Source organism: Oryza sativa, chromosome 12 (genome assembly GCF_034140825.1).
Source record: "Oryza sativa Japonica Group chromosome 12, ASM3414082v1".
NCBI classification, from domain to species: Eukaryota; Viridiplantae; Streptophyta; class Magnoliopsida; order Poales; family Poaceae; genus Oryza; species Oryza sativa.
The window spans coordinates 12,533,709-12,605,797 of NC_089046.1; the positions used below are offsets into that span (position 1 = coordinate 12,533,709).

At 47.4% G+C, this 72,089-nt stretch overlaps 2 protein-coding genes and 2 long non-coding RNA genes across 7 annotated transcripts; all 4 read right to left on the minus strand.

The window, feature by feature from the left end:
* Window positions 1-11,261: 11,261 nt before the first annotated feature.
* Window positions 11,262-12,423, minus strand: LOC136354540 (uncharacterized). Its single transcript, XM_066306043.1, has 2 exons — window positions 12,338-12,423; window positions 11,262-11,829 (listed from the first exon to the last, which is right to left on the minus strand). The coding sequence occupies exons 1-2, from the start codon at window positions 12,421-12,423 to the stop codon at window positions 11,262-11,264; spliced, it is 654 nt and encodes a 217-aa protein (XP_066162140.1).
* Window positions 12,424-13,484: 1,061 nt separating this feature from the next.
* On the minus strand, window positions 13,485-14,226 carry LOC136354789 (uncharacterized). Its single transcript, XR_010738557.1, has 3 exons — window positions 14,091-14,226; window positions 13,764-14,020; window positions 13,485-13,681 (listed from the first exon to the last, which is right to left on the minus strand). It is a non-coding gene; the product is annotated as an uncharacterized lncRNA (long non-coding RNA).
* Window positions 14,227-15,136: 910 nt separating this feature from the next.
* Window positions 15,137-37,269, minus strand: LOC9266237 (uncharacterized). Of its 4 annotated transcripts, none has more exons than XR_010738555.1 (7): window positions 25,934-26,534; window positions 25,375-25,455; window positions 24,131-24,247; window positions 17,652-17,798; window positions 17,170-17,233; window positions 16,095-16,149; window positions 15,137-15,462 (listed from the first exon to the last, which is right to left on the minus strand). It is a non-coding gene; the product is annotated as an uncharacterized lncRNA (long non-coding RNA). The 4 variants fall into 4 exon arrangements; XR_010738556.1 differs by having other exon boundaries at window positions 24,109-24,247; XR_010738553.1 differs by lacking the exons at window positions 24,131-24,247; window positions 25,375-25,455; window positions 25,934-26,534 and adding exons at window positions 36,596-36,676; window positions 37,001-37,269.
* A 13,384-nt stretch (window positions 37,270-50,653) lies between these two features.
* Window positions 50,654-55,138, minus strand: LOC136354541 (uncharacterized; the record flags this gene model as incomplete). Its single annotated transcript, XM_066306044.1, has 4 exons — window positions 54,689-55,138; window positions 53,150-54,460; window positions 52,022-52,120; window positions 50,654-51,733 (listed from the first exon to the last, which is right to left on the minus strand). Coding segments are annotated over exons 1-4 (2,940 nt in total), but the record flags the coding sequence as incomplete, so codon positions are not given.
* Window positions 55,139-72,089: the final 16,951 nt, after the last annotated feature.

Below are 72,089 nucleotides of genomic sequence, written 5' to 3' on the forward strand. Positions count from 1 at the left end.
CATCAGAGTGGGTTCGGCCAAACCCATTTTGGCCCCTCTTCTTCTCATTTTTCAAAGGTAAGCACGTCGGACTCCTCACTCTCCCCCACTTTGAGCTACTACGTACATAGAGCAAAATAAAAGGGAATTTCAACTCAGGCATAAAAAGATAAAATTTCTAACTAACAAAAATTTTCCGATGATTAATCTCGTACATATTTTATTCTTGACTATACCTGTAACCTGTGAACAACCACCTTAATTAGGGAACCTTATTCATCTAAGTAATTGATTTATGAGAGATGGCTAAGATGAAATAAATTCTTGTGTCTTTGTCATGATACTTGGGAATTTGTTTTTGAAAATAAAAATGTTTTTAAGCTTGCTCCTCAAATGACTTTGTCACTACCTACCAAGGCCATATGCAATTTATGTCAATGATAAACCTTATACATGCATATGACTGCTTGTGTTATATTGAGCATTACCAAATTGTTGTGACTCGTGTTAGATAATTTTCATACTCATATGATCAAGGGTTCATATTCATCCACCAAATAAGCTAAGCTTCTATACCGGAAGTTAGCATTTTTTTTTCATTTCCATATATTCCCGTCATTATCCACCAAAATAAAAAAAACCTCCTACAATAGTTGTACTTTCTTCTCCTAAAGAAAAACCTTTGCAAATAAAAGGAGGGATGATGTGACCATGGCTACTATGGATACGACCATTGCTCACATCATGAATCAACAAGAAGACATCAAGATCAAGTCTTCCATGTGCTGCAATCTGATTCGGCCACGTGTTACATTGCTGACTTCAAACGGCCGCCAAATCTACATACGTGCTCCGTTTTGGGCCCGTGAGTACTTGATGGAAAGCTCTCGAAGTCCTCCTTCCAACGGATCCAGCCCCATCTCGGAATTCTATCTTGTTTGGCCGCAATCACAGAAGCAAGGTGCTGCGTCACCTGTATTGGGCCAATGGGCTTGTAACCCTGGCCCATGTGGGGCCCATGTGGGGTGCGCCCCAATCTGGTGGAGCACGACCCTTGGACCCTCTTGGTCGTCCTCCCACCTCTATAAATAGTTAGGTACCCCTTCAGGGTTTCTTGGGTTTTGTTAGATTAAAGTTTAGCCATTGCTACTTGCTTGCAGCGCGCGTGTCGGCTAGACCGTCCGTCTGCTTGTTCTTCGGAACCCCAACTTATCATTTGTATTAAATTCCTATTTGCAATATCAGATTGCTTTTATCTTGTTCTTGCTTGTTTCTTCGATTTGCTTGCAGGAATAGGGTTGATCTGCACCGGCAAGATCAACAACCCACGAAGAGGTGTATCGATCGCTAAGGCGCAACACAACGTCTCGTACGGTTGTAGTCGGATCGTCAACGTTTCTCCCAAATCGTAGTTATCACAACTCACCGAAAGATCGGGCCAACAACAGCCTTGAGTGTCGAGAGGAACTCAGGGTTCATCAGGTGGTATCAGAGCTTTCGTTTCTCGGTGAGTTTTCTTCTACCTATAACCAGAAAATAGCCAGACAAAAAAAATTGTGTCTTTTACCTATCCATATTGTGCCATTGCATTGTTCTTTTCAGTTTTTGCTTTGTTGAATTTTGTGTTGCATCGTCACGTCGTGTTGCTGGTCTTAGCGTCTAGCTCGTTTAGAGTTTCGAGTTCTGGTCACGTTTTGTACCACGGTCGTCGTTGCCACCGCGTCTCTGTTGTTGTCGGAACCTACAAAAACGGAATCGGCTCGCTGCCACGGTTCTATTTTTGTAGTTTTCAGAAGTTTCTGTCGGTTAGTTTTGGAGTTCTTGAGTTGCATCTAGAGTTTGCCGATCCTTGTGTGTGTTTGTTTTGGCTGTGCCTGTGTCGTGCACGAGAGGAGGAAGGTGAATTACCATATCTGATTTTGGAAGTAGTCAAGTTTGTTTTGGAAAGATATAGTAGATTGGATTGGTTAAAAATCAGTTTCCTTTTTATCCCATACACCAAATTCGGCTGCCATCCACTCCACCTCCTTGCCGTGTCCCACTCGCCCCTTTGGCCGAGTCCGACTCCCTCCCTCTCTTCCACGTTTCCGAGTTGTGTCAAACACCTTGGCGAATTTTTGTTTGGTGTCGGTTTCGAGATCTGTTTGGAAAAACGGAACCGGCATAAATTCAGCATTCCATTTTTTTGTATAATTTTTAATTTTGGTGTGGACTTTACAGTTGAGTCCCTGTAATTTTCATATTTACGTTTGAGTCCCTGTAACCTTACATTAAGGTCCTTGAGTCAGTTTTTGTTAAAAAAATCAAGAAAAAAGTGAGAAAAAAAAGGCAGAAAGGTGCAAAAAAAAAAGAAAAGAAAAGAAAAAGCCGCACAAAAAAAATAGAAAAGAAAAGGAAAGAAAAAAAAAAGAAAAGAAGAAAGAAGAAAAAAAGAAAAGAGAAAATACTGTTATGTTTGAGCTGAACTTCATATATCAGAGTTGTACATGAGTTGTTCCTAGTGCTATCTTGTGGTATCGTTTGTGTCTAGGCTCGCGTCTCTAGTACGTTCTAGCCTAGGACCAGCACGGTACTTGACTTTGAACAATTATTCAACTTTGCGTTCTCTGATTTGAGCATTTGCTATTCCTTTGCTACATATTTAAGCCTACCTAGAGCTCCACAGATCTGATTGCAGCCGTACAGCAAGTGTTTGCCAAGGCATCGATACATCCAACCTCCATTGGGGTGCTTGGTTGAGTCGGTGTACATCGCCATTCCACTTGCATTGGTAAGATCTTGTAAGAGCTTGGTTAAAAGCTTGAGTGTGTGTGAGATTTGAGCTGCCACTACCTAGTAGTTGATAGGAGCGTGTATATTCTTGTGTATGTTTCTTGTTTGCTGCTAACCATGGCAGGATTGCACAAGGGGAAACAAGATGGTCATGCTCAACGTCAACATCTACACCTTCGACGAGATATGACGACTTCTTCACGTGATGCATATGAGGTACATGACTATAATTTTGCACAAGTTGCATGTAAGTTACCAGTCTATGATGGAAAGTATGATTCCGCTGCATACATTAATTGGGAGCTAGCAGTAGAAAAACAATTTGATGAGTATGATTTTTCTAATGCTCAAATGATTAAGGCTGCTAGTAATAAGTGTACCGGTTCTGCATCTTTTTGGTGGCATACTGTGGGGAATAAGCTTGAAACTTGGGATGAATGCAAAATACTGATGAGAAAAAGATTTGTGTTTTCATACTATAGACGTGCTCTCCTTGAGAAATGGGAACATCTAAAACAAGGTGACAAAACTGTTAGGGAGTACTTTCATGATTTTAAAATTTGTATCACTTATAGTGGTTTACAAGAATCTAATGAGAACACAATGACTAGATTTTTCAGAGGGCTTAATTTCAATATTCAGGCTGGGCTTGTTAATGTGACATATAATCATATAGGCCAATTGTTCATGCTTGCTTGCATTGTTGAGCGCAAAATTTTGGAGAATCCAACGGAGCAACAAGATATGCTTGTGCCTCCTATCACTGATGTTTTGCAGGAAGTTCAGAAAAGTCTCCAAAATGAGAAGAACGATATGTTTGAGATGTCACTTCCATCACTCGCGAATGAGGAGAAGGCTGATGCAGCTACATTGTCTGAAGGAAAGTTCGCAAGGTAAATTAAATGGTGCTGAGAGAAATGAAGGTGAGTATTCTCAAGGTGAGCTACACTTGTCCACTTTTCATGCTATAGTAGAGCAACCATTAGTGGAATCAATTGCTGAGTTGCCTTTGTCACAAGTTGATTTACTTGCTGTTCCTTGTGATAAAGAAGAGTTGTGTGATAATGTTTCACTTATATCCATGCCACAACTAGTGAATGAACATGTTAGTTCTACTATTTCTTTGTGTGCTGATTCTAAGCATGTTGTTCACATTACTAATGAAGTAGAGGAACGCGAATTGCTATCTTCTTTAAATACTTTGGGCTATGTTCAGTTTGATGATTTTTGTGAGCTCGATAATTTGAAGGAGAAATTATTTGATAAATCTGTTTTGCCATGTCCAACTAATGCTATTTTTCATATCTTTGGCGAATATAATGATAGAGGAATATTTTTGGTGCATAGAGTTTACATTTGTTCAGATTTAGAACATCTTGTAGTTCCCGATAAAATATGCAAGCTAGAGAGACATGTTACTGCTAATCACATTGTCTCGAGTTTGTCTTGTTTTAATTGCAAGAAACAGGTTGTTTTCAGCGGACTGCGCGAAGAGCACCATATGGAAAAACCGAGGACAGTTTTCTGTGAAGAAGGGGAGGATGATGTGACCATGGCTACTATGGATACGACCATTGCTCACATCATGAATCAACAAGAAGACATCAAGATCAAGTCTTCCATGTGCTGCAATCTGATTCGGCCACGTGTTACATTGCTGACTTCAAACGGCCGCCAAATCTACATACGTGCTCCGTTTTGGGCCCGTGAGTACTTGATGGAAAGCTCTCGAAGTCCTCCTTCCAACGGATCCAGCCCCATCTCGGAATTCTATCTTGTTTGGCCGCAATCACAGAAGCAAGGTGCTGCGTCACCTGTATTGGGCCAATGGGCTTGTAACTTTGTTTGGGACCCTGGCCCATGTGGGGCCCATGTGGGGTGCGCCCCAATCTGGTGGAGCACGACCCTTGGACCCTCTTGGTCGTCCTCCCACCTCTATAAATAGTTAGGTACCCCTTCAGGGTTTCTTGGGTTTTGTTAGATTAAAGTTTAGCCATTGCTACTTGCTTGCAGCGCGCGTGTCGGCTAGACCGTCCGTCTGCTTGTTCTTCGGAACCCCAACTTATCATTTGTATTAAATTCCTATTTGCAATATCAGATTGCTTTTATCTTGTTCTTGCTTGTTTCTTCGATTTGCTTGCAGGAACAGGGTTGATCTGCACCGGCAAGATCAACAACCCACGGAGAGGTGTATCGATCGCTAAGGCGCAACACAACGTCTCGTACGGTTGTAGTCGGATCGTCAACGTTTCTCCCAAATCGTAGTTATCACAACTCACCGAAAGATCGGGCCAACAACAGCCTTGAGTGTCGAGAGGAACTCAGGGTTCATCAAGGGAAAGGCATGGCTATGAATAAAAAAGAGAGAAGAAAAGCTTGGTCTTTCAAAATATGGAGCATGATGAAAAAAAAAGAGGAAAGAGAAAAAGAAAAAAATAGCCATGCCCCTTCCAAAGTTATGCAAGGCAAAGTATAAGCAAAGCAGAAGCGTTTTCTTTATTTTTCCATTTTTCCACAAAAAGAAAATTATTATTATTCCACCACACATACCCTTGATCTAGAGTATGGTTAGTCATCTTCTTGAGTCCATGTTTTTGGTTTTGCAATATGTATAATGCAAGAATGTCCCGATCTATCCCTACCAAGCCCCATATGTTATAAGCCTATAGTATAGGGAAAAGGTTCGACAAAAATGAGCCTTAGTGAGGATCTACAAATTTCCAAACACTTGAGTGATTTGAGGGTAAGTCATTATGAGGAGTACAACTATTTTGTGAAAATTTATAAAAACCCCGAGGGTCTGATAGAGAAAACAAGGAGGACTGGAATCAAGACCGGTCCATCTATCAATTAACCAAGATGGTAAGTTAGCCACTACCAAAGTTCATAGGTATGAAAATTGTTTTGAATAATTTATGTGCTTGTGTTATATCTTGGAAGATTTTGTTGTACACTTTTATCGCAACCTTTACTCTAGGACGAGTAAAGAGCTAAGTGTGGGGGGTTTTGTTGATGGCTATTAAATACCTATTTTAAGCCATCAACACCTACATAAAATTGAAATATTAAAACATTCAACATAATGGTAGGACTTATTTCCAACATTTTCCAAAAGTGTTGGTGTATATCTGTATGGAGGCGACAAACCACTAAAGTTGAGAGCAAATACGCATTAAGGAGGGAAGTTATACTTTTCGGTAAAGCCCATAAAGTATGGAGCTCATAAACACAATTTAGATATATAAAAGTGGGCCCATGCAGGGAGAAATAATAAGGTGGACCCACTATTCGGAAGATCGAGGAAGGCTGAAGCTGGTTGGGCCAGCCCATGGTTCGGCCAAACCGCCATCAAGCCCAATCCATCTCGGCTTTACACGTGGACGTCTAGGATCTCTCCCCAAGGATGGTTATGTGGCGTTTCAGACATTTTCAACTATTTTAACCATCATTGGAGGGCTATTTAAGGAGCTCTCATGCCACACTTGTAACACACACTTGAAGCTTGAGTTGAATTATAAGAGGCTCTATTGTACAATACTGTAAAGTGTAAGAAGTCGGAGGAATTCTGGAGTTGTCGGTAATCCTCTCCTATTTCTTTTGCTCTGTTAATTACTCTCATTTTAATAGAAATATTCTTTTGATTAATTAAGTTTTATTTAGTAAGAATTATCTATTAGTTAGTTCACTATAAACAACTTTATTATAGTGATTACTTTAGTGAGTTACAAACACTGAAGTAGTTATTAATTGCATAGAAGCGGTGTCTAGGTGATTAATTTCCAGTTATTGCTTTGTATCCCGCAGTTCGTTAGAGGTGGGTATAGAGGTGGTGACAGCCCTCAAGAACACTTAAGTCCTCCCTGTCTGGGTACATAGTAGAGCGACATCTGGGAACAGCGGGTTGCCAGTGCTCGAAGTATCATTAGGATTAAAGTTAAGCTTTCTGTAGACACTGTTTCTTCCTAGTAATTCCTCTCTACCCTCTGCCTACATTAGCATCGTGTCCTTGGATGAACCGGCGAAATAGTTGACACACACGTTCCCTTTGGATTCGATACTTTGGAAATACTTCTAGGTGAAGTGCTACATCTACATCGGTATTCTTTGTGCGCTTGCGGATTTTATCTGTGACATTAATAAATACCAAGAATGGGCTTCCTCTGCGCCGTCGTAGCCACGGTCGGCCGTGTTCCACCCACATGCCCCTTCTCGTGCCTCCTTGACAGGCTTGCTGCAGTTGTCGCCCCTCGTAGCAATGCGTCGGCATCGAGATGAGTTGGGAAAGAGATAGATGAGAGAGAGAGAGATAGATGAAAGAGATATTGGTAGTGTGGGCCCCACCATTGGTCAGCCAAATAAAGTGGTCAAATTTGGCCAGTGAGGAGGAGGTTTTGGCCAGCCGAATAGCTTGGCAAGTGGGTTGGATAGGCTATTGGAACATGTTTTGTTGGGTAGAATTGCTAAAATTTAAAATCATTTAGAGAGGCTATTGGAGATGCTCTTATTCATGCTATTATATTTGGACAAATAAACAAACTCCATTGAAAGCCAACCAAAGAGTAGAAGATGTTAGTTCCTGTCGAGGAGTGATCCTCTCTAGCGGGAGGACGTGAGGCCCCCCTTTGTGAGTTCAGACAGGGGATTGGGCGCGATGATCAAGAGCGTATGTTCGTCGTGGATTAAGCTAGCGAGGTCAGTGGCGATCGAGAGGAAGACAGGAGACTATCTAGGTTTGAGCCGCTAGGGAGCGTAATACCCTACTCTTGTGTGTGGATTTATGTTTAAGCTGTTACAAGGGATCCCAAACCAGAGAGAAGTTTGGCTCATCTTCTCCTAGGGTTCGAGCTTCCAAGAGTCGTCCCCTCGCTCAGTGGGCAAGGTCCTCCTTTTGTAGTTCAAGGGGATACCACATGCACCGCCTCTACACCTCTCATTCCTAGAGAGGGGCCCACATCGGCCAAGGTCGAGCTGCCGCCCATGCCTTAGGCCGAAAGTAAGGCGGCCAATCGTCCTCAGGTGGGCCCCAGCGCCGTCCTTCTCCTAACAAGGGGGACACCCCATGTCATTACTTCATAAATTCCTAGAGACTTTTGAGGGTTCACGCGCACGGGACGCACCGGATGAGCGTCGATCCTTAGCCATGGATGGGACAGGGCATACCTGCCCCCACGCCGCCTGACACAGGGCAGGTCGTGGGCGCGTTGCCACCTGTCCCATTCGCTGGTGGCCGGTCACAACCTGGTCAAGGCGATTGATGCACGTCAATCGCTGGGTGGCGCATGACCAGCCACGCCGCATTAAATACGATGGGGTGTGGTTGGGGCACCACCCGTCAATGCGCCAGGAGGCACCCCTATCTCCACCCACGCGGCCGCCACATGGCAGCCGAGCGAGGGCCTCGGGGTAACTCAGAACCTCGGGCCCGAGGGGTGCGACAAGATACCCCAAGCCCCTTATGAAGAATCAGGCGCCTCCTGGCTATTTATTACCCGCGCGTCTGTCCCCCCTACGGAGGGTCCAGACCACTCGGCCCCGTTGCTGGGAGAAAGAACTCTTCTTCCCCTCAGCGTGGGTACCCCCAGCCCATATCATCGACAGTAGCCTCCCGCACTACGTCTGACCGTGCCCCTCTTGGGGTGGTCTGGCACGGTGCCACGTAACTCCCGTCTCATGATGGTGGGCCCCGTGGGGAACTCGGAGTGGTCATCATCTATGCGTGCGGTCCAAGCGCTCGCCGTGATGATGATTCACTCGCTGGTAACCGCGCCACACACGGGGGCGTGCCAACCGAAAAAGCCGGAGGTCCCGCCTGGCCGCACTCGGAATCATTACCGCTGTCGCATCGACTGCGCAACTGCCGGGTGCGCGGAACGGGGTTATCAGCGGGCATGCCCGGCCACATCCGTAATCATCATGCGCTCTGCGTCGGTTACGCCGCTGTCAGGCGCATTAAACACGGGGCATGGATTTAGTGGGGCTAATGGGACGAGAGGGCAAGAGAAACGAGGAGGCGGTAGCAGTGGTTGCGGGAAACGAGGAGGCAGGCGCTGGTGAGGTGGACATAAGAGGGAGTGGGAAGGGAATCCCTTCTCCATCCTTTCGCCACTCTCGCTCTCGCATCCACGCACCTCAGCCCCCTGCGTTCCATCTCGACCACTACATTTCTCTTATCCAACACCCGCCCATCTCGCCGTTGTCATGGCACAAGACGCCGGCAACGCCGTCCTCCCCGCCTCACGCTTCACAGCGGAGAAGCACATGAGCTTCGTCCGCAAGTACATGCCGGAGGACGCCGCCGTGACGGCAACGGAGTCATGGCTGCGACCGCGATACCTGGAACGGTCCGTGCACCTCCTGTCCTTCGCCATGGCGGGACTGATCCCACCATTCACCAGCTTCTTCCACGACGTGTTGGACTTCCACGAGATCCACACCCTACACCTCACCCCCAACGCCGTGATAATCCTGGCCATCTTCGTGCATTTGTGCGAGATGTTCATCAGGGTGAGGCTGTCCATGCGGCTGTTCCAATACTTCTTCATCCCACAGCTGCAGCAGCCCACGATGGTGGGAGGATGCTACTTCCAGCCCCACGTAGGGGTGATGGGGCAGTACATCGAGAGCCACCTCCGCAAGCAATGGGATGACTATAAGAGAGACTGGTTCTACATCGCGCTGCCCGACCACCTCCGTCTCTGACTCCCTGCCGGCCCACCTGAGCGATCCGCGGGCTAGCAAGCAGTCGCGGAGCTGGGCGAGGAGTACGACGCGGTCCGGGACCATCTCAGGGGCCTGTGGAGCTGGGGCTTGACGGCGGTGATGGTGTTCGGCGACTACTTCCGCCACCGCATCGTGCCTCTTCAAGAGCAGTCCCGTGGTGCGTGGGCGTATACCAGGTACAACGACCCGATGCGCACCCACGTGGGCGAACGCCGGGAGTGGAGCGAGGAGGACGCGAGGGCGGTGGTTCGTCGGGTGTTGAGCCTGGACACCATCGACCCAACCTTGATCCCCGACGAGATCCTCCCCCTCCGCAGGGACGCGACCGGGATAGCATCCTGGCCGTGATGATGGCGGTCGGCACGGCCAGGGGTCGGGGCCGCAGGGCAACTGCCGGGGGTGGCCGCGACGACGGAGCGGGGAATAGCAGCGCAGGCGCGGGCGGCAGTCAGGTCGGCGGCTCTAGCGGCGGCGGTGGCAGCTCCAGGGTGTCTAGCTCAAGCCACGGGGCCAGCACAGGCCCGGCCGCTGACCCGATGGCGAAGTGGAAGGTCTCTGGGTCCGAGCCGCCTTCCCCTCCATGTGGGTGTCTGAGTTGGAGGCCACGGAGAAAGCGCTGGCGCCGCGCGAGTAGCGCAACGACGTCGACCTGGCAGACCGGCTCGCCACAGCTCAGGACGCTCTCGCCACCCTGGAGCGCCTGACACAAGGCCAGGCCGGGGAGATCGGGGCCCTTCGTCTTGCCAACGACGTGGGGCCTGGCCTCCATCACGACGCCATCGAGCGGCTAGAGCACGTGGGACGCCGGGTGGGCATCTCAAGGCGCTGGGACGAGAAGCTACCAGCCACCAGGCCGGCGCTCGCACATCGGCTGGACGAGACGGCTATCAACCTGGAGAAACTGCAGGGGGAGGTTGACGCGGATGTTAGGTCGTCGTCCGCTTCGCTAGCGCGGGCTGCGGTGGAGGTCATCCTGGCGAGTTACCAAGTCCGCAACTCCGAGTTCCTCCCCTGACGCGCTCTCGAGGACTTCCCCCAAGGCACCGAAGAGGCGGCTCGAGCGGAGGTCCAGTGGCGGCGGACGTGATCGTGGCAAGCTTCGAGGGCACGGACCCTCGATTCACCCTTGCATTGCCCTCGGGCGGCAGCAGCGACAGCGACGGCGGCGATGAAGACTGCGACGAAGTCGTCAGTGGCACCAGACTCGGAGGTCCGGGCACCCCGTGTTTGCCCTTTTTCTTTTTTCTTGTTATTGTGCTTTTGTGATGGACATGGTTGACTCTAGGCCTTCGCGCTGCCCCTAGTGGATGTATATAAGCTTCCATCCTCGCATGCCTGCACTCTTTTGATCTGTGCATGCATGTGACAGGGGAGAATAGGGAAACCGCTTAATTACTTTTCTTAGAAGTGGACCGCTCTTTTCGTACCTTCACTCCCACCTCCCCCCCCCACCGGCGCTCGTTCGGATAAGGGAAGAGGGTTCGTGATTAGCCCCCGGCACCTAAGCAGCGAGGGGCAGAGCCATCACCTCGGGAGACCCGCTAAGCACAAGTCACCCCTAAGCTGGAACAAGACTCAGGAAGGAAGCGAAAAAGCACACAACAGCTTTGATTAAATAAGTGGATTTATTGCTAGAGAGATGGTGAGATACAGATATTGATATTGGTAGCCCCCGGCCAAGCCCGCACAGCCCGAGGGGTGTGCGGGGGTTGGCTCGAGCCCAAAAGAAAAGACAATCGATGTCATGGCTAGAAGCGGCGAAGATGTTCGATGTTCCAGGGATTAGGCAGTTATGTGCCGTCTTCCATGGCCAATCGAACCGAACCTGGCCGGGGGACACCGATCACTTTGTATAGTCTCTCCCACATTGGTGAAAGTTTGCTCAATCCTAAGCACGATTGGACACAGTGGAGGACAAAGTCATGGACGTGGCGCTGATGATAGTGCCGCAAGCTCCGTTGGTAGCGCGTTGCCCGAAGGGCCGCGCGCCTTCTTCGCTCTTCCAAATAGTTGAGGTCGTCGCGATGGAGCTCGTCCTGATCCGCCTCGTTGTACAGCGCAACCTGAGGCGAGCCTAGGGAGAGCTCCATAGGTAGGACCGCCTCAGCAGCATATACCAGGAAGAAAGGGGTTTCTCCTGTCGCATGGCTCAAGGTGGTCCGATTGGCCCACAGCACCGCGGGCAGTTCCTCGGTCCACGAGTCCCCATGCTTCTTGAGGACGTTGTACATTTTGGTTTTGAGGCCTTTGAGGATCTCAGTGTTTGCGCGCTCGACTTGGCCGTTGCTCTTGGGGTGGGCGGGTGAGGTGAAGCATAACTTGAAGCCCATGTCGTCGCAATAGTCACCAAATAGCTCACTGGTGAATTGGGTGCATTGTCCGTGATGATACGGTTCGGCACTCCGAATCGGGATGTGATGCCCCTGATTAACTTCAGCGCTTAGTGTTTATCGATCTTGATGACCGGGTAAGCTTCGGGCCACTTGGTGAATTTGTTGATGGCGACATACAGATGCTGATACCCGCCTCGGGTCGCCTTGAAGGGCCCTAGGATGTCCAAACCCCGGACCACAAAGGGCCAAGATAACGGGATGACCTGCAGGGCTTGGGCTGGCTGATGAGTCTACTTGGCATGAACTGGCAAGCTTTGCATCGTCGGACCCAGTCCTGGGCGTCCTAGAGCATGGTTGGCCAGTAAAAGCCCTGCCAAATGGCTTTACCGACCAAAGTGCGCAAGGCCGAATAGGCCCCGCATTCCCCCTCATGGGCATCGCCGATGATCTCGATGCCTTGTTCCCGAGGGATGCATTTCAAGAGGACTCCATTGGCACCACGCTGGTAGAGGGTCCCTTCTACTAGCATGTACCGCTTGGAGATGCGCGCGAGCTTCTCGCCTTTTGCGTGATCCTCAGGAAGAGTGCGACTGCCAAGGTATGCCCGGATGTCGGCCATCCAGGCAACCTGTCGTGGGGGGTCGAGGTCGACCCCCTCGGGCCTCGAGGCCTGGGCTTCGCGGGGCGTCAGGGTGGGGGCAGCATCGTCAGGAACCTGTTGGCAACTATTAAATGCCAATTCTATACCGCCAACATCTACATAAAGTTCAGATAATAAAACATCCAACATAGTGATCGGTTCTTAATCTCATATATTCCACAAGTGTTGGTGTATATTTGTATGCAGGTGATAAACCATGAGATTGGGAGGAAATCTGGACTAAAGTGAGGAGAAGTATGTATCCATACAAGGATGGATTGTATATCAAAATACCAGAAAGTCAGCCCAAAACTTTGAGAAATAGATAAAGTAGGACCAGGAAAGGAGGTAGGCCGAAGCTGAGGACCAGATGGGCCAGCCCAGGTTCGGCCGAACCACCAGGTTCGACCGAACCCTGATCAACACCGTTGATCCTGGGGTTTGGCAGGGATGGTCCAGATGCACTCCTGATGGTAGTTGAGGGGCACTTCGGACAATTCCCCTTCCTATAACCGTCATACATGTCCTATAAATAGACTTCATTCACTCTCACACACACTTCCAAGCTTGAGCTGAATTATAAGAGGCTCTATTGTACTATATTGTACTAGTAATATGCCCATGCTAAATGCTACGGTGCAATTCTATTAACTGTATCTTTAAAAAAATTTCATGTTACCAAAAAATATTTTTATATGATCTGTGCATTTGAAATTTAATCAAATTCATATAGTACATTAAATATATTTCATGTAAGGTGCATTCTATGATATTACGTGGGCACTGTAAAACTTTACATGACTTAATTATATATATAATATACCCTATGTACACAATATAAAAGGCAATATACGCATAAAAATATGTTAGAGAAGTATAGAGTTATTCCATTATTTAAATAAAGCATTTGTTATGTATAGAATACACCCCATAGGTAAAGAATAACTATTCTAATGTTTTGCATTTGCGATACAGTGAAGAAAATCTCGTGCGCCGCTAGGAATGTTGCTTGCGCACTCATTTTGCTCGTACATCAGTATATATAGCAAAAATTGTTTCCTTAGCTCGTCAACATCCTTCAAATGCATATGTTTATAAAAGAAATGACTGTATTATAAAATAAAATATAATATTCTAAATGCCAATGCTAGTCAGAATGACCTTAAAAGACGGCAAATGAAGTGCTCCATATTTCCAGGATCGCATGAACAGATGTACGAGACAACCCGATAAATTCCTATGAAATTTGAATAGTTAGGTACCATGCGTTATACAAAAATAATTTATTGGATCAAACAAGATTATACAAGAAAACTTACGAGTCAGCCACCGGATTTGTGACATATATATGGCGCCACAAGTCGATATCGTCAATCCACCTAGAGCCAGGACATGCCACACGCATGGCTCTGTTGAAATAGTTGGTAACATTTAACAATTTTTTGGTATATCTCATAGTTGGGTTGTTCTCATACATTGGATTTAGTGGATTAGGGTCTAGAAGATAAAGTGTTCTACTTTCTTGGTCCAGTATGACCAAGATATAGCTTCCAACAGCACATACTGGTATAAGAATCTGGAAAAAGTCAACCGTCAAGATAATATAAAAAACACATTCAAATAAGAACAAAGGATAGCTAGCTTACCGATTTGCATTTTGCAACTTCATAATGGATTTTCGACCAGCTACCAACTGACCCCACAAGATCTATATCCTTATGGAACATTGGACTTATACCAAATCCAGTAGCAGTCTATATGATGTACAATAATTGTTTAAAATATGAGCAAAAGAATCAATATTGGGTAAATTATAAAAACTTACCCAAAATTGTATGTCCAGGCAATGCTTCTCCGCCTGGTGCTTGGTGTAGCGCTCGATTTGTTAACTTCGACTTTCTCCGCATTCTTCTTTGCACGGTACTCACGTTGGTATATATTCCTCTCTAATCTTTTCTTATCTTTGTCACACATTGAAGATTGTCGGACATCACAATCTTCATTGTGTTCTGCAGGGGTAAGAATTGTTGCTTGCGTTGGCATGATAGGAGATACAATACTGCAACCACTTGATTTAGCCTTCTTTCTTGCACGCCATTCACGTAGATAGCTGTTATTTTGTTCCCTCTTTGCTGAGGTGGTAATCTCAGAAACCTTGTTTTCTCCATTATGACATAGTTCGGACCCTGAAATAGGCATCTCTTGCGTATGAATGGTATTACTATTCTTCTGAGCCTCCGTATTTGCACGCCAGATGCGTTGTTTAAAGTTTTTTTTCTTCATTCTTACGCTGGGATTCATTGGATAATCCATTTTCATTCACACGACCTGCGTTTTTAAATAATAAAGTTAGATACAAAAGGACAATAAATATCTTACATAAAACCCACTATCCAGTATACTACACATTTATAGTGATTCGTTATATCTCCAAGGGCTTCGCGCACTCCACTTTCATGGTGATTTGCATCCATGCGTACCTAATGTTTACTTTATGTTATTAATGAGTTTGTAGTACGTGCACATGATTTATAGAAAAAAAAACACATCCTGTAATAATACGATCCAAATTATCCATTTAGCCAGCACTAATGATTGACCATGAAAAATCATAGTACTACGTCAAGGGATGACAACAATCGAGTCTAAATTGATGCAAATTAATCCAAACAAGGGATGTTCATCCACGGCATATCGATAGTTCTGCTTTTATATTGAACAAGACTCATCAATTCTTACAGAGCACGTCATGTTTTTTTACACACTGTAAATCATGCCATGTAAGAGCCAACAGCTGGTGAGATCACCCAAATCCCCCTCACATTCTTCATAGGATCAAACACATATCGCATACAAAAGTTTTATTATTGTTTATGCATCCATTAGGAATGACACACACAATTTGGACAAAGTCCTGTGCGACTGATCTGGTTGCACAGCCAATACCAACTTTGTTCAACAATGTAACTCGAGAGATTTTGGTACAGCTAGAGCTCACACAAATAGCTTCACTTGTATCTGAGCCAACAGTAAGAGTCAGGATATAAAAACAGTTATTTTTAAACTGTGATGCTTAATTATAAAAGCAAGAGCATATAAATAATAAACTGAAGTTTGCAATGGAGGAATATAAATACTAAACTTCACATCTTAATATTTGAAGTCAGCACTGGCACACCCACACATGTGTGTGTGTCTATATATATATATATATATATATATATATATATATATATATATATATATATATATATATATATATATATATATATATATATATATATATATATATATATATATATATATATATATATATATATATATATATATATATATATATATTGCCCGTACAAACACTACGGGTGACATTTGACAATTCAAATTTTAAAATATATAATTTAAAATAATAACATGACGTGGAATAAAAGTATTCCGAGAAACAGGGTTCACTGTCACTGTCAGGGTATAGTCTGAAGATTAAGATGTAACCCTGGCCTAAGATTTCATAATCAGATAGCTGGACATCCTCAACCAAATTAGATGCTCCAATTTGTAGATGTTTAGACAATTTCTTTTACCATCCTCAAAACAAATAGCAGTTGAACAACAGTTGAACAACAGCCATGGACTTAAATAAGCTGTAAAGTTACCTTATTTAGAAAGCCTGCACCAAACGCTCTAGTAACCTTCAACTGTCGTTTCACCCTGTCATTATACACAGATTGAGGATCATTAGGACATTCTGCCGTAACCCTTGAGACTTCATGCAGAGAACATAGAAAAAATGAGGATGAAAAATAATTATAATGTGGTAGAGTACAACATAGAACGGTAACCCTAACTATATAAATGATAAACCTGATGATTCATAGTGCGAACATGTAAGACAAAGTTTATGGTTAAATATGTTCTCCCAGTACAACATAAGGCGCAACTAAAGGATTGCGACTGCGAAAAGATGTCGCAAAATTTACATATATGTTCCAAGGAATTTGCCGTAAGAGGATGCAACCAACATCGCAACAGGACATTTTCAAATAACATGACTGAATATTCAGTCTAAGATTTATCACTACCTTCAAGGAATTCAGTAGGCGTATTTGCAAGGTTAGGTGATGTTTTCATGATTATGCAAACTATAGAGAGAGAAATGTTCTTCAGGTGGAAAATAGAGTGGGTCAGAGCACTATTAAGGGTGTCACTTGAAAAATATAAAGTTTAGTCATTAGCAGGGCCAACGTCAACCTATGACTAAGAAATAAGGTTAAATATGAAAGGATGTTAATGTATAGACCCACAGAGTAGATAATATTGTTTGCGAATGTTGAGGAATTATATATACCTAAAGATATATTTTGAAAAACAGGCTTAGAATGGATTATTAATATTGCATATGAATACACAATTTCTCATCGAGATGGATACTTGTTATTGTAATTTGTGGGATGTTGTACCGTAGGATCTCAAACATCCAACATAATAACTGATGCATGTGAACAGATCCTTATATTGGTTCAAAATAACTTTCAGGAAAACAGAGGGAAATTATCTGTGTTTGTTCATGATCCATGTGCTCTGACGTTACACTCATAGCAAACCTATTGCTTTTATTGTAAATAGTCTGATTCCAAAAAAAAAAAGACCTAGCTACCACATGATAGATCATATAAAGTTCAGAATCAAAAAGAGAAGAGGAAGGTGGGAGCGGAAGCAATGAAGCAGTACCTGCGGGTGAAGTAGGGAGAAGACGGCGTCGGCGTGACCGGTATCTCAAAATTATATATAACACCTAAAGCACAATAGAAATCATGAGGAAAAGTTTATTTGAGTATTGTTACTTTAATTTTGAGATATTAAGATGTGAGATTTCTGCCAAATATACCACTGTAACTAAAAATGATTGTCAGTCCAGCTACTCTAATGACAGAAATATTTGATAACTATGAATATGTGAACCCAAATGGCATGTAAATCTGAACAAATATAAATTAGCACAACATGATCAGAAAAAGAATGGATCGATTGGTGCTCATGAACTGCTTGACAATAAAAGAAGAATATATGTATCCTGATGCTAGCACTTTGTAGCCATGGATACGAACGGGATGCAATGATTGTAGTTGCACAGTTTATACTACACTTCTAACCATCAGAAGAACAAACACCTTGGAGTAACTTGCCAACAATTAAATGCCATCATCTTGTACCTGGCGATGGGAGAGCTTCCGGCGTGCAGGGTTGGGAATCGGCGCCGGTGGTTGGGGGGAGCACGCGCCGGAGACCTTTGGGGCGGGGAGACGGCGGTTAGGGTTGGGAATCGCGAGGTGTCACACCCTGAAGTTCTTCTCCCAAGCCTAAATTGAATTTATAAATGGTCTCAAGAAAATACTGGTGTAAAAGCAAGAGTGAAACCCTAATAAATCAATGCAAATAATAATCGGAACTGGCATGTGGGATTTTTCTTGAGTTCTACATATCGAAATACGCTAACAAGATTTTTAGTGGAATTTTCAGAGCTCTGGAAATAATTTTAACCAATTAAAAATGAGCACAAGCAATATTTAATTCCCTGGAAATTCATTTCCTTCTTTTTCTTTCTTTTTCCCTCTTTTTCTTTCCTTTTCGAATGGGCCGCCGGCCCATTCTCTTCCTCTCCCCCCTTCCCCGCTAGGCCGACCGAAGGCCGAGGCCCAGCTGAGCCAGCCGCCTCCTCCCTTCAGGTCGCCGACAGGTGGGGCCCACCTATCGGGCCCGTCTCCCACCTCCAGCCGGCGCCGCCGTGCCCTCGCTCCCGCGTCTTCCAGGCCACGTCGCCCACGTCGCCCGCGTCTCCCGCGCCCACTCCCCCTCTCTCCCACCCGCGCCCGCTCTCGAGACGGCCGGGATTCGATTTTCGAATCCCGCCTCTCTCTCCACCTCCACCTCCCCACGTCGGCCGGTGAAATCGGGCCACTCCCAGCCACGTCCGAGCCACCTCTCCCCTATTTAAGCATCACCGCCCTCCCCTCTCTCTTTTTCCTTATTTCGCCGAGTTCTCCCGTGCTCTCTATTGCCCTAGCGCCGTCGCCCTCCTCTCCGCCGCCGCCGCCTCTCCGGCCACCGCTAGCCGCCGTGCCGAGCCACGCCGTCGCGTTCGCCGTCGTGCGGGCCGTCCCGTCCACCTCTCCTCCGTCGGAATCCACCGCCGGAACCCTCTCCGCCCCGTGCGCCGGTGAGCACTGCCATGGCCGCTGCCTTCGGCCAGCGTCTTCGCCCTCTCCCATTTTCCTCTCTCCCTCTAACCCCTCTCATCTTGTTCGCTAGGTGGTTCCAGAGACCGTCCGCCATTCGCCGTCGTCCCCCGGTCACCTTGCCGCCGTTCGCCATCGCCCCCTCGTTCCGGCCGAACACCGGTGAGCATATCCCTGTTGTCATTCCCCCTCTCCCTCTTAGCCCTCGGGGTCGCGCCGCCATCACTCGCCGTGCGCCGCCGCTCGTCGTCGGTCGCCGCCGCTCTCCGCCGTTGGCCGCTCGCCGCCTTGCGTCGCCGTCGCGTCACGCTGCGCTGCCGCGCGCCACGGCCGCCGGGTCGGCTTGAGTCATGCCCGTGCGCGCCCGGCCGCGAGCCGCCTCCGCCGTCCGATCTACCGGTAGATCGGGGCCATCCAACCCCGCCGCCCACGTGGCTGCCACATGGCCGCCATGTGTGCGCCGCGTCGGCGCCACATGTGCACCACGTGGTGCGCCGCTCCTCCCCGGTCCGTGGACCTAGTCCACCATGGACCGCCCCCCCTAGTCACTGCCATGTGGGGCCCGCATGTTGGCGCCGCCCCCTCTCTCCTTGCGAATTTAATTATTGCGCAATAAATCAATTAAGGATTTTTCTGTTTATAGTAAAAACACAGTGAATCTTCTAAAATTCATATCTAATTCATCCGAGCTCCGTTTAAGCCCATTCAAGTCTCAGAAAATCAAGAAAAATGCATAGAATCCATTAAAAATGGTTTTGTTCTCTGTTTCAGTAGTCTTATAGCCTGTTTGTATTGTTTGCTTTGTATGTCGCTTAGATTCCGGCTCTCCCGACGCTCCGGTGTACTTTGAAATAGTCGCCGAGGTTCCTCCAGCAGCAGAGCAAGGCAAGTCATGCTTGTCACTTGAACATGTTGATCCTATATTACAAATGCTCTACCGTTTTCCCTTAAATACTGCATTGTTTTATAATGTTACTATGGGATGTTTACCTACTGTTACAGCCATGCTATTTTTGTACCTTGCTCCTTTGTTAGCTTGGGATATAACATGACTAGATGTTGGACTAGAGATTGCTTAGCCATGCTTAGTTCAACTAGCACACCATGGGGGAAATCACATTAATGATTAGACTTCAGGTTTTAGTGTTGATGTTGGTTTAGTGCCACCGCTCCGGTGTTGGTAAATTAAAAATTAACTAAATGGTGGGCTGTAGGTGCATGGTTTCGTTGGTCGCGCCCATGGCACTTAAGGACCGGTTCGCGGGAAACCCTGGAAGAATTCATCGTACTTACCACAAGCCAGCGTGGGTAACGGCTGGGCTTGTAGTGTAGCTTTCCTCTAGCTGACGCATCCAGGCAAGGGTGGGCGTGATGGAGTTTGGATGGGCCCTGCAACGGCCTATGCGGCTTCCGGATTCACCTAGGCATGAGAAGGGACTACCCGCTGCCTTGCGAGGAGTGGGGGTGAAACCTGAGGTGTGGTGTGCTTGGTTAGAGGGGATTATGCGAAGGGTCCTGTCACGGCCTCTATCCGGTATGTCGTGGTGGCATGTCGGTGCACGGAAATGTGTCGTGGGGCTGTGTCTTGTGGGTACAGTTGTACACCTCTGATCAGAGTAAAACTATTCGAATAGCCGTGCCCGCGGTTATGAGCGGTCAACCAGATTCACCGTGATTAGTCTCACCCTAGTTTAGTCTGATGGAACGGATTAGTTCAGGTGGATGGTTGGGCCTGTTGCAACGTGGTGTAGCGTTGGACAGTGGATGGTTAATATTGATTAATTATTACAACTGTTTTTTCTGCTTTCAACTACTGTTTATAAATGCTCGCTTTATGCAAATGAACCACTCTAGATATCCTTTGATAATTCCCTGCATCATACCCTATTCCGGTATGACTTGCTGAGTACAGTGGGTAGTACTCAGTCTTGCTCTATTTTCCCCAAACCCCAGAGTTTGAGTATGCGTCAGATGGCGGTTTCTCCGAGGAGTAGGCTTCGTCCGTGCCGTCGAGGATGCCTGTGGAGTGGTGATCCCGCTGCGGTCCAAGTCAAGGCTTAGCTCCAGTTATCTTTTAGCTTTTCGCTGCATTTATGTAAGACTTTTATGATGTTTGTAAGACGTGGATCTGTATGTCAACTTTGTCGTTGTGTACCCCGGCCGGTCCTGGATGGGGGTTTTAATGCACATTCTGCTTGGAATTCTATTTGGGAATTTCTGGGCGTGACAAGTTGGTATCAGAGCCGACCATGACCGTAGGACAAGCCAAATGGAAAACCTAAGAACCCTCTGAATCCTTTTCATTGCATATGTTCTTTGCAATTAGATTTGTTCCGGGGAAAATTGGGATTTGTTTCTGCGGTTCAAGGGAAAATCTTGGTCGCTCGTTTAAGTGGGATTTGTCAAAGCAGGTCAGTCTAGTGTTTTAGTAAAATTATTTGAGATTTATTTGACAGTCAGTCGGGATCTGCAACATGGCATACCGCTTCCACCCTCGCCCAGCAATGGCGACGACATCAGCACCTTCCGCCCGACAGTCGGCGAGAACGACCCCACCTTCGGCCACATGTGCACCGTGATGAGGGGAATGGACAGGATGCACTCCGACCTGCACAAGGCATCCAAGGCCTTGAATGATGGAAAGCTTGTGAGGATCATAGCTCTGATGGATGAGATAGCACGCCTGAAGAAGGAGAACGCTCAGCTGAAGGGTCTGCCTGCTCCCGGAGGAGTCCGGATCCGCACCACGCCTCGCAAGTCGACGACTGCACCCGTGCGCATTAAGCTTGCGCCCAGGAACCCACCTCCGCCCGCAATTCCCGCAGCACCCGCAGCTCCTCCAGTTCCTCCCGCAGCAGCTCCAACCCCAGCTCCAGTTCCAGTGTCAGCTCCCGCGTCCGCTCTCTCCTTCGCTCCAGCGTCAGCCACCAGGGGTCCAGCCAGTGGCAACGGTGGTTGGTTGCCTGCTATTCCCAGTGGCAGCCGCGACCAAAGCAGCAGCAGTTCGAGTGGCTCAGAGCTTGGTAGCAGCGAGACGTATCTGCCAGACTCCAGGAGCCGCTCAGAGGGACCTGGCGACAAGCAGGAGAACGCCTTCAACTCCACCGACCGCAGGAGCCGTTCCGAGCATTAGGCTCATTTTCCCTTAGTTTATCGACTGCTTAGTAATTGCCTGCCAGCTTGTGTGTTTAGGTTTGTTCGCTTGTGGGTCGTCGACGGTCGACATCATGTGCCTATGATGTGGCTGTCTTAATAAGGATTTGCTTGCTGTTTTAAGTGTTTTAATTCAGATCAGAACAATTGCAGTTTAAATTCCTATATAATAAAGCTTAGTTCCTGAGCATCTATTTTTCTTCTTTTCCATCCCCTCCATCTGCTCTTCCTTCAGATGATCAACACCAGGAATGGCAGCCGTGCAGCAGGTGAGGGCAGCAACGGTGAAGAACGCACCGACGGTGGGCATCCCAACAGCGCCTCCAGCAATGGTCCGCCACCGCTTCTCGAGAACCCGATTCTTGCACAAGTGATGGCCCATCAGACACAGATGATGGAAGCCATGATGCAGCAGATGCAGCACCAGCACCAGTAGATGCACCAGAGGATGCAGCAGCAAGCTGAGCAGCAGCAGCAGCAGTTTGGTCCCCCTCCCCCTCTGTCCAAGCTGCCGGAGTTTCTACGCGTCAGGCCACCCACCTTCTCTAGCACCACCAACCCCATGGAGGCGAATGACTAGCTCCATGCCATAGAGAAGAAGCTCAATCTTCTGCAGTGCAATGATCAGGAGAAGGTCGCCTTCGCCACACACCAGCTCCAGGGTCCCGCGTCAGCTTGGTGGGACAATCACATGGCTACCCGTCCGCCAGGTACGGAGGTCACTTGGGCGGAGTTCTGTTGCAGCTTCAGGAAGGCGCAGGTGCCAGACGGGGTCATGGCACAAAAGAAGAGAGAATTCCGCGCACTCCACCAGGGCAACAGGACAGTAACCGAGTACCTGCATGAGTTCAATCGCCTAGCGCGATACGCACCGGAGGATGTCCGCACTGACGCATTGAAACAGGAGAAGCTCCTAGCGGGCCTGGATGACGAGCGTACCAACCAGCTGATTTCTAGAGACTACGCCGACTTTGAGAAGCTGGTTGAGAAGGCAATCCGTCAGGAGGATCGGCGAAACAAAATGGACAGGAAGAGAAAGACGGCTCAGTTCCGGTCCAACCCAAGAAGTCACCAGCGACCACGCTTCACTTCCGGACAACAGGGTGGACCAACCATCATGATTGTCCACCAACATCGCCCTTTCAACTCAAGCGGCTTCCACCAGGGCGCCAGTGGGAGCCAGAACCACCAAGGAGGTCAGCCCAACTGCAATGCAGCTCCGCACCCACCAATGGCACCAGCACAATCAGCTCCATCAGCCCAAGCCAAGAAGGAGACTGGGGCAAAGCCAGGGTCCTGTTTCAACTGTGGCGAGCATGGCCACTTTGCTGACAAGTGCCCGAAGCCAACGCGTGCCGGGCCAAGGTTTGCCCAAGCCCGTGTTAACCACGCGTCCGCAGAAGAGGCGCAAGCAGCACCAGAGGTCATACTGGGTACGTTTCCTGTTAACACGATCCCTGCAACAGTACTTTTCGATTCTGGTGCAACGCATTCATTCATTTCAAAGAAGTTTGCTGGGGTGCATGGGTTAAGAAAAGAAGAGCTTAGTACACCAATGAGGGTTCATACCCCGGGAAATAGTTCAACCTCGGTCAGTTATAGCCCTTCCGTGCTAATAGAAATCCAAAGATCACCATTTCTAGCCAACCTCATCCTTCTCGAATCCAAAGACCTAGATGTCATTCTTGGGATGGATTGGCTTACCAAGTTCAAAGGTGTCATTGATTGTGTGAATCGCACAATCACCTTGACCAATGAGAAGGGAGAAGCAGTGGTGTACAAGTCACCAGTCTCACTAAAGCAGGGGATCTCCTTAAATCTGATTGAGGTGAAAAATCCGGTGGCCACCGAGGAGAAGAGTTCGAGGAAATTGGAAGATATCCCCATAGTATGCGAGTATCCAGAGGTGTTCCCTGAGGACCTCACTACCATGCCACCCAAGAGAGAGATTGAATTCCGGATTGATTTGGCACCGGGGACTGCTCCAATTTACAAGAGACCGTACAGAATGGCAGCCAACGAGCTAGTAGAGGTCAAGAAGCAGGTGGATGAGCAACTGCAGAAAGGGTACATTCGACCAAGTACTTCACCTTGGGGTGCTCCGGTCATTTTTGTGGAGAAGGACAACACGAAGAGAATGTGTTGTCACGCCCAGAAATTCACAAGTAATTTCCAAACTAATTTGTGCATTAAGACCCTCGTCCAGGAATCAACCGAGGTACACAAACTGATAATTTAATATACAGATTCATCAAAATAACTAAAGCGAATAAATACTTACATAAGAGGCACTTAGTCCTCACCATGAAGAAAACTAGAGTGGAAAAATAAAACCTAGCGAAGCTTCAGCTCCACTCCCACAGGCAGCTCAACTGGGGTATAAGCCAAACGTCTTCTCCTTCTGGATCCTTTTTCTTCAACTAAGGTTTGATGATTATTGCAAGGTGAGTACATGGAATACTCCGCAAGCCACACAGCAAGTATGCAAGTGCACAAGGATACCAAAGGATGGCATAATATAGGGTTCATTTGCGAAAGCAGCATTTAGCAAAGAGTTGAGAAATTGTAAAACAGTAGAGTAATTAATCATCAATATTAATCAACACTGAACAGCACACCCATGCTGCACAGGCCCAACCAAACCTGAACAACCAACCCCGGTCGTACAGATCAAACCTCCAAACCAGGAATTATCTATTTCAAACCAGGAGTCAAATTAATTATCACATTATTATCATTAATGAGTAGTGTGGGACTAATCACGAAAAACATTGTTAGACCCGCCCATAACCGCGGGCACGGCTATTCGAATAGTGTTATTCTGGCCAGAGATGTACCACTGTACCCACAAGACACGATTCCACACATGTTGCCATGCCCCGTAGTACCACCACGGCACTGCAAGGGGGGAAATCGTGACAGTACCCTTTGCACAACACAACTCACCACAGTGCACCATTTCTGGATCATAATCACCCCCTCAAAAACCAGAGGCATGGACTCCCCAGCGACCCCCACGGACTTCTCGCCGCTTCTCAGTCTGGCACCCCGTAATGAACCATGCTATACAAAAGGTAAAGCCGTTGCCCACGCTTGCTTGTGGTTGGCACGATTAATGTTTCACAATAATAGCTCGCGAACCGGTCCTTAATTGTCATGAGCACGACCTTCAGAACCATGTGCTCACAACCCACCATTAATCATATTTTAATTATCAATTAATTATCATAACATGATTGACCATCGTGAGCTACCATTAAATATAACCATAAGTAATAGTGAAACATGATTTATCCCATTAATGAGCTAATGTTTCTGAGCATGACTAAGCAACTATAAATAACATCTAGCTGAACCAATCCAATATATAAGGTTCATGCTAGTCAAATTATAACCCATAGGAAAATAAAGTCATCTTCGGCCAGAATTAAATGGGAAAGGCTCAACACCCAATGACATTCGAAGACAATGCGTAAGTAGAAATAAATCAATAGCTTTAAACAGGTTCGACATGCTCAAAGGGTTGTTTGGGATCTGTGTGACTTGCCTTACAAACAAGCGTCTTCAATTCGTCTTCAGGAACTCCTCCAACGAACGAACGATCATCCGAAACAACGGAAAACTAAACCTAGAACGCAAAACAAGGAAAAACACTAATAAAAACCAAATGAATAGTACAATTAAAGTTCATAAATGGGTAGATCTTGTATTTAGATGAATTATGAGACTTGAACGACCTCATTCCGAGTTCGAACGAATTATTTATGAATTTTACAAGAATTAATTTCAATTAAACCTATTAAAGAAAGAACTATTCCAAATTGTTTAAACAATTTACAAATGATTTATAGCTGAGACAAAAGATTAAAACATCCTCCGGAAATAGATTAGATCATACATGGTAGATGACATATATTAAAAAGGAATAATGTCACTGAAAAGATATGACAGAATTTATATTGATTTTGCAATGGCTTGAGATAATACGGATATCAGCGATAACATCATCACCGGCAGATGGCTTTGGATAGCAACGAGAACTGAACGACGATGCCCCGGCGACAAGGGACAGCTTCGGGAGAGAGAGGAGGCCATGACGAACTCACCAAGGGCCGGCATGACCACGGACGATGACGGGAGATGGCCGGCGACGAGATTAAGCGGCGGCGTGGCTCTGTCCACGATGACGGCGGCGTTTTGACGAGGGGAGGCAGCAACTAAGGGGCGGACAGTCTTCACCTCCCTCCTGCGATCCCGTGGGTGGCGACAGCGAACGAAGGCGGCGATGGACGGCGATGAGCGGCACGGCTGAAGATGGATTAGATCGGCTTCACGGTGACGATGACGCTCCGATGGCTTGTGGCTTCACGGGGGCGGCTGCCATGCTTGCTGTTGTCGCTGCGATGCCAACGGAGGAGACAGCGGGGTTCGGCGACCACGGAGTCGACGGCAAAGCTTCGCCGGAGATCAAAACATGGCGACGGTTCGGCCTTCACAGTGATGACGACTTCCGGCGGGGTTCAGGGCAAAAGAACGGGTGGCCGGGATAGAGCTCTTCACTACAAAGCCGAGGGAGGCGACGGCGCAGATCGGGGACGACCGGAGAGGCGGCGCGACTCGGCTGGAGTTGGCGGCCGGCGGTGGAGAGAGTGGCTAGCGTGGGGAGAGGCGGCTGGGGCACGGCGGCTCAGGAAAAAGAGGGGAAACGGAAGAGGAGGCAGAGCATCTGCTATTTATAGCCAAAGGAGGAGATCGGCTTGGATACGGGAGGGATAGGCGGCGGATTAGCTAGGGTTCGCCAGAAAAACGGAGCTCGAAACCGTGTCGAATTCACGCAATATACAACGGTATTCAAAGGGGTTTGTTAGGGATAAGGTAGAGGAGATCGAGGGAAATCTGTTTTTGCAACCAATTTTGGAAACGGAGCACAGGATGTGATGGATTTTGCGAAGGAAGCGGCGGCGCACGCACACGGCTCGGGCTCTGTTCAGGCTCGGCTGGAGCAGGAAGAAGGTACTGTAGCGAGGGGAGGCAAAGTAGACTTTTCCTGGGCTTCCTTTTTTTCTTTACTTGGCCCGATTGTAGGGGATGAAAACTGGACTTCGGCTGAGAGAGGAAGAACAGGCCGAAGGGTAAGGAAGGAGTGGACCAGATTCAGCCCAAGACAAGGGAGGAGAATTTTAATTGAATTTCTAATTTAAATAATTGCTGAAATGATGTTTCATTTATTAAAAATACTTATAATGCTCAAATAATTCCGGGAAAAATCCAGAAAATACTTGGACACTAAAAATATTTAATAAAATTTTATCTATCTCAATTTAATGTTCAAAATTTTCATAGATTCTATTCAAACACTTACTTTAATTATTAAATAAATTCTAAAAATTCCTTTTTCACAACAATTTATAATTTAGCGATTTTCAGGGTGTGACAAATCCACCCCCCTTACAGAAATCTCATCCCGAGATTTGGAACGGCTAGCAAGAAATTGGGTAGGGCAATCCTTCACTAACCACTCTGTCAAACTAACTAGCCAATCTAACATACCTTTCTCTGACTTTTTTTTTCCAATAGAACATAACACTTAACTTAATCCTTATGCAGATATTGATAGGTCAATTTTACTGAAAACATTATCCTCTCGACCCTTAGAATATTGACTGAAAGATCTCAAATCACAAAGTCTTGTGTGAATACGATAGGGTTTGGTCTATCTTCTTCTCTGAGCACCCTGGACTTTATCAAGTCCATAGAAACCTCACTTATGACTGAAGTTGATTTAGTTCTCATGATTTCACCTTTCTGAGAAAAACAACATTTAACATTTGACCGAATCCAACCTTCCATAGTAAAACGATTTCCTCTTATCTTATATATGGAAACAAGTTTCTTATCCATAAAGTATATTAACGAAATATCTGAGCCTTCTTAATCCGGGCTTACAAATACTTTAATTGACAGCTGATCTTGAAGTATCTTCTTTGATCCGCCGTTCATCTTTTTGCAGTGAAAACAATTATTGTTTCTATCTCAAATATTATTGAATTATTTCATGTAACGGTGACTTCTTAACCTTTTAGGTTCTAGATTCCAATACAACTTCTTGTATAGGTTTGCCATCAATCTTGCAGACAGACTGACAAGACATTTATTCTAACATCGATGCAAACCACTTTGCAACAGTATTTTATGGCTTGTGCAGTTCCAAAATACCTTGAATTAAAGAACTCCACACTTGATCTAACTATCCTAGGGATTATTGTTCCATTTCAATTGACTCTTTATTTATCACCTTTCTATGTATCCTTCTCCTTGTTATCATCTTCATACTTCAGATTAACCTAGTAGTGATGTCAACGATCATCTTTGTCCCATTGGTGTATGTGTAACTGGTAAAATGATCCATCTGCTATCTCACAAAAACTTTGTAGTGATTCGTCAAAACTTGTATGTCGACAAGCAAACCATTCTTGTCCTTGTACCATATTAGTAGAGTATAAACCTTCTTTAGTGCTTTCGAGTAACCTCTGGTGTAGGGGACTTCCCCTACGACATTATATTCCTTGATTAATTATCACTTCGTCTTTATTCTCGTTTTCCTGAGTTGCCATAAACATCCATTTCACATGAGTACACCTCTAACCTTCGATAAATATTAAGGTTCATGTGGCAATTATAAGATTCCAATACAACATCGTAGAATCCATAGTCTCACTCTCTTTAACTGATTCCACAACCTTTAAACAGACTAGCATTCCATAAAACAACTTTGAATCTCATATATCTTTGACAAACAGGAATACATGAATGAACTGATTGCTTAGATCCATATCTTATCCTCTGACTATCCATTACTGCACCTATCGGAGCCATTTTTTTTATTCATGAAAACGCAAACCATTTAAATCTCTTGAACTATTATAGATCCTTTGCAATATAGACATTGGATGGCCTTTCATCCATTTGGGTAAATGGTAACGTAGTTAACTCGTCCTTTTACTTATAATCTAATCAAGATGCAATAGAGAATATTGTTGTGACTGACATCTTGCATCAGTTGTTATTACACTTCGAACTTGCTCCAATTCTCATGGCTTTTACTGCAACCATCTAGGGTAGAATCATATGTGCAACCATCTATTGATAATATCCATCTTACTTGATTGACTATTGATATGGAAATTTCAATGACAAGCTTCCCTTAGAAACTGCTTCACATTATTTAGTCCAGACAAAAAGCATATCTTTAGTATAGTCTCTCCAAAAATATCTTGACTCAAACAATTAACACATACCAATCCCTCAACATGAAAGGGGTGCATTCCTTTTCATTCGCTATCTTCTTACTCAAACCAAAACATATACAAACTTGAACCTTTGTTGATGATACTTTTGCTGATCACATCTGACGATATTATTTGGTTACTATTAACAGAAATAATGTCATGATTACTGCCATCAACAAGAAACCGTCCAATGATCGATTACAACTTTTGTCATCCTTCACGAGCCTGACTATTACTGAATTGGGCTAGCAATCATTATCTCCTGATCTATTCCATTAATCAAAAGACAAATCTTTTATGAACCGAGCCTTCACTTGATATTCCATTACCATGATAACATGAATAATTGCTCTACTTAATGTGTTCACTTTTCCATAACAATGCAAACTTTATCCTCCATTTACTTCACATTGAACACGTGAGAATTGAATCTTCTTGCTATTTTTTCTTCTAAATCAACATCTCTTTACATTCCTCATTGTTTAATGTCTTAGCCTTATTGACACTATTCTCTTGACTTAAAAATAGTGCAAAAAGAATTGTCCTTTCAGACACCTTGATATAATCATTCCTTCTATAAACCACACTGTAGTGATAATAATCATCTTGATGACATAGATGTAAGCTTTTATCTTTCTTATTCCTTCATGACTCTTGCTCACATCAAACTTGGAACCTTAAACCGAATGAGACCAAATGTAAAGAATTCTCTTGAAATTTTTTTCAATGGTATCCCTTGAGCTTCTGACTTTTAACTTTCCTTGGATGACTGATTGTGTTGTCCACATCAGCATCAGGATGAAGTTTATTTGGAGATCCAGACACATTGTTCCTTAACTGTTAACTTGTTATTAAAACCACTGCCACTGATGAGCACAAAACTTCCTTTGCTTAAATCCATTCTCTTAGGTAGGAGGTAAGAGAGAGATAGAAAGGGTTAAGAGAGTAGCAGGGCATATAGAATAGAATATATATATATTTTTTACTAAACTTTAATTTTTATTGATGTGAAATAGGTTGTCCTTTAACGCTGAACTGAACTCTAGAACTAGTATGGTTATATTACAACCCTTGATATATCCCATACGCTAAAACCCACACACACACAAATAAAACTTAAGCAAGCAAGCTAACACAACGATTTAACTAAACAAAAGACCACTACTCTTGAGGGTAAAGCTTAGGTTCTGTCATAGGTGCTTAAAACTTCTCTATTCTACCTTTGAACTTGGGGCTTCTCAAGTGACTCATCTTCACGGGAATCATCCTTCTATGAGAGAAATAATAACTCCAGTGTAGAGACGCTTGACAACTTGAGTAGGCTTTACATCTTCCTAATCATCTTCATCCGATGAAGGTTCTCCTTTCAACTTCTGCAGTTCATCATCTAATTCGAAGGTCCTCTTCTAGCGAAGAACGAGCTTACGATTGGTGTCTTTGCGATACTGGGCAAAACGAGCTTCTGTAAATTTCAACATCTTGGCGGTGTCACTATCTTCAGGTTGAGACATGTCTTCCATTTGTTCAACCATCTTCTATAGCTTGGCAATTTTCTCCTGTTGGGCATGCTTCTGATTTATGGCTTGAGTCTTGTAATTAATGTGGAGGTCATCAATAGCATCCAACATTGTAGTCATATGCACAATCATTTGGTTATCTTCTCCTTGGGTACGCGTACAACCATTCAACCAAAAATCATCACCATGTTTCAGATGGTAGTGATATGTAAAATTCTCCAGACGATTCTTGAAATGACGACCGCGACGACACAAAGCTTCATATGCGACTCCTTTACAAGCATAAAAGAAACAATTGGCGAAGCGACACCTTCACGAGCATACAAGAAACAATTAGCTTTGCCATTGAATGATAGCTGGGGAAGATCTTCCTTGTCGGAAACAAGAGTAACAGTTGTCTTGCAATGCAATTGGTCTCCAACATGAGTAGATACTTTAGTGTACTTTGGTGGAACCTCATATCCAAGATCATACGTCATACGACAAAGCTCACTTGTAAAACCATAGTTCCCATATTTCTCAGCTTCCTTTAGAATAATGCCTTGATTTCCAGAGCTTCTCTTCTCTCATTAATCTGATCAATCTTTTTGGGCAGATCACCCCAAATTTCATCAAAGCGTGCCATCATCTTTTCCAACCTCTCCTTGTAGAGATTCATCTAAAGCAAGTTGAAAGACGGGGAAGGGAGGATGAGAAAAGCTTTTACAAGGAGCAATGGGATAAGGAGGAAAACAGACTTTTGCAAATAGATTTTTGTTTTAGCAAAGACATGTCCTTATGGGTTTAACCGTTTGGCTTGACCTATAGTCGAGATGGCTCTGATACCAACTTGTCACACCCAGAAATTCACAAGTAATTTCCGAACTAATTTGTGCATTAAGACCCTCATCCAGGAATCAACCGAGTTACACAAACTGACAATTTAATATACAGATTCATCAAAATAACTAAAGCGAATAAATACTTACATAAGAGGCACTTAGTCCTCACCATGAAGAAAATTGCAGCGGAAAAATAAAACCTAGCGAAGCTTCAGCTCCACTCCCACAGGCAGCTCAACTGGGGTATAAGCCAAACATCTTCTCCTTCTGGATCTTTTTTCTTCAACTGAGGTTTGATGATTATTGCAAGGTGAGTACATGAAATACTCCACAAGCCACACAGCAAGTATGCAAGTGCACAAGGATACCAAAGGATGGCATAATATATGGTTCATTTGCGAAAGCAGCATTTAGCAAAGAGTTGAGAAATTGTAAAATAGTAGATTAATTAATCATCAATATTAATCAACACTGAACAGCACACTCATGCTGCACAGGCCCAACCAAACCTGAACAACCAACCCCGGTCGTTGGCGACTCGGCTGGTGCTGGCGGCCAGCGGCGGAGAGAGATGCTAGCGTGGGGAGAGGCGGCTAGGGCACGGCGGCTCAGGAAAAAGAGGGGAAACGGAAGAGGAGGCCGAGGGGCTGCTATTTATAGCCAAACGAGGAGGAGATCGGCTCGGATAGGGGAGGAGCGGCGGATTAGTTAGGGTTCGCCGGAAAAACGGAGCTCAAAACCTTGTCGAATTCACGCGATATACAACGGTATTCAAAGGGGTTTGTTAGGGATAAGGTAGAGGAGATCGAGGGGAATCCGTTTTTGCAACCAATTTTGGAAACGGAGCACGGGATGCGACGGATTTTGCAAAGGAAGCGGCGGCGCACGCACACGGCTCGGGCTCTGTTCAGGCTCGGCTGGAGGAGGATGAAGGTACTGTAGCGAGGGGAGGCAAAGTAGACTTTTACTGGGCTTTCTTATTTTCTTTACTTGGCCCGATTGCAGGGGATGAAAACTGGACTTTGGCTGAGAGATAGGAAGAACAGGCCGAAGGGTAAGGAAGGAGTGGACCAGATTCAGCCCAAGTCAAGGGAGGAGAATTTTAATTGAATTTCTAATTTAAATAATTGCTGAAATGATGTTTCATTTATTAAAATACTTATAATGCTCAAATAATTCCTGGAAAAATCCAGAAAATACTTGGACACTTAAAATATTTAATAAAATTTTATCTATCTCAATTTAATGTTCAAAATTTTCATAGATTCTATTCAAACACTTACTTTAATTATTAAATAAATTCTAAAAATTCCTTTTTCACAACAATTTATAATTTAGTGATTTTCAGGGTGTGACATGTGTGTTGATTATCTCGCACTCAATGAGGTCACCATAAAAAACAAATACCCTTTACCACGGATTGATGTTCTGTTTGATCAGCTGAAAGGAACCAAAGTGTTTTCCAAAATAGAGCTGCGATCGGGCTACCACCAGTTGAGAATCCGGGAAGAGGATATTCCCAAAACAGCCTTCACCACTCGGTATGGGTTGTATGAGTGCACGGTTATGTCTTTTGGACTCACTAATGCACCTGCATTCTTCATAAACCTGATGAACAAAGTGTTCACGGAATTTCGGGATAAGTTTGTTGTGGTATTCATCGATGACATTCTAATCTATTCCAAGTCGGAAGAAGAGCATGAGCAACATCTTCGTCTGGTACTCGAGAAGTTGCAGGAGCACCAGCTTTATGCCAAGTTCAGCAAATGCGACTTTTGGTTATCAGAGGTCAAATTCTTGGGTCACGTCATTACAGCTCAGGGCGTGGCAGTTGATCTATCGAATGTGGAGTCAGTTACCAAGTAGACCCCGCCTAAGACAGTGTCACAGATTCGGAGTTTTCTTGGACTTGCGAGTTATTACCGTCGGTTCATTGAAAATTTCTCCAGGATTGCCAGACCTAGGACTCAGTTGCTTAAGAAAGACGAGAAATTCAAGTGGACAGCCGAGTGTGACAAGAGTTTCGAGGAGCTTAAGAAGAAATTAGTATCTGCTCCAGTTCTGATTCTTCCCGATCAGACGAAAGACTTCCAAATCTATTGCGATGCATCCCGTCACGGGCTTGGATGTGTTCTAATGCAAGAGGGCAGAGTGGTCGCTTATGCCTCGCGGCAGTTGCGCCCGCATGAAGGAAACTATCCAACACATGATTTAGAATTGGCAGCGGTGGTTCATGCTTTGAAGATCTGGAGGCAATCTGATTGGCAACCGCTGCGAAGTATATACGGATCACAAGAGTCTGAAATATATCTTCACCCAACCTGATCTAAATCTCCGACAGCGAAGATGGTTGGAGTTAATCAAGGATTATGACATGAGCATTCACTACCATCCTGGCAAAGCCAATGTGGTGGCAGATGCATTAAGCAGGAAAAGCTACTGCAATGCTTTATGCACCGAAGACATGTGTAAGGAATTACAGCAGGAGCTTGAACACCTCAACTTGGGGCTAGTAGAACACGGGTACGTGGCTGCCCTAGAGGCACGACCTACGCTCGTGGATCAAGTCAGAGCAGCTCAGGTAAATGATCCTGAAATAGCAGAGCTAAAAAAGAATATGAGGGTCGAAAAAGCCCGGGATTTCCACGAAGATGAACACAGCACAATCTGGTTGGGAGAAAGATTGTGCATACCTGACGACAAGGAACTAAAGGACCTGATACTCACCGAGGCTCACCAGACTCACTACTCCATTCACCCAGGCGGTACCAAAATGTACCCAAGACCTCAAAGAAAAGTTCTGGTGGGTAAGCATGAGAAGGGAAATAGCTGAATTTGTCGCACTCTGTGACGTATGCCAACGAGTAAAGGCAGAGCACCAAAGGCCAGCAGGTTTGCTACAGCCTCTTCGGATCCCGGAATGGAAATGGGAAGAGATTGAAATGGATTTCATAACAGGTCTGCCCAGGACATCATCTGGTCATGATTCAATCTAGGTAGTCGTGGATCGGCTCACTAAAGTTGCCCATTTCATTCCAGTGCATACCACGTATACGGGAAAGAAATTGGCAGAGCTGTACTTAGCAAGGATCATGTGTCTACATGGGGGACCCAAGAAGATTGTATCTGATCGAGGGAGTCAGTTCACCTCAAAATTTTGGCAGAAGCTGCAGGAAGAATTGGGGACCCGCTTGAATTTCAGCACAGCCTACCATCCGCAGACAGATGGCTAGACCGAAAGGGTCAATCATATCTTGGAGGATATGTTGCGAGCCTGTGCACTCGATTTTGGCAGAGCATGGGATAAAAGTCTGCCTTATGCTGAATTCTCGTACAACAACAGCTACCAGGCCAGTCTACAAATGGCACCGTTCGAAGCGTTGTATGGCCGGAAGTGCCGCACACCTCTCTTCTGGACCAAACAGGCGAACGTCAACTGTTCAGAACAGAAGTGTTAACGGAAGCAGAAGAGAAAGTCAGAACCGTCAGAGAGAGGCTGAGAATTGCCCAGTCTCGACAGAAAAGCTACGCGGACAACCACCGAAGGGAGCTCACTTTTGAAGCAGGGGATTATGTGTACCTCCATGTCACCCCGCTCCGGTGTCACGCCCGGAAATTCACAAACAATTTCCGAACTTATTTGTGCATGAAATCCTCGTCCAGGAATCAGCCGAGGTATACAAACTGACAATTTAATATACAAATCCATCGTAATAATAACGTTATGTACTTACAAAAGAAAAGAAAACAACAGCGGAATTAACGATCTAGCGAAGCTCCGGCTCCACTCCCACAGGCAGCTCAACTGGGGTATAAGCCAAACGTCTTCTCCTTCTGGATCCTTTTTCTTCAACTGAGGTTGATTGATTATTGCAAGGTGAGCATATGACATACTCCGCAAGCCACACAGCAAATATGCAAGTGCACAAGGATACCAAAGGATGGCATAATATAGGGTTCATTTGCGAAAGCAGCATTTAGCAAAGAGTTGAGAATTTGTAAAACAGTAGAGTAATTAATCATCAATATTAATCAACACTGAACAGCACACCCATGCTGCACAGGCCCAACCAAACCTGAACAACCAACCCCGGCCGTACAGATCAAACCTCCAAACCAGGAATTATCCATTCCAAACCAAGAGTCAAATTAATTATCACATTATTATCATTAATGAGTAGTGTGAGACTAATTACGAAAAACATTGTTAGACCCGCCCATAACCGCGGGCACGGCTATTCGAATAGTTTTACTCTGGCCAGAGGTGTACCACTGTACCCACAAGACACAGCTCCACGACATGTCACCATGCGCCTCAATACCACCACGGTACCTCAAAAAAGAACTGTGACAGTACCCCTCGCACAACACAACTCACCACAGTGCACCATTCCTGGATCATAATCACCCCCTCAAAAACCAGAGGCATGGACTCCCCAACGACCCCAACGGACTTCTCGCCGCTTCACAGTCTGGCACCCCACAGTGAATCATGCTATACAAAAGGTAAAGCCGTTGCCCACGCTGGCTTGTGGTTGGCACGGTTAATGTTTCACAACAGTAGCTCGTGAACCGGTCCTTAATTGTCATGAGCACGACCTTCAAAACCATGTGCTCACAACCCACCATTAATCAGATTTTAATTATCATAACATGATTGACCATCGTGAGCTACCATTAAATATAACCATAAGTAATAGTGTAGTATGAATCATCCCATTAATGAGCTAATGTTTCTAAGCATGACTAAGCATATATATATATATATAATTATAGATATATAAATACATATATATATATATATATATAGATATATGTATATGTATATGTATATGTATATATATATATGTATATGTATATGTATATGTATATATATATATGTATATGTATATGTATATGTATATGTATATATATATATATAGCATTTAGCTGAACCAAACCAATATATAAGGTTCAAGCTGATCAATTTATTACCAAGGTATCAAGGAATAGGGTATTCAATGCAAATTGACCATAACAAAGGAATAGGTTTACACCACCCAGTGACATTCGAAAATAAATGCACAGTTGAAATAAATAGAGAATTTAAATATAGGATCAACATGCTCAAAGAAATTGTGTTTAGGATATGTGTGACTTGCCTTGCAATAATTGGTCTTCAATTAGTCTTCTTGGACACTTCCGACGCCCTCACGAACCTTCGCAACGACAGAAACAACAAGCTAACACGCAAAACGGAGAAAAAGGCTAATAAAAACCAAATAAACAGTATATAAAAAGTAAACAAACATGTAGATCATGATTTTAGATGAATTTAGAGACTTGAACCACTTAATTCCGACTTCATATGAATTAGTTATGAATTTTACAAGATTAAATTGATTTTAGCCTTATACAGAAAAGGATTTACGATTTATTAAATAGATAATGACGTCATCGATGACATCACAGTTGACCATGCACTGCTCTGCGAGGTCGCCGGTGCTAGGAGGCTCGGCTGGGCTATCCGAAGCACCAACGCGGAGAGGACGACAAGACGAACTCACCGGTGGTGACGGCGACGAGAATCGATGATGGAAAACGGCCGGCGACGAGCTTCAAAAGGCGGCGGCCTCGGGTTGACGGCGTAGGCGGTGCTCCGGTGGGATTCGGCGGCAACGGAGGGGTGGACGGCGTGCGGCTCCTTCTCGCGAACCTGGTGGTGGCGACGGCGAACGACGACGAACGGTGCGGCTGGAGCGACTACCGGCGGTGGAGAGAGAAGGCGAACGTGGCGACGGCGCTACAAGCGACGGCGGAGAGAGGGAGAGGTGGCGGCCGAAAGAGGAGAGGGAGGGGACTCTATTTATAGCCAAGGGAGAGAGAGATCGGGCTTGGAACGCAAGGAATCGCGCCGGGAAAACCTAGGTTTTGGTGGAGAGATAAACTCGAAAACGAATCCAAATTCGCATCGAATTCAAAGGGATAAAACCGGATTTTTGGGGGAAGAGATAGAGGAGGATAAGAGGAATATTTCCCCTCAACTAATTTTGAAATAACACGAGAGAGGAGACCGGATTTGAAGGGGAAAACGGCGGCTGCACAGGCACAGAACAACAGCTCGGGCTCTGTCCGGAGCTGGAGGATGAACAGTAGCAAGGGGAGGTAAAATAGACTTCGGCTGGGCTTCTTTTACTCAGCCCGATTGAAGGAGGGACATGGATTAGACTCCGGAAAAGAGAGGGAGAGGGGCTGCAGGCTGAGAGGAGACTGGGCCGAGAGTGAGCACTTTTCCTAATTCGGCCCGAAAAGGAAAAGTTTATTTTAATTACTTTTTCAATTAAATTATTCACTGAAATGATTTTTGAATTGTTAAAAATACTTCCAATGCTCAAATAATTTCAAGAGAAATCCTGAAAATACTTGAACACTATAAATATTTAACAAAATTATAAGAAGACCATTTAACGATTAATTTAATACGTGAATAATTACTGACATGTTCTTTGTATGATTAAAATTAATAATTGAGCTCTGAAAAAGCCGAGAAAATTTCAGAGAGTATATTTAATCATGGATAATTTAATGAAAATAAAATTCAGCCATGCTTTATATTTAGGAAATTTTATTTCCCACATTTAACTTCACTTGTAAATTAATGAATATTTAATATAAATTCTAATAATAATTTATTAAATAATTTATAAATCCTAAAACGAAAATCAGGATGTGACATCCGGGGAGTGCAACGTTTCCAGACGAAAGGCAAGTTGGCACCACGCTTCGTGGGGCCATACAAAATCTTGGAACGAAGAGGAGAAGTTGCCTATCAGCTAGAACTTCCATCCAACATGATCGGCATCCATGACGTGTTCCATGTATCCCAGTTAAAGAAATGCTTGAGGGTACCCGAGGAACAAGCCGACTCGGAACACATCGATATTCAAGAGGACCTGACTTATATGGAAAAGCCAGTGGAGCCACCACTCAAAAGAAGAAGCAACCTGGGAAAGGGAAGATGAGTTAGAGGCCGCCCATCCGCACCTCTTCGCTAGTTCTTCCGAATCTCAGGGCCGAGATTCCGTTTAAGGGGGGTAGGTTTGTCACACCTTGAAGTTCTTCTCCCAAGCCTAAATTGAATTTATAAATGGTCTCAAGAAAATACTGGCGTAAAAGCAAGAGTGAAACCCTAATAAATCAATGCAAATAATAATCGGAACTGGCATGTGGGATTTTTCTTGAGTTCTACATGTCGAAATACGCTAACAAGATTTTTAGTGGAATTTTCAGAGCTCTGGAAATAATTTTAACCAATTAAAAATGAGCACAAGCAATATTTAATTCCCTGGAAATTCATTTCCTTCTTTTTCTTTCTGTTTCCCCCTTTTTCTTTCCTTTTCGAATGGGCGGCTGGCCCATTCTCTTCCTCTCCCCCCTCCCTGCTGGGCCGGCCGAAGGCCGAGGTCCAACTGAGCCGGCCGCCTCCTCCCTTCGGGTCGCCGACAGGTGGGGCCCACCTGTCGGGCCCGTCTCGCACCTCCAGCCGGCGCCGCCGCGCCCTCGCTCCCGCGTCTTCCGGATCATGTTGCCCACGTCGCCCGCATCTCCTGCGCCCACTCCCCCTCTCTTCCGCCCACGCCCGCGCTCAAGTTGGCCGGGAATCGATTTTCGAATCCCGCCTCTCTCTCCACCTCCACCTCCCCACGTCGGCCAGCGAAATCGGGCCACTCCCGGCCACGTCCGAGCCTCCTCTGCCCTATTTAAGCATCACCGCCCTCCCCTCTCTCTTTTTTCCCCATTTCGCCGAGTTCTCCCGTGCTCTCTATCACCCTAGCGCCGTCGCCCTCCTCTCCGCCGCCGCCGCCACTAGCCGCCGCTAGACGCCATGCCGAGCCGCGCCGTTGACGCCGTCGCGTTCGCCGTCGTGCGGGCCGTCACGTCCACCTCTCCTCCGTCGGAATCCACCGCTGGAACCCTCTCCGCCCCGTGCGCCAGTGAGCACCGCCAGTCCCGCCGCCTTCGGCCGGCGTCTTCGCCCTCTCCCATTTTCCTCTCTCCATCTAACACCTCTCAACTTGTTCGCTAGGTGGTTCCGGAGACTGTCCGCCGTTCGCCATCGTCCCCCGATCATCCCTCGCCGCCGTTCGCCGTCGCCCCCTCGTGCCGGCTGAACCCCGGTGAGCATCTCCCCGTCGTCATTCCCCCTCTCCCTCTTAGCGCCGCTGCCTTGCCGCTTGGGGTCGCACCACCGTCGCTCGCCGTGCGCCGCCGCTCGTCGTCGGTCGCCCGCTGTCTCGCGAGGAGTGGGGGTGAAACCTGAGGTGTGGTGTGCTTGGTTAGAGGGGGTTATGCGAAGGGTCCTGTCACGGCCTCTATCCGGTATGTCGTGGTGGCATGTCGGCGCACGGAAACGTGTCGTGGGGCTATGTCTTGTGGGTACAGTTGTACACCTCTGATCAGAGTAAAACTATTCGAATAGCCGTGCCCGCGGTTATGGGCGGTCAACCAGATTCACCGTGATTAGTCTCACCCTAGTTTAGTCTGATGGAACTGATTAGTTCAGGTGGATGGTTGGGCCTGTTGCAACATGGTGTAGCGTTGGACAGTGGATGGTTAATATTGATTAATTATTACAACTGTTTTTTTCTGCTTTCAACTACTGTTTATAAATGCTCGCTTTATGCAAATGAACCACTCTATCTATCCTTTGATAATTCCCTGCATCATACCCCTATTCTGGTATGACTTGCTGAGTACAGTGGGTAGTACTCAGTCTTGCTCTATTTTCCCCAAACCCCAGAGTTTGAGTATGCGTCAAATGGCGGTTTCTCCGAGGAGTAGGCTTCGTCCGTGCCGTCGAGGATGCCTGTGGAGTGGTGATCCCGCTGCGGTCCAAGTCAAGGCTTAGCTCCAGTTATCTTTTAATTTTCCGCTGCATTTATGTAAGACTTTTATGATGTTTGTAAGACGTGGATCTGTATGTCAACTTTGTCGTTGTGTACCCCGGCCGGTCCTGGATGGGGGTTTTAATGCACATTCTGCTTGGAATTCTATTTGGGAATTTCTGGGCGTGACACGAGGGTGAGGAGATGTGAGTGGCGGCGGCGCGAAACTGACCTGCGGGGAGACGCCGGCGACGGCGGCGATGTGGATCGGCTGAGGCCGAGCCGGCGGCGGGGATCAGTGGCGGCGAGGTCCAGATCGCGTCGACGGAATTCCTGGACGACAACGGATGCGACGACGGCAATGGGGATCGGGTTGAGGGCGAGCCGGCGGTGGGGATCGGTGGCGGCGAGACGACTGATGCGACGACGGGGATCGGCGGCAGTCGATGGCGGCGGCGTGGGTGGATCGGCGGCAGTCGATGGCGGCGGCGTCGGCGGATCATCAAGGATGGCGGCAGTCAAGGACGGTGGCGTCGACGGATCAGCGGTAGTCGATGGCGACGGCGTGGGCCGATTGGTGGCAGTCGATGGCGGCGGCGTCGGCGGATCGTCGAGGACGGCGGCAGTCGAGGACGTCGGCGTCGGCGGATCGGCGGCAGTCGATGGCGGCGGCGTCGGATTGGCGGCACTCGAGGGCGGCGGCAATCGAGGACGGTGGCGTCAGCGGTGCGACAGTCGAGGACGGCGGCGTGGGCGGATCGATGGCGTCGTGGCTCACGTGGAAGGGAGCGGCGTGGGCGGATCAGCGGCGTCGTGACTCGCGTGGAAGGGAGCTATCAGGGAGTGGAGAGGAGCGCGAGGGAGGTGGGAGGTGGATCTCGAGGTGGGATGTGGGAGCGATCCTGAGCGTTGGAATCTCACCGAGATGATCCTGACCGTTCCATGAGGAATGAAAGAATGAGTGAATGAGTGAAACCATTTGTTCAACTATAGGGTAGATACTAGAATAGGAAGAGAGTAGAGTAGAAGAAGTCGGAAGAATTCCGGAGTTGTCGGTAATCTTCTATCATTTCTTTTATTCTATTTATTACTCTGAATTCAATATAATATCCTTCCTAAGTAATTTAGATTTATCTTGTAAGAATTATCTCTTGGTTAGTTCCTAAATAGAATACGGAATTATTGTTCACTATAATCAACTAAAATATAGTGATTGCTTTGGTGAGTTATAAACACTAAAGTAGATATTAATTGCTTAGACGTGGTGTTTAGGTAATTATTATCCAGTAATTGCTGCGTATCCCATAGTACGTTTGAGGTAGGTGTAGAGGTGGTGACAACCCTCAATATCACTTAAGTCCTCCCTGTCCGGGTACTTAGTAGAATGACATCTGGGAACAACGGGTTGCCAGTGTTTGAAGTGTTGCGTTAGGATTAAACTTAAGCTTTCCCTAGACACTGTTTCTCACTAGTAAGTCCTATCTATCCTAGCCTATTATCTACTTGGTGTCCTTGGATGAAGCAGAGGAAGATCTGACCACACACGTTCCCTTGGATTCGATACCCTTGGAATACTCTGTAGGGGAAGTGCTACATCGGTATATCCGTGCGCTTGTGGATTTTATCTGTGATTGTAAGAAATACCAACAGAACCCTCGGGGGATATAGGCGCACTGATGGCTGCGTGAGCCTTTCCTCGAAGGCCCCTGGAGGGAGTGGGGCTCACGCAAACGCGTGCAGCGAAATCTCATCAGTGACCGCATTGTCGCGTCTGGGGATGTGCCGGAGCTCGAGTCCGTCGAAATGGCGCTCCAGGCGTCGCACTTCGCGGACGTAGGCGTCCATCTACGAGTCGGTGCACTGGTACTCCTTGGAGAACTGGTTTACGACCAGCTGGAAATCGCCCAGGACCAGGAGTCGGCAGATGCCCATCCCTGCGGTTGCCCTTAGTCCTGCAAGGAGCCCTTCGTATTCCGCCATGTTGTTTGTTGCTCGGAAATCAAGACGAACGACGTACTTGAGGACATCCCCGCTTGGCGAAGTCAGCATGACTCCGGCCCCGGTGCCTTAAAGGTTCAAAGAACCATCAAAGTGCATCACCCATTGTCCGATGCGGATCTCGGCGTTCGGGTCCCCCCCCACCTTCGGAGAGGAAGGGGTCGGAGGGCAGGTCGGAATCGTCCGCCGGCGTCCACTCAACGATGAAGTCGGCTAGGACTTGGCTCTTTATCGCGTGTCGCGGTTCGAAGAGTAGGTCGAACTCAGCTAGTTCGATGGCCCACTTGACGATCTGTCCGGTACCCTCTCGGTTGTGCTGGATCTGCCCGAGGGGGTAGGATGTCACCACGGAAACCCAGTGCGCCTGAAAATAGTGGCACGGCTTCCTAGAGGCCATCAGCACTGCATGCAGCATCTTCTGGGCCTGAGGGTATCAGGTTTTCGCGTACCGGAGCGCCTCGCTAACAAAGTAGATGGGCCGCTGCACCTTTCGGCGGGGCCGGTCTTTATCATCAGGGGTGCCTGCCTCGGGGCGCTCGTCTCCCGTGGGACCCGGTGGGCTCCCTTCCGCGTTCGTGCGAGTGGCCTCGGGGCCGCTCACCAGTGCCTCCTGCTCCCCCGTGGTGGTCTCGGGACCTCCCCCCTGGGGATCAGGGGTGTTGGGTATCGGGCCATTGGGGAACGAGGGGCCACCGCCGGTTAAGGGGGGCCCCGGTTCCTTCCCATGACTGGGCTCGCGGCTCGCGGGGTATCTTCGTCGCGCTCCACTACGAGGGCGCGCTCACCGCCTGGGGGGGTCGCGGCCAAGTAGAGCAGCAGCGATTCCTCTGGCCCCGGGGCCACTAGGATCGGAGGGGAGGTGAGGTAAGCCTTCAACTGGCTAAGAGCTTGGTCAGCGTCCTCCGTCCACACGAACGGCCCGGAACGCTTCAGGAGCTTGAATAGAGGTAGCGCCCTCTCTCCCAGCCTCGATATGAATCGACTTAGGACGGCCATGCATCCGGTGACACACTGCACATCCCTAAGCTGGCTGGGGGGGGCGCATCCTCTCTATCGTGCTTATCTTCTCGGGATTAGCTTCTATGCCTCGTTATGAGACTAGAAACCCGAGAAGCTTGCCCGCCGGCACACCGAACACACACTTTTCGGGGTTCAGTTTCATGCGCGTAGACCTAAGGCTATCGAAGGTTTCTGCCAGGTCCTGAAGCAACGTGTCTTGGTGGCGTGTCTTTACCACCAAGTCATCGACATAAGCCTCAACATTGCGTGCTATTTGATTACTCAAATTAATACGAGTCATGCGTTGAAAAGTAGGGCCTGCATTATTTAAACCGAAAGGCATAGTTGTGTAACAAAAAGTGCCTACAGGAGTAATGAAAGTAGTTTTTTCCTCATCTTCCCTAGCCATGCGAATCTGATGGTATCCTAAATAGGCATCTAGGAAACACAAAAGGTCGCACCCTGCAGTGGAGTGGACTATCTGATCTATGCGTGGTAAAGGGAAGGGATCCTTGGGGCATGCCTTGTTGAGGTCCGTGTAGTCGATGCACATTCGGAGCTTGCTGTTGGCCTTCGGGACAACCACCGGGTTCGCCAGCCACTCTGGGTGGATGACCTCTCGGATGAAGCCGACCTCCAGGAGCCACGTCACGCCCTCACGGATGATGGCTTGCTGCTCTAGGGCCTGGCGCTGTACCTTCTGCCAGATGGGTTGCGCACCCCGCCGCACGGCGAGACGGTGCTCGATCACCTCCCTGCGGACCCTGGGCATGTCCGACGGCTTCCAAGCGAAGATGTTAGAGTTCGTCCGCAAGAAGGAGACGAGTGCATCTTCATATTTGGTGTCCAAGTTACCGCCAATCTTGGCGGTCTTGGACAGGTCTCCGCCAAGGGTTATCTCCTTGATGGGCACCTCGTCACCTGAGGTGATCCGCTTCTTGGAGGCACGTGACGTGGAGGCCTCCGGGGCTCCACCGGCCTCCTCTGGCTTGAAGGCCACCACCAAGTGTCGGCGCGCTGCTCCGCACAGGCTAGGTAGATCTTCACGTCGCCGCAGATGGTTGTGGGGCCGTTGGGTCCTGGAATCTTCATATGGTGGTAGGCGTAGTGGGTGGCGGCCATGAACTTCACCAACGCGAGCCTCCCTAGGACCGCTTTGTAGGGCAAATTTAGGTTTGCCACATCGAAGTCTAGCCGCTCAATGCGGAAGTTGGTGGGGTCGCCGAACGCGACCGGGAGCTCGATGTGATCCAGAAGCCACGTGTGTCCTGGCATCACGCTGATGATTGGCAGCGACGGGTGAAGCTTCATCCCTGGGGCCTTTATGGCTTCAAAGGCCACAGGGAGATGATGTTAAGGACCGCCCCACCGTCGATCAGGACGCGCCTCAGCTTAACGTTGTAGACGGTCGGGGAGACCACCAACACCAACTCCCCTCCACGGGCAAACACCGTGGGGTGGTCGCTCTGATCGAAGGTGAGCTTCACCTCCGACCAGTGCGCCCGGCGCATCGCCTCGTGGGTTGGGGCCGCAATGAGAAGTTCTCGCTTCATGGCCTTGAAGCTGCGATGGGACGCCCCTCCGTTGAGTGTGGCGACGGTTTGCTAAGGCTCCTGGAATTCCAGGTCCTCGCTGTCGCCGTCATCGTCGGCTGGGACCTTTTTCTTGGTCTCCCCTTGCAGGTTATCGGCGGAGGTCGCAGGGGCCTTGCCCATCTGGTGACTCTGCCACCTCTCCTCATCGGTCTTCCTGAAGCGTTCGGCCAAGTTCTTGACCATGCGGCAATCAGCAAGACTGTGCCGATAAGTATTGTGCACTGAGCACCACTTGTCCGCCGAACGGCTTTCGCCGGCGGTGGTGGTGCTCGGCTTGCTGCTGATGGCCTTCTCCTTCCGCGGGGGCCGAGAGGCACCGTCCGCGGCAAGGACGTGGCCCTCGTCGTCGGAGTGGGCCGGCTTCCTCTTCTTCCTCTTGTCCCGCCACTTGGAGCGGGAAAAGGGCTCGTGGGCGGCCACAGCCGCAGTGCCAGAGCCGGAGGAGTTCCAGGCCCACGCCTACTACTTTCGAGCCACCTTATCTGCCAGCTGGAAAAGCTCGACAGTGGTCTTGGGCTCCTTGGAGGCGATCTTTTCGAGCATGCCGTTATGCCGCACGCCGCCCTTGAACGCATAGACAACCGCATGGGCCGGTATGCAGGGGATAGTGTTGCGGAACTGGCAGAAACACTGTATATATGAGCGACGGGACTCGTCGTCCTTCCACTGCACAACATGTAGGTCTGCCCCCTCTCTCGGGCGAGGGTATGTGCCCTGGAAGTTCGTGACGAACTGCTGGCACAGATCCTCCCAGCAGTGGATGGAGTCAGGGGGCTGGGTCATGAGCTAGCCTCGCGCTTGACCCTTGAGGGCCATGGGAAAGTAGTTCGCCATGACCCGATCATCGCCCCCCGCAGCCTCGGTGATTGTGGTGTAGATCTGGAGGAAATCGGAGAGGTTGACGCTGCCGTCGTACTTCTCAGTGAGGTTGGGGTGGAACTTCGGGGGCCACCGGACATTCCGGACACTCGCAACGAAGGCCTTGCACCCCGCCCCGCCGGACGGAGGCGTGGAGGGGTGGCCGCCTCGCGCAGGAGGGCGGCGCGACACTCCGGATGAGGAGGCACCGTCCCCCATGCGGGCAGCACGGCGCTCATCCCTACGGCGCTCGATGTTGATTCGAGCTTCCTGCTCCCCGTAAAGACTATCGTGATGCCCTCGGCTTCCCGAGGGCGTCGAGGACGTCTGGGCTGTCGATCGCCGTGAAATCATGGCCAACCAACGGGCCCTCCTCCTCACTAACGAGGAGAGGGCAATGGAGGTACAGGAGGTTGTTGATGCAAAAAAACACACACTGGTTGAACCTGGTTCATATCTTACCAAATTTGCTCGTTAACAGAGGTACCAGTAGTCACGGGCCGTCTATCGACGGCCAGCTGCTGTTGGGCAGCGGTGACCAGGTTAGCCACGTTGTCCAGCCACCGCTGGACGGGGGTCTGCGGCTCTGGGATGACGGGGGGGTGCCGCAAGTGGTCCCCTCCCGCCTGAAGTGCGCCCTGGGGCATGCCGCCGTCGCCGTAGGTGAGGCAGCGACGCACCTCAGCGCAGTGTGGCCTCCCCCCATCAGGCGGCGGGGAGAGGGCCCAGCCTCCCGATCGGTTGGGGTTCTCCCGCCGTCGGGGGCTGCGGCGAGGGGGAGTCAGAGAATCCCGGCAGTGGTGACGGGGATCGCGACTCCCGCTACCATCCTCACTCCCGGCAGGAGTGGGAGTGTACGCCACCACCACTTCCTCCACTACCTCAACCATGGTCGCTGAGGATGGATGGAAACTTGGGGCGGAAGAAAAACGACACCTTCACAAACGCGTAGGCTTCTCCCTACCTGGCGCGCCAACTGTCGAGGAGTGATCCTCTCTAGCCGAGAGGACATGAGGCGCCCCTTTGTGAGTTCGGCCAGGAGATTGGGCGCGATGATCAAGAGCATATCTTCACCGTGGATTAAGCTGGCGGGGTCCGTGGCGATTGAGAGGAAGACATGAGATTATCCAGGTTCGGGCCGCTAGGGAGCGTAATACCCTACTCCTGTGTGTGTGGATTTATGTTTAAGCTGTTACAAGGGATCCCAAACCAGAGAGACGTTTGGCTCATCTTCTCCTAGGGTTCGAGCTTCCAAGAGTCGTCCCCTCGCTCAGTGGGCAAGGTCCTCCTTTTGTAGTTCAAGGGGATACCACATGCACCGCCTCTACACCTCTCATTCCTAGAGAGGGGCCCGCATCGGCCTGGGTCGAGCTGCCGCCCATGCCTTAGGCCGAAACTAAGGTGTTCGCTCATCCTCAGGTGGGCCCCAGCCGTCCTTCGCCTGACAAGGGGAACACCCCTGTCGTTCCTTCATAAATTCCTGGAGACTTTTGAGGGCTCACGCGCAAGGGATGCACCGGACGAGCGTCGATCCTCTGCCGTTGATGGGACGGGGCATACCTACCCCCACGCCACCTAACACAGGGTAGGTCGTGGGCGCCTTGCCGCCTGTCCCATCAGCTGGTGGCCGGTCACAGCCTAGTCAAGGCGATTGACGCACGTCAATCGCTGGGCGGCGCATGACCAGCCACGCCGCATTAAATGCGACGGGGAACGGTTGGGGCACTGTCACGCCCAGAAATTCACGAACCAGAATTTCTAAGCTGAATGTGTATTAAACCCCTGTCCAGGACCAGCCAGGGTACACAAACGACAACTGTTGACATACAGACCCACGTCTAACAAAAATATAAAAGATTACAAATGCAGCGGAAAAGGATAAAAGCGAGCTAAGCCTGAAGACTTGACTCCTGCAGCGGGCGACTCCATTCCACAGGCATCCTTGACGGCAGCGACGAAACCAACCTCTTCGAGACATCTTCAACTGAGAAGGACTTCAACTCTGGTATGGGGGAAAAGAGAGCAAGACTGAGTACTACCCATTGTACTCAGCAAGTCATACCGGAAGAGGAGGTATGATGCAAGATATATCCAAGGGAGGCTAAAGGTTCTTTTGCATAAAGCCGGCATTTCAAAGCAGCAGTTGAAAGCAGTAAAACAGTTGTAGTAATTAATCCATATTAACCAATCACCGTCCAACGTTACACCACGTTGCAACAGGCCCAAACCACCACCTGAACTAACCAGTTCCAAAAGCTAACTAGGGTGAAACTAATCACGGTGAATCTAGTCGACCGCCCATAACCGCGGGCACGGCTATTCGAATAGTTTTACTCTGATCAGAGGTGTACAACTGTACCCACAAGACACAGCCCCACGACACGTTCCCGTGCGCCGACATGCCACCACGACATACCGGAAAGAGGCCGTGACAGGACCCTTCGCATAACCCTCTCTAACCGATCGCACCACACCTTAGGGTTCGCCCCCGTCCCCAGCAGGCAACGGGCAGCCCCCCTTTCGTGCCGCGGTGAATCCGGAAGCCGATCAACCGGACACCCCGGCCGACCCAACTCCATCACGCCCACCCTCGCCTGGGTACGTCGGCTAGAGAAAAGCTACACTACAAGCCCAGCCGTTGCCCACGCTGGCTTGTGGTAAGTACGATAAGTTCTTCCAGGGCATCCCGCGAACCGGTCCTTAATCGCCATGGACACGTCTAGCAAAACCATGCACCCACAGCCCACCATGTAGTGTATTTTAATTAACCAATACCATTGCGGTGGCACTAATCCAAAGCTATTGCCAATAATCAAAGTCTATGCTTTAATGTGGTCCCCTTTTGTGCACTAGTTGAACTAAGCATGGCTAAGCATCTCCTAAACCAACATCTAGTCATTTTAATACCCAAGTTATCAATGGCGTAAGGGAAGCAACATATAGCTGAGTAATAGGACCCATCCCACATGATATTGTAAAACAATGCAATATTTAATAGAAATACGGGACATTTGTAAATTGGGTACAATATGATCAATTGCAATGTATGACTTGCCTTGCTCTCGCACTGATGAGGCCACAGCAACGTCTTCGAGAAACCGCGAATCGACGAAACGGGCGAAATCTACGCGACAAACAAAGCACACAAGCAAAACATGCTATAAGACTACTGAAACAGATAACAAAGCCATTTTTAATGGATTCTACACATTTTTATGAATTTACTGAGACTTGAATGGATTTAATCGGAGCTCGGATGAATTAGTTATGATTTCTAGAAGATTCTCTGTGTTTTTACTATAAAAGAAAAACCCTTAATCAATTTATTGCGCAATATTGCCCCAGGGCTGACGTCAGCAAGGGGTGGGGCGGCGCCGACATGCGGGCCCCACTGGACAGAGGCACAGGAGAGAGGGAGAGGGGGCGACTGGCAGGCGGGACCCACCGGGCAGCGTCACAAGGGGGGGGGGGGAAACGGCGAGGCGCCCGGTCGGTCCGGCTCGGCTTCAAGCCGGCCGGCCGGTTATGGCGAGGGCGGCGCGCGCGCACGGTCGCCAGCGACGGCAACCGGCGGCGGGAGGCGGCAGCGGACGGCGCAAAGACGGCGGCGGCGGACGAAGCGGCGGCGCGAGCGGCCCTAGCGGCGGCGCTACGCGGCGGGCGGCGCGGCAAAGGGAGAGAGGAAGGGGCCCCGGTGCTCACCTAGGAGTCCGGCCGACGCGGAGGGAGGCGAAGGCTAACGGCGACGAGGAGCGACCGGCGAACCTTGATGGACGGCGGACGGGAAGCGGAAGGACCTAGAGAGAAGGTTGGGAGGGATTAGAGAGAGGGAGGTGGTCCATGGCGCACGACATAGCCGATTGAAGGCGACGGCAATGGTGTAAGCTAACCGGAGTGCGAGGAGATGCGAGCTCCGGCGATGGAATTAGACGGGAGAACAGCGGACGAGGTGGACCTCGGGATGGCGGACGCGGCGGCGCCGATGGCGGGGTGCGGCGGCGACCCTAGCGGCTGCTAGAGGCGGCCGGAGCGATGGAGATGGCGGCGGTGGGTGGGCGCACGGTGCGGGCGCGGTGGAGAGCTCGGGAGCGGCCGATGGAAAAAGGAAAAAGGAGGAGGAGAACGCGGGGATGGTTTATATGGGCTCGGGAGGGGCAGACGAGGCCGGGAGGCGGCCGGATTTCTCGCCGACGTGGGGGATGGAGAGAGAGAGAGAGAGAGAGAGATTCGAATTCGAATCCCTCCGTTGCGGGGTGCACGCGCGAGTGGGAGGAGTGGGGATGGTGGGTGGCGACGTGGGCGCGGGGCGCGGAGTGGGGCGCGGAAGGCGGGGGAGGCGGGCGGCGTCGGTGGCGGTTTCGGCGGCGGTGGTGCCGTCGGCTGGAGGAGGAAGAAGGGGCCGACAGGTGGGCCCCACCTGTCGGCGCCCGGGAGGAGAGGGGAGGTTGGATGGACTTCGGGGAGGGGAGGTGAAGCGGGCCGGCGCGGGAGGGAATGGGCCAGGCCCAAGAAAAAGGAAAAAGGAGGGAAAAGAAAAGATAAAAAGGAAAAAGGATTTTCCCAGGGATTTAATATTGCACTTGCTCATTTTTAATTGGTTAAAATTATTTCCAATGCTCTGAAAATTCCACTAAAAATCTTGTTAGCGTATTTTGACATGTAGAACCCAAGAAAAATTCCACATGCCGATTCCGATTATTATTTGCATTTATTAATTTAGGGTTTCTCTCTTGCCTTTAAACAAATAATTTCTTCCAACCATTTATTAATTGAGTTTTGCTACGGAAAAGAACTTCTGGGCGCGACAAACCTACCCCCCTTAAACGGAATCTCGACCCCGAGATTCGGAAGGGCTGGCGAAGAGGTGCGGATGGGCGGCCTTTAATTCATCTTCTCTTTCCCAGGTGGCCTCTTCCTCTGAGTGGTGGCTCCACTGAACTTTGCAAAATCTGATTACTTTGTTTCTGGTCCTTCTCTCGCTGGTTTCCAGGATACGAATTGGCTTCTCCACGTAGGTCAAATCTTCTTGGATGTCAATGTGCTCTGAGCTAGCTTGTTCCTCAGGTACCCTCAAACACTTCTTCAGTTGAGACACATGAAACACATCGTGGATACCAACCATATTAGATGGAAGCTCTAGCTGGTAAGCGACTTCACCTCTGCGTTCCAAAATCCTGTATGGTCCCACAAAGCGTGGTGCCAATTTGCCTTTCGTCTGGAACCGGTGTACTCCCCGGAGCGGAGTGACACGAAGGTACACATAATCCCCTGCTTCGAAAGTAAGCTCTCTTCGGCGGTTATCAGCATAACTCTTCTGCCGAGACTGGGCGATTCGCAGTCTTTCCCTGACGGTCCTGACTTTCTCCTCTGCTTCGGTTAACACTTCTGTCCCAAACAGTTGGCGCTCACCTGTTTGATCCCAGAAAAGTGGTGTGCGGCACTTTCGTCCGTACAATGCTTCAAACGGTGCCATTTGCAAACTGGACTGATAGCTGTTGTTGTAAGAGAATTCCGCATACGGTAGACTTTTATCCCATGCTCCACCAAAATCGAGCGCACACGCTCGCAGCATATCTTCCAAGATCTGATTGACCCTTTCGGTCTGACCATCAGTTTGCGGGTGATAGGCCGTGCTGAAATTCAAACGAGTCCCCAATTCTTCTTGCAGTTTCTGCCAAAATTTTGAAGTGAACTGACTCCCTCGATCAGATACTATCTTCTTAGGTACCCCATGCAGACACATGATCCTTGCTAAGTACAGTTCTGCTAACCTTTTCCCCGTATAGGTAGTGTGCACTGGAATGAAATGAGCAACTTTGGTGAGTCGATCCACGACCACCCAGATTGAATCGTGCCCCGATGATGTCCTGGGCAAACCTGTTATGAAATCCATTCCGATTTCTTCCCATTTCCATTCCGGGATCTGAAGGGGTTGTAGCAGTCCTGCGGGCCTCTGATGTTCTGCTTTGACTCGCTGACAAACATCGCAGAGTGCGACGAATTCGGCTATTTCTCTTCTCATGCTGGCCCACCAGAATTTCTCTTTGAGGTCTTGGTACATTTTAGTACTGCCGGGATGAATTGAATACTGAGTTTGATGAGCTTCTGTGAGTATGAGATCCTTCAGTTCTTTGTCGTCAGGCACACACAATCTTTCTCCCAACCAGATTGTGCCATGCTCATCCTCATGGAAATCTCGGGCTTTTCCGACCCTCATATTCTTTTTTAGCTCAGCTATTTCAGGATCATTTACCTGAGCTGCTCTGACTTGATCCACGAGCGTAGGCCGTGCCTCTAGGGCAGCTACGTACCCGTGTTCCACGATGCCCAAATTTAGGTGCTCAAGATCTTGCTGCAATTTGCCACACATGTCTTCAGTGCATAAGGCATTGCAATAGCTTTTTCTGCTCAAAGCATCTGCTACCACATTTGCTTTGCCTGGATGATAATGTATCCCCATGTCATAATCTTTAATTAACTCCAGCCATCTTCGCTGTCGGAGATTCAAGTTAGGCTGAGTGAAGATGTACTTCAGACTCTTGTGATCGGTGTATACTTCACAGCGGTTGCCAATAAGATAGTGCCGCCAGATTTTCAGAGCATGAACCACTGCTGCCAACTCAAGGTCATGAGTGGGATAATTGGTCTCGTGTGGACGCAACTGTCGCGAAGCGTATGCGGCCACTCTGCCTTCTTGCATCAACACACATCCTAACCCTTGGCGAGATGCATCACAGTAGACTTGGAAGTCTTTTGTCTGATCTGGCAGAATTAGAACTGGTGCAGAGACTAACTTCTTCTTGAGTTCTTCAAAACTTTGGTTGCACTCAGCTGACCACTTGAATTTTTCATCTTTCTTTAGCAACTGTGTCATGGGCCTGGCAATCTTGGAGAAATTTTCGATGAACCGACGGTAATAGCCCGCAAGTCCAAGAAAACTCCGGATCTGAGAAACTGTCTTTGGTGGGGTCCACTTTGTAACTGACTCCACATTTGATGGATCCACTGCCACGCCTTGAGCAGAAATGATGTGACCCAGAAATTTGACCTCCGATAACCAGAAGTCACACTTGCTAAACTTGGCATATAGCTGGTGCTCCTTCAATTTCTCGAGTACCAGACGGAGATGCTGCTCATGTTCCTCTTCTGATTTTGAATAAATAAGTATGTCGTCAATAAATACCACGACAAACTTGTCAAGAAACTCCATAAACACTTTGTTCATCAAGTTCATGAAGAAAGCCGGTGCATTGGTGAGTCCAAAGGACATAACCGTGCACTCAAACAACCCATACCGAGTGGTGAAGGCTGTCTTGGGAATATCCTCTTCCCGAATTCTCAACTGATGATAGCCTGATCGTAGGTCTATCTTGGAAAACACCTTAGCTCCTTTTAGCTGATCAAACAGGTCATCAATTCTGGGCAACGAATATTTGTTCCTGATTGTGACCTCATTAAGGGCCCGATAATCAACGCACATCCTCTTAGTCTTGTCTTTCTTCTCCACAAAGATAACCGGAGCACCCCAAGGTGAAGTACTCGGTCGGATGTACCCTTTCTGGAGCTGTTCGTCAACCTGCTTCTTGACCTCTGCTAGCTCATTAGCTGCCATTCTGTACGGCCTCTTGTAAATTGGAGCAGTCCCGGGTGCCAAATCGATTCGGAACTCGATTTCTCTCTTCGGTGGCATTGTAGTGAGGTCTTCTGGGAACACCTCAGGATACTCTTGTACTATAGGAATATCCTCCAACTTCCTGGGACTTTTCTCCACTGTTTCTGTCTGACCCTCAATAGCAGCCTGATTCAGACTCGCTACGGACTTCTGCGACGCTGGGGAACGGAAGGTGATCTTCTCCCCTTTGTCGTTGGTTAGGGTGATGGTGCGGCTTGCGCAGTCAATCACTCCCTTGTTTCTGGTCAACCAATCCATTCCGAGAATGACATCCAGGTCTTTAGATTCGAGAAGGATGAGGTTGGATAGAAACGGTGATCTTTTGATCTCTATAGTCACCGAGGGGCAATAGTGTGCTGTCCTCATATCATTTCCAGGGGTATGAACCTGCATCGGTATTTTAAGTTCCACTACCGATAATCCATGCGTCCCAGCAAATCTTTTGGAAATGAAAGAGTGCGAGGCACCTGAATCAAAGAGAACTGTTGCTGGATATGAGTTCACTGGAAACGTGCCCAGCACGACCTCTGGTGCTGCCTGTGCTTCCTTTGCAGACACATCATGGGCGCGGGCCTGGATGAACCTGGGTCTAGTGCGATTCAGCTTCGGACACTTGCTAGCAAAATGGCCGTGCTTGCCACAGTTGAAGCAGGGTCCTGGCTTTCCTACAGCCCCCTTCTTGGGTTGTTCTGACTGAACTGACACAGCTGGCGGATCTGACTGAGCTGGTGCCATTAGTGGGGGTGGAGTCGAGTTGTGGTTGTGCTGCTTACTGTTGTTGTGACTGCCACCGTTGTAATCGTTGTTGAAGTTACTCGGGTGATAGGGACGGTGCTGACAGACGATCAGGGTGGAAGGCCCACCTAGCTGTCCCGTCATGAAGCGAGGCTTCTGATCGTTCCCCTGAGGAAAGCTGATCTGAGCTGCCTTTCTTTTTCGGTCCATTTTGTTGCGTTGCTCTTCTTGGCGGATAGCCTTGTCCACAAGCTTCTCAAAGTCCTCATAGACTCCGGAGATTAGCTGGTTGGTCAATTCATCATCGAGCCCAAACAAAAACTTCTCCTGCTTCTCAGCATCGGTGCGCACGTCCTCGGGAGCGTAGCGCGCGAGGCGGTTGAACTCGTGCAGGTACTCTGTAATCGTTCTGGTTCCTTGTTGCAATGCACGGAACTCTCTCTTCTGTTGTGCCATAATCCCTTTAGGAATCTGTGCCTTCCTAAAGTTTTGACAAAACTCTGCCCAAGTAACCTCCGTTGCACCTAGACGGGTCGCCACGTAGTTATCCCACCAGGCAGAAGCAGGACCTTGCAACTGATGTGTAGCAAAAGCAACCTTCTCTCGGTCGTTGCATTGCAGAAGGTTCAGCTTCTTCTCAATAGCACGGAGCCAGTCGTTGGCCTCCATTGGGTTGGTGGTGCTTGAGAAAGTAGGTGGCTGGATGCGGAGAAAGTCTAACAGTTTGGACAGGTGTGATGGTGGAGGACCAAACCGCTGGTTCTGTTGCGCCTGCTGCAACATCTGATGGTAATGTTGCTGCATCTGTTGCATCATCATTGTCATCATCTGAGTGACTGTTGGGTTCTCGGGCGGCGGAGATGAACTACTGCCAGGTGCACCACTGGTATGAGCTTCATCTGTCTGCTCTTCGCTGCCACTGGCGTCGTTGGAGTCACGGGGATCATTCCTTGTCTTCACCATCTTGACGAGGATAGGTAGAAATAAGAGAAAGGAAGAAAACAGATGGCTCAGAAACTAATCTTTCTTATAAGTTTAAGGGCAATTATCTTAATCTTGATTAAAACACTGAAAAAGAAGCACGCAACTCCTAATTAAGGCTGTCATACCACTCACACATGATATCGACCGCCGACTAACCCACAAGCAACAAACCCAAACACAAAAACTAGCACGCAAACAGACTAAGAAGACGATAAAGCTAAGGGCGGCGACTCTGAAGCTCGGAGCGGCGTTTGCGATCGAAGAACAGGTCTGACTTCTAAGGTAGACAAGGGATAGGAACCAACACATGCTCAAAACCAAATTAAATAAAGCAACAAATGACTCAAGTAACTTGCCGAGCATGATGATTTTTATGCATAGAACATTTTTCATGAACCCAGATAAAGACACTAATGCGACTCACTAAACCGTAACTTAATACATAAAATAAGTCAAATAAACTCCAAATAATTTTTTCTAAAACCCTAGACCGAGCTAATTTTAAAGATCCGACCCGAATGAACGACCAAGATTTTTCCCACAAACCGAAGAGGCAAAACCCTAAATTTTCCCGAAACAAATCCGGGTGAAAAAGGCATGTGCAGATGAAAAGGTTTCAGAGGGCTCTTAGGTTTTCCAGTTGGCTTGTCCTACGGTCAAGGTCGGCTCTGATACCAACTTGTCACGCCCAGAAATTCACGAACCAGAATTTTTAAGCTGAATGTGTATTAAACCCCTGTCCAGGACCAGCCAGGGTACACAAACAACAACTGTTGACATACAGACCCACGTCTAACAAAAATATAAAAGATTACAAATGCAGCGGAAAAGGATAAAAGCGAGCTAAGCCTGAAGACTTGACTCCTGCAGCGGGCGACTCCATTCCACAGGCATCCTTGACGGCAGCGACGAAACCAACCTCTTCGAGACATCTTCAACTGAGAAGGACTTCAACTCTGGTGTGGGGGAAAAGAGAGCAAGACTGAGTACTACCCACTGTACTCAGCAAGTCATACCGGAAGAGGAGGTATGATGCAAGATATATCCAAGGGAGGCTAAAGGTTCTTTTGCATAAAGCCGGCATTTCAAAGCAGCAGTTGAAAGCAGTAAAACAGTTGTAGTAATTAATCCATATTAACCAATCACCGTCCAACGTTACACCACGTTGCAACAGGCCCAAACCACCACCTGAACTAACCAGTTCCAAAAGCTAACTAGGGTGAAACTAATCACGGTGAATCTGGTCGACCGCCCATAACCGTGGGCACGGCTATTCGAATAGTTTTACTCTGATCAGAGGTGTACAACTGTACCCACAAGACACAGCCCCACGACACGTTCCCGTGCGCCGACATGCCACCACGACATACCGGAAAGAGGCCGTGACAGGACCCTTCGCATAACCCTCTCTAACCGATCGCACCACACCTTAGGGTTCGCCCCCGTCCCCAGTAGGCAACAGGCAGCCCCCCTTTCGTGCCGCGGTGAATCCGGAAGCCGATCAACCGGACACCCCGGCCGACCCAACTCCATCACGCCCACCCTCGCCTGGGTACGTCGGCTAGAGAAAAGCTACACTACAAGCCCAGCCGTTGCCCACGCTGGCTTGTGGTAAGTACGATAAGTTCTTCCAGGGCATCCCGCGAACCGGTCCTTAATCGCCATGGGCACGTCTAGCAAAACCATGCACCCACAGCCCACCATGTAGTGTATTTTAATTAACCAACACCATTGCGGTGGCACTAATCCAAAGCTATTGCCAATAATCAAAGTCTATGCTTTAATGTGGTCCCCTTTTGTGCACTAGTTGAACTAAGCATGGCTAAGCATCTCCTAAACCAACATCTAGTCATTTTAATACCCAAGTTATCAATGGCGTAAGGGAAGCAACATATAGCTGAGTAATAGGACCCATCCCACATGATATTGTAAAACAATGCAATATTTAATAGAAATACGGGACATTTGTAAATTGGGTACAATATGATCAATTGCAATGTATGACTTGCCTTGCTCTCGCACTGATGAGGCCACAGCAACGTCTTCGAGAAACCGCGAATCGACGAAACGGGCGAAATCTACGCGACAAACAAAGCACACAAGCAAAACATGCTATAAGACTACTGAAACAGATAACAAAGCCATTTTTAATGGATTCTACACATTTTTATGAATTTACTGAGACTTGAATGGATTTAATCGGAGCTCGGATGAATTAGTTATGATTTCTAGAAGATTCTCTGTGTTTTTACTATAAAAGAAAAACCCTTAATCAATTTATTGCGCAATATTGCCCCAGGGCTGACGTCAGCAAGGGGTGGGGCGGCGCCGACATGCGGGCCCCACTGGACAGAGGCACAGGAGAGAGGGAGAGGGGGCGACTGGCAGGCGGGACCCACCGGGCAGCGTCACAAGGGGGGGGAAACGGCGAGGCGCCCGGTCGGTCCGGCTCGGCTTCAAGCCGGCCGGCCGGTTATGGCGAGGGCGGCGCGCACGCACGGTCGCCAGCGACGGCAACCGGCGGCGGGAGGCGGCAGCGGACAGCGCAAAGACGGCGGCGGCGGACGAAGCGGCGGCGCGAGCGGCCCTAGCGGCGGCGCGGCAAAGGGAGAGAGGAAGGGGCCCCGGTGCTCACCTAGGAGTTCGGCCGACGCGGAGGGAGGCGACGGCTAACGGCGACGAGGAGCGACCGGCGAACCTTGATGGACGGCGGACGGGAAGCGGAAGGACCTAGAGAGAAGGTTGGGAGGGGTTAGAGAGAGGGAGGTGGTCCATGGCGCACGACATAGCCGATCGAAGGCGACGGCAATGGTGGAAGCTCACCGGAGTGCGAGGAGATGCGAGCTCCGGCGATGGAATTAGACGGGAGAATAGCGGACGAGGTGGACCTCGGGATGGCGGACGCGGCGGCGCCGATGGCGGGGTGCGGCGGCGACCCTAGCGGCTGCTAGAGGCGGTCGGAGCGGTGGAGATGGCGGCGGTGGGTGGGCGCACGGTGCGGGCGCGGTGGAGAGCTCGGGAGCGGCCGATGGAAAAAGGAAAAAGGAGGAGGAGAACGCGGGGATGGTTTATATGGGCTCGGGAGGGGCAGACGAGGCCGGGAGGCGGCCGGATTTCTCGCCGACGTTGGGGATGGAGAGAGAGAGAGAGAGAGAGAGAGATTCGAATTCGAATCCCTCCGTTGCGGGGTGCACGCGCGAGTGGGAGGAGTGGGGATGGTGGGTGGCGACGTGGGCGCGGGGCGCGGAGTGGGGCGCGGAAGGCGGGGGAGGCGGGCGGCGTCGGTGGCGGTTTCGGCGGCGGTGGTGCCGTCGGCTGGAGGAGGAAGAAGGGGCCGACAGGTGGGCCCCACCTGTCGGCGCCCGGGAGGAGAGGGGAGGTTGGATGGACTTCGGGGAGGGGAGGTGAAGCGGGCCGGCGCGGGAGGGAATGGGCCAGGCCCAAGAAAAAGGAAAAAGGAGGGAAAAGAAAAGATAAAAAGGAAAAAGGATTTTCCCAGGGATTTAATATTGCACTTGCTCATTTTTAATTGGTTAAAATTATTTCCATTGCTCTGAAAATTCCACTAAAAATCTTGTTAGCGTATTTTGACATGTAGAACCCAAGAAAAATTCCACATGCCGATTCCGATTATTATTTGCATTTATTAATTTAGGGTTTCTCTCTTGCCTTTAAACAAATAATTTCTTCCAACCATTTATTAATTGAGTTTTGCTACGGAAAAGAACTTCTGGGCGCGACAGGCACCACCCATAAATGCGCCTGGAGACGCCCCTATCTTCGCCCACTCGGCCGCCACGTGGTGGCCGAGCGAGGGCCTCGGGGTAACTCAGACCCTCGGGCCCGAGGAGTGCGACAAGATACCGCGAGCCCCTTATACGGAATTGGGCGCCTCCTGGCTATTTATTACCCGCGCGTCTGTTCCTCCGATGGAGGGTCCGGGCCGCTCGGCCACGTGGCTGGGGGAAAGAACTCTTCTTCCCCTCAGTGTGGGTACCCCCGGGCCCATATCACCGACAGTTCTGTTGAAAAAATTCTCTATGTACCCCTAAAAGTTCGCCCAATCCCTTCTATGCTCCTGAGATTTACTCATTCCTTTTCATACCCTTAAAATTTGTGGATCCCTTCTATGCCTTTTCCATTAGTTGACCGTTAAATTCCTATCATAAAATTTACTTTGCCCTTTGGTATCAAGAAAATATAAATTTATAAAGTATATTGATGGAGTGTATAAATTTATTATATTTGACTATTATATTTATGAGTTTTTTAAATATATTAGTTGAGAAAAATATTTTTATCCCGCATAAAAAAAATAATTTATCATAAATCATATCTTGCATAACAAAGTCATAAATAATATTTATGATAATTTATTTTTAGATGTGAAATAAAATAAATTTATTTATTAATTATTGAAAATTATTTATTTAGCAAATAAATAGATTTATCTTTAAAAAATGTCGTACTATTGTAACGAAATATGCTATATATACAATTTTTAATGGTAAAAATATTAGTTTTTTTTGTTAAATCTAAAAATATTTTTTTCATAGATAATTTTTTTTTTGCCTTCGTGGAGGAGAGAGTAAAATATTATTTTTGTTAAATAATATCTCATAAATATAATAGTCGCATTTAGTAAATTTATACACTCAATCAATATAATTCATAAATTCATATTTTCTTGATACCAAAGGATAAAATGGACTTTATGATAGAAATTTAACGGTTAACGGTTAACTAATGGTCAACTAATGAAAGAGGTATAGAAGGGATCCAAACATATTGAAAGGAATGAGCAAATCTCGGGAAGATAAAAGAGATTGGGTAAACTTTCAAAGATACCTAGGAATTTTCTCTTTCTGTTCTCTATATAAACTAAGAGGTCACGTTAGAAACGTGGCAGCAGATTGGTACAAAACTGTTTCCAGAGCACTAGATCGAGCAGAATTGCCCAACAAATCAATCTGCTCATAAGATCTTTTATCAGCTTGTACTGTGAGGCCAATGCAACACATTTCGCATGAACCATCGGTTTCAAGTTAGCACGGAAAAATATGGTTTCAGCAGTTGGGCAATTTGTCAACGTACGCATGACGTATGCGTCGGGCTTTAATTGCTACCCTTGATGACGATATCCGCCACTGTGCTTGGAAAAAAAATTGTATCCATCTTATTGGATGCTTTCATGGGCTGTGACGTTTTATGGACTTCAAGGACTGTATAATTTTTTCATACATATCTTTATCTACTTCTACTACTACTTTTAAAAAAATATATAAGAGCCGTTTCCTTCGTCCGTCACAAATAAAAAACAGCGAAAAAAACTAAAAAAAAAGTCCAATTCCCCTTATAAAGGAAAAACAAAAAAAATCGGATAAAAAATAGTGAAAAAACAAAAAAAAAACGTAGATCCGATTCCCCTAAAAACGGAGAAAACAAAAAAAATCCGATTCGTAAAACAGAAAAAGTGGTGAAAAAAAATCCGATCCCTTAAAAAGAGAAAAAAAATCATATTCCCACGCACGGTTTTTCTGTTTTTCTTCCTTTTTTTTGTTTCTTTTCCCTTTTTTCTTTCCTTTTTTTGTTTTTTCGGTTTTTTTTCTTAATACTATGTATGTATACAAACTTTATATATATGTATACAAACTTTGTATATAAACTTTGTATTTGTTTATATTTTTTTATACGCTCGTATATAAACTTTGTATATATCTCTATCTCTACTCCCGTCCCTACTTAAAAAATTCACATTAAAGAGGTCCGTTTGATTCCTAAGAAAGTGCCAAAAAAACGGTTCGTAAAAATAAAAAACGAACGAGAAAAAAAAGGATGGAAAAAAGCGCCGCAAAAAAGTTCGATTTCTATTAGTTAGTTTTAGTAGTCCGTATATATCTCTTCTCTATCTCTAATATAATCTAACTATTTAAAAATAGATGTTTTCATCATCCAACTAAAAAGAAAAAATGCGTGAGAAACTAAAAACGGTTAAAAAAACACGTGAGAAAAAAAGGCTAGAGAAAAGCGCTAAAAAATGGTTTCCGTCGTCCGTAAAAAATAAAAAAATGTGCGAGAAAAAAAATATTTCCATCATCTGTAAAAATTAGAAAAAGAACATGCGAGGAAAAAACTCTTAGAAAAAACGCGTCATTTCTAAAAACTGGTTTGAAAAAACCTCGCAAGAAAAAACACCGTAAAATAAGCAAGCTGCTCTGAAAATCTATCAGAAAAAATGCTAAATTGATGGACGCTTGGGTCAGATAGGATCTATCGATTTTTTTCCATCTCCTACATGATTTTTGATTCGTCATCTATTCTCCTGTATTGGAGACCCTGCATGTCTCTATATGCAATTATCAGATTATTTTTTGTTAAGTATAGCTACTATTTTTGATAACATATGATATGGATATAATATTAAAAATAAACATATCTTTAATTGTTATTTAGAGAAGAGTACACAATGACTTTATTTTATGTAGACTTGACCATACGATGCAATGTAGGATTTGATTTATGTTGTAAGAATGAGATTCAAAAAGTATTTAAGATTAGAGTTAATTGGATCCATGCCACTGCAACTTTGTGAAATTAAAAAAATACCATTAATATTCATGATAATCGGTTCTATGCCACTGAAAATTTCTAAAATTAGAACCATGCCACTCCCGTCCCATTTCCGTCTCCTCTCAAACGCCGTCTCCGTCTCCATCTCCCTCTTCGTTCTCACTTCTTCCGGTGGCCGAGCTCGCCCGGCGTTGAGCACGGCAAGGACGGCGGCGGCGGCGGCGCCCATTTCCATCCACATCCCCTCCCTCCTTCCTCATCTCTGGTGAGTGCCCGTGGCCTGAGGAGGTCACGGCGGCCACGGCAAGCGCCCGCGGCTGAGGAGGTCACCGCGGCAACGGCGAGCGCCTGTGGCTGAGGAGGTCGGAGAGGAAGACGGCGACACCCGTGGGGAAGTGGTCGAGGGAGCGGAGGAGGTCGCGGAGGTGCGGGAGCGCGCGACGGACGACGTGAGGATGCGCGTTGGCGGGGAGGTCATCAAGGGAGCGCCGGGAGCGCGGTGATGGAGATGGATGGCGCCACCAGCACAGCTCCTCGCCGCCGGCCTCCTCCCACGCGTTCACCGAGTGCATGATGTTGAAGCCCGGGCACCTCAAAACCATGACGGGGTTGAATGGCGAGCGGTCGCCGGCCGCCGCCGCCGCGGCATCTCGTCTTCTTCCCCATCTGACCCCGTCATCTTCCCCATCTGACCCCGGTCGGAATACCGACTTCGAGACAACGAAATCGCTAAATCCCCTGACTCCTCCTCTGCCACATGGGTGCTGCCAGCGGGTCCTGGCCAAACGGCGGGGCTGTGGCTGTGCTAGCCCTCGATGAGCATCCACATGCTTGTGCTGCACTTGTAGTATCCCTGCGTTGATGAGATTAGTTCTTTTTTTTTTGTTAATCACTAAGAGGGATTAGTGGCAATTAATCCACGGGCGCGAACTTGCCAGTCAGCACGTTCCACGGAGGCGAGATGGACGGGCGCCGCCGCCGCCCTTGCCGTGCTCGACATCGGAAACAGGGAGAACGAAGAAGGGAGAACGAAGAGGGAGACGGAAACGATGACGGCTTTTGAGAGATGGAAAAAGGGATGGGAGTGTCATGGTTCTAATTTTAAAAATTTTCAGTGGCATAGAGCCGATATGATGAATATTAGTGGCATTTTTTTAATTTCACAAAGTTGCAGTTGCATGGATCCAATTAACCCTTAAGATTATATGCATACCATCACATGAATAATCCAATTATTTTAGGTAAAGCAAGCATCGGTGATGTTATCATCGTCGAGGTTGGGTCATTTCATTGAATATGTTCCAATTTTTTGATTATATTAGCTATAAAAATTCATACAGATATTGTTATTAGTATTGTTATGCTTGTAAAACGTATAAGTTTTTCACCCGTTGCAGCGCACGGATTTTTTTCTAGAGTACTTGAAAGAACCGTAGTGTTTCTGATGTCCCATCTAACATAAATAAAAATATCAAAAATCAACGTAGAAACCCGACATCTATTTGGCTCCTCATTGGAATCAGAGAACTTGGAAACCTGATCGGAGAGGAACATTGACGTGTGCTTCACCAGAACGATTCTCAGTATTTAGCTTTCATCATTGTTCTATCATATCGTCGTCGCCAAATCCATATGATGCAGGAGACCAACCCATTAACTTTTTTGTTTTGTGCTTATTCATGCGCCACAGCTAGACATGGAGCACTACTGAGAGAAGGGCATGTCTAGCTGAGATTGAGACATACATATTAAAATTTATACACTAAAGGATTTATATCAACTTCCCTTCTAGCTTTATTTGTTTAAATGTCTTTAGAAAAATATAAAAATAATCTAAAAAATTTCAGAAAATTTTATAATAGTCTTCCCGTTGCATCGCACAGGCATAATTGCTAGTATTTATAAAAACTATAAAAAGTATAACTAGTATATCGTATAATATTTTTATGGCAAATCTCTTAATCCTTTTTCTTCCCGTTATATTTTTGAGCGTCGGGATTTGAACCACAGTGGCGCAGTGACCTCACCCGTGCTTCCTTATCCCCTAATCCTATTTCAATATGAAATCTGACACTAATATGTATTTGTAGGTAAATTAAGATTTAAGAGATTTTAATTGTAGGTATTTGAAACCTATCTATTTACATATATATGGAGTGAGTACAGATATATAACTTCTGCGGAAACAATATTTATAGAGGAACCCTCTGAAAATGATAGATTCCCATGCATTTACGCACGATTGTTTTCACATTATATGATGGTGATAAGTTGATTACTCGGTGCCTTTTTTTCAAGAAAACATTTTTTTCAACTATTTTTTTTAAAAAAATAAAAATTTAATTTTGTTTGTAATAAACTTCCCTGCAAAGAAATTGTTTCTGGTCCTTAATTTCATTTGTCTGGTTCATCCTAAAATTTTAATTAATTTCATTTGTCTAGGTCATCCTAAAATTTTCACGTACTAAAATTATCTACAAACTTCTTATTAACCAAAAAAAATCTCAAACATTAAATTGAGTCAAGTGAAAGTTATAAAATGCCAACATTCAACCACAATGTGTCAGTTCAGTGTTTACAAAATGTTAGTAAAAAAAAGAACGTGACTACACAGCTAGTTAGTGGTAGCTGGTTACCACTCCATCTATCATAGACACTATCCATCTATATTTCAAATACAATTTTCTTTTAAACTACACATCCGATCTACGATCCGATTACACCGTTGTGTTCGTACCAATTAAATCTTTATAACAAGATCTCACATGATTATATTTTGATAAAAAAATATAAATTACTTTCATAATATATCTAAATTACTTTTAGATTTCACTAAATTACTTCTTAGACATATAAAAGTAATTCAATAAAGCCTAAAAGTAATCTACATATATTATAGAAGTAACTTATAACAAAAAGAAAAGAAAGTAACTTCTATAATATATTACTTTATTAAATTTACTTTTATATGTTTAAGAAGTAACTTAGTAAAATCTAAAAGTAATTTAGATATATTATAAAAGTAATTTGTGATTTTCTATCAAAATATAATCATGTGAGATCTTGCTATAAAAATTTAATTGTTACGAACACAACGGTGTAATAGGATTATAAATCGGATGAGTAATTTAAGAGAAAATTTTATTTGAAGCATAGATGGTAGGAATATTTTTTCTACTTGCTTGATCAATTAGTATTATAGTAAAGTAAGATTCTTCGAGACACATATCTGGACAATGGCTGATCGTATCTACATTGGCTGATAGGGTCGCTCGTTATGACTAAATCGAGAGCGCTCTCGATTTAGATTTTACGTAAAAAAAACAATAAATACGCGTATCGTTTCCCAAAATAAAACTGATATTCGTGGGTGGTTTGGACGTGAGACAATCAAGTAAAACTTATAAGTGGATAATTCATGGATAGGAGGGAATATGGTCCTGTCAGGTTACAGATAAGGTATACCTCCTATCTTACGACTTATGGAATATATCGATGAGGTATACCTTCACGTATACAGATTGTTCCTATGAATGTCACAAGGAAACCGACTCAGGTTGTGGAAAGTATCTCTACGAGTCAAGTGATTTCCAAAGTCCTACTCGGAAGAGATAGGGTTTCTGTTATACCGTACCAGATCCGATATCCTCAAACCTTTCTTCAGGATCAAGATGATCCGCGGTACAAAAGGGACCCGTTGGGAGGGGTTCGGGACATCCAATTCAATCGCCAACACACCCACCAAAGTTTACGAAGCCGGAGTACGCGGAGTCAACTCGCTGGGAGATCTCGTCAAATCCCTCGACTACGATCTCGTTGGTACCATCTGTTTGACTACTCTCTTTGTAATCTGTTCTCATCATCATCAATCTCATATAAACTGGATTAGGGCTATTACCAAATAAGGGGCCTGAACCAGTATAGTCCTTGTCTTTTGTCTGCTTGATGTCATACTACGTAGACCCTCGTTCTAGCGTACCCCAATACTCTACTCATCCGGTCCGCGAGTATCACTCATCAATAGTGGCGCGCCAGGTAGAAGGACTTGGTGCTCAAGGATCTACCAGTATGACTTCAAGACTCCCCAACAATGGTTCCAACACCGGCGTCGATCAAGGAATCCCTACCTCTACATTGCTGGTATGAACTCAAGTCGGATCTATCGTCTTTCCGGTCTACACCATCACACCTATCTTGACTGGCCCAATCACTATCAGGAACGAGAAAGGCACGGTTGCGACTCCGAGAAACGACGCCCCGCCGACAATTCCTCCCACTCAAATGGAGAACAGAACATCGACGGTCTCAGCGTCCGAGAAAGATCCTCAAGCGGCCGAATTTTGTCCTTTGTACAAAAAATCAGAGCCGACAAGGAATACCACCCTAAAACCGAGATCTTGGTATCCCGTGCATAAGACATCCAAGCATATTCTCAAGGATTACCCGGTGATACTCCACGCGAAAGCCGAACTCTACGCCTGTTGGGAGCGTGGGATTCAACGTACTTCATCGACAGGAGCCACCTACTGCCCAATTCACAAATCTAGGTCTCATGACCTTACAAGCTGCAGGATTTTTCTCAGAACTCTGAAGTCGCCGCATCATCGCATCCAACAACCACGAGTTCAGATTCCATGTGTTGCCAAGGACCCAAATGCGGTGACGACATCAGATCGGTTCATAGGATACATTGATGCTAATCCAAATGAACCATCTGTGCTACACCGCTTGGAAGACTACGAGTCCTCTTCGGAGTCGCCACGAGGTGTAAACGTGGTTGACAACACTGAGACAAGTGCGTACACAGCAGCAAGAACGCCCGCTCAGTAGTTACGAACCTAAGATACGATATTGAGTGAAGTCCTTTCGACCCGGTCACGAACCCCGACGTCAACTAGTGGGCGACGCGACTGCAAGAGACCATGACTAACCTCAATGCCGCATTTGCCGAAGCAGTTGTCAACCCGGAGCAGCAAGAGGACGGAGGACCAATCGCAGGAGATGCAAATGGAGAAAATCCCAACGGGACACATCCCTCCGGTGACCGCTCACCCCGAGAGAGATGACATCCTACTCCACCGCGTCCCGAGAACCGCGATCTTCGCGATCAATTAGACAATCGGTGGAGGGACAGGAGAGATCGCGACAACAACGACCGTCACCGACGTCGTTCTCCCTCATGCCATGGCGATAACACCGCCGCCCGACGACATCGCCACCACACTCCTCCGCGGTAGAGAAGGGACGACGGTCGAGGAGGCACCCCTAATGAAGATCAGGATCGACGACCCACAGCGGCCGCCGCGATGACGCTAATACCGACAACCAGCGAGATCGGGGAGTTAATCGCCAAGATCAAAAGCAAAACGGTACCAACTGACGAGATCAAAACTCCCGATCTCTCGCTTCCGGTCGAGATCCAGGACGAGATCATTGTTCGAGAAGCCGGGCTCCCGAACCAAGCGACCCCTCATCATCGTCATCATCATCTTCAGACCAACCTCCCCAACGACGTCAACATCGCGGGCTACCTTTTGCCCCAGGAGGCAGATGCAGGGCATTCACGCCCGAACTCTGAGATGTGTGGTGGCCCGAGAAGTTCCAACCAGGTGCGATAGAGAAGTACCACGGAAGCACAAACCCAGAAGAATTTATGCAAGTCTACTCCACGATCCTCTATGCCACTGGCGCAGATGACAACGCGCTGGCAAATTACTTACTAGCTGCGCTGAAGGGATCTGCTCGTTCATGACTAGTCCATCTCCCGTCCCACTCGATCTCATCATGGGAAGACTTGTGGCAATAGTTTGTCGCCAACTTCCAGGGAACCTACAAACGCCACGCAATCGAGGACGACCTACATGCTTTAACTCAGAACCAAGGTGAATCATTGAGGGACTACATTCGGCACTTCAACGAGTGTAGGAATACGATCCCCGAGATCACCGATGCTTCTGTTATCCATGCATTCAAATCAGGTGTTCGAGATCGATACACCACCCAGGAGCTGGCGACACGACGAATCACATCCGCCCGAAAGCTGTTCGAAATCATTGACAGATCCACTCATGCAAATGATGCATTAAGATGCAAAGAGGGAAAAAGCAAGACGGGCGAAGAGAAGAGGTCGAGTAACAAGGATGCACCAAAATCAAGCAAGAAGAGAAGTCGTAAAAATGGGAAGCGCAAACCCTCAGGAGAAGTCCTTGCCGCTGAGCGAACGGAGATTCGCACCCGACCGAAAACAGGCCATACGAGAACAGCTCGACAAACTTCTCAAAGATGGCTTCATCGGGGAGGTTCTCCACCCCGAGTGGCTCGCCAATCCAATAATGGTGCGCAAGGCCAATGAGAAGTGGAGGATGTGCGTCGACTTCACCGATCTCAACAAGGCGTGCCCCAAGGACCATTTCCCTCTTCCTCGAATAGACCAACTAGTAGACTCAACAGCAGGATGCGAGTTGTTAAGCTTCATTGATGCTTACTCCGGCTACCACCAGATCAGCATGGCCAAGGTACACTTGGCAGTCAGCTTGGTAAAAACGTCGAAGCCTACGTTGACGACATTGTCATCAAGACCAAGACAGGCGATTCACTAATCGACAACCTAAGGGAAACGTTCGACAATCTCCGCAGATATCGCATGAAGCTAAACCCGGAGAAGTGCACGTTCGGAGTACCATCGGGGAAGCTACTCGGCTTCCTTGTCTCAGGACGAGGGATCGAGTCCAACCCCGAGAAGATCAAGGCAATCGAGAACATGAAGTCGCCCACAAGGCTCAAGGAGGTTCAATGGTTGACGGGATGCATGGCTTCGTTAAGCCGCTTCGTCACAAGGATGGGAGAATGAGGACAAGCTTTCTTCGCCTTGCTCAAGAAGCAGGATAAATTCAAGTGGACCCAAGAGGCCGAGAACACGTTCATCGCGCTCAAATGCTACTTGTCAAACCCTCATGTACTCGTTGCTCCTCAAATTAATGAAGAATTATTCCTATATATCGCTGCTACGCCTTATCCTGTGAGTACGGTTATCGTCGTAGAGAGGGAAAAAGTACAACATCCTGTGTACTGTGTCAGCGAGGCCCTCCATGACGCAAAAACTAGATATCCGCATATTCAGAAACTGCTCTACGCTATGGTCATGACATCAAGAAAGCTACGCCACTACTTCCAAGCTCACAAGGTTACTGTCGTCTCCTCCTTCCCTTTTGGGGAGGTTGTCAGAAACAAAGACGTCGTCGATTGTTTTACTAAATGGGTAGTCGAGCTAAGCCAGTTTGATGTACACTTCGTACCAAGGACAGCCATCAAGTCTCAAGTCTTAGCTGACTTCGTAGCCGACTGGACTATCCCCGACGATAGACCGGCCAGCCAAATGGATAACAAAACTTGGACTATGGCGTTCGACGGTGCACTCAACAGCCAAGGAGCAGGAGCCGGATTCATCTTGACATCTCCTTCCGGAGATCAATTCAACCATGCAATCCACCTCAACTTCCGGGCAACAAACAACACAGCCGAGTACGAAGGCTTACTCGCAGGAATAAGAGCAGCAGCTGCACTTGATGCCAAGCGACTAATCGTGAAAGGAGATTCTGAACTAGTTGCGAACCAAGTACACAAAGAATATAAATGCTCTAACCCCGAGTTTGCCAAATACCTCGCCAAAGTTCAAAAACATGAACGCAGGTTCGACGGTATCAAAGTACGACATGTCAACAGAAAAGACAATGGCGAGCCAGACGACCTCACACGCCGCGCTTCCAGACGATAACCACTTGAGCCCGGAACATTCCTAGACATCTTGACAAAGCCCTCAGTCAAGGATACACACAACGAAAGTACCACAGCCAACACCGACAACCCACCGGGGGCTGCAGAAGTCACATGCGTCAATGCAAACATTGAGACAACGGACGACTGGCGTATTCCACTAATAAATATCCTGGAATCAGACGAGCTACCGGACGACGACATGGAGGCAGAGAAACTATCCCGTCAGGCCAAGATATACTGCATGATCGGCAGAGATCTATACAAAAAGGCCCCAAACGGTATCCTCCTCAAGTGCGTCTCTTCTGACGACGGACAAGCTCACCTCCTCGATATCCATGAAGGCATTTGCGGATCACACGCTGGCGGACGCACCTTGGTCGGCAAAGCCTTAAAAGACGCCTGTGACATCGTGCAACGATGTGAACCTTGCCAGTTCTTTAGCAAGCACACCAAGTTGCCAGCACAAGCGCTCCAGACTATCCCTTTGACATGGCCGTTCTCATGCTAGGGGCTCGATATCCTCGGGCCATTCCCACGTGGACAAGGAGGCTACAGATTCCTGTTCGTGGCAATCGACAAATTCACTAAGTGGATTGCAGCCGAACCATCACGAGAAATCAAAGCTGACAACGCCATAAAATTCATCAAGGGGATATTCTGTAGATATGGATTGCCTCACCACATCCTTACAGATAACGGCTCCCAGTTCACTAGCGGCGACTTCCAAGATTACTGCATTGAACTAGGAGTCAAAATTTGCTTCGCCTCGGTATCCCATCCTCAAAGTAATGGACAAGTCTAGCATGCCAAAGGAATAGTACTCCAAGGGATCAAAACCCGCGTGTACGACAGGCTCATAGCCTACGACACAAAATGGGTAGAAGAACTCCCGTCGGTACTATGGGCCGTACGAACCACGCCGACAACATCCAACAAGGAAACACCTTTCTTCCTCGTGTACGGATCAGAAGCCATGCTCTCCACGGAGCTGCAACATTAGAGCACGTGAGTACAAAAATATTCCGATGAGGAGCATGATGAAAGACGAAGCGACGATGTGAATCTACTCGAAGAACATCATGAACGAGTTGCCATCCGAGCAGCCACATACCAACAGGCGCTACGCCGATATCATGAGAAGCGCATCAGAGCTCGCACACTTGCCATCGGCGATTACGTCCTCCAACAAGTTCAAAACCAGGCAGGGCGGAATAAACTCTCACCCAAGTGGGAAGGACCATACACGGTGGTGCAAGTCCTGCGACCAGGCGCATTCAAGATCGCAGATGGCTAGGGCCGCGAGTTATTCAACTCCTGGAATATTGATCAACTACGTAAATTTTATATATAGTATCAATATATCTCACCAATATCAAATAAAGTTCAAGAAAGGTATTTTCTTTTTGAATACTTCATGAGACAGTGTTCCACCCAAAGATCCCTTACCACGACTGATGAGCACAGATCCCTTACCACGACTGATGAGCACCCGGCTGCGAGCGCCCCGATTTATCCCTCTCTTTCATAGTACCAATAATTATCAACAGAATAAAAACTCTGTGGATATTTCCAAACAGCAACACAAAGCTAATTTATATATTATACTTGGACAAATAGTGGGATAACTGATTGGTAAAGTTACAGAAATGGCAAACCAAACCAATCCAATAGACCTTCCTGCCCGTGAACCTCGAGAACACGATCAGATAGGCTGGTTCACAGGAACCAAAGATCATGCCCAGGAACAAAACCTAGCCACGTCCTTCTTCTCACCTTGCAGCGGCAACAACGAGCAGCAGCAGGATGTGAGCGCCACCCTTGGCTCGGTAGGGAAAACCCTAGACACGAACACCCAAACAAAAACTAATCCCCCTCCTGTAAACCGTGATCGACCAATTAAAAGGTTCGTAAGCCTTCAGGTCAGGCTCGCAGGCCCACCGCACATGGACACCGACGACGGTAGTCCAAATTGGACCCAAACTTAGGAACCAACAGAACACAAGCATAAAGAAAACTAGCTGACTCAACCTGACCGCTACATATTCAAGAGAAAGAATATAATAATCCGGCTGCAATGCTAATGACCTTGGTAATTAGGCTAGCTAATCAAACCTCCACACGAATTGATCCAACATATATGTATTCCTTTAGTTTCTTCTACATCAAGCCAGATGCAGGGATAATTGATTTTCTGTCTTCAATTTGGTTGACACAAACTTGCAAAGAACTATCAGCAAAAGATATATTTGCCTTGGCCACATCAACGACAACACCTACCATTGAAATCGAACCTAATGTCCCTTTACGCTAGTCCGACAAGCCTCCGAGAAACCTACGGGAATTTCGGCTGGGGACGCCCAGAGCAGATAAGGTCTTGTCGGACACTAAGAGCCAAACGACCATGTCAAACCTGGTCATATAAGAGTGCTCAATGATGGTGCATTAACCAAGCCGTGTAATCAGAAATTGACTTTTCCAACCTCACGGCTGGGGGCTAGGTAATCGCGTTTTCAAATAGGCAAGTTTCGGGTCATCAAGCCTTCTCCTCCGACAACAGACTTCTCCGAGGACAAGGCTAGGGGCT

Coding starts and splice junctions, on each gene's coding strand:
- LOC136354540 (XM_066306043.1), bottom strand. CDS start 12,423: ATGGCCGACATCCGGGCATACCTTGGCAGTCGCACTCTTCCTGAGGAT. Junction 11,830..12,337: donor CTCGCGCGCATCTCCAAGCG/GTACATGCTAGT, acceptor CCAATTCACCAG/TGAGCTATTTGGTGACTATT.